The 72089-nt window shown below is 43.5% G+C and overlaps 1 protein-coding gene and 1 long non-coding RNA gene across 8 annotated transcripts; one reads left to right on the top strand and one right to left on the bottom strand.

Annotated features, from left to right (window-relative positions):
* Nucleotides 1-45838: 45838 nt before the first annotated feature.
* On the bottom strand, nt 45839-54986 carry LOC135881985 (uncharacterized). The gene is made up of 3 exons (XR_010561552.1): nt 54928-54986; nt 48475-48556; nt 45839-46009 (listed from the first exon to the last, which is right to left on the bottom strand). It is a non-coding gene; the product is annotated as an uncharacterized LOC135881985 (long non-coding RNA).
* A 13-nt stretch (nt 54987-54999) lies between these two features.
* Nucleotides 55000-64438, top strand: HNRNPH3 (heterogeneous nuclear ribonucleoprotein H3). Of its 7 annotated transcripts, none has more exons than XM_065408768.1 (11): nt 55000-55218; nt 56034-56048; nt 56857-56992; nt 57542-57680; nt 58240-58427; nt 58826-58912; nt 59182-59297; nt 61491-61626; nt 62341-62421; nt 62501-62590; nt 62999-64438. In XM_065408768.1, exons 3-11 carry the CDS (start codon nt 56878-56880, stop codon nt 63073-63075), a joined length of 1029 nt encoding a protein of 342 aa, XP_065264840.1. In that variant the 5' UTR covers nt 55000-55218; nt 56034-56048; nt 56857-56877; the 3' UTR covers nt 63076-64438. The 7 variants fall into 7 exon arrangements, with proteins under 7 accessions (XP_065264840.1, XP_065264841.1, XP_065264843.1 ...); XM_065408767.1 differs by having other exon boundaries at nt 55174-55218; nt 56016-56048; XM_065408769.1 differs by lacking the exon at nt 56034-56048 and having other exon boundaries at nt 56874-56992.
* The last annotated feature ends 7651 nt before the right edge of the window (nt 64439-72089 follow it).

Here is a 72089-nt window from a genome sequence, read left to right as displayed (position 1 = left end):
GCAGTAGTAGGGTGTTATCCTCTGTGTGGACGAGCTATTAGAGGCAGAATGAGACCCACTTTGTTAGTGGGTTTCACAGCTATTTGCTCACAGAAGTGGAATGTAGAGACTCAGGAAGGACTCGTGCATTCAATTCCAGGCTCAGTAGAGGAGTGTTCTCTAGTGGTTACAAATCCTTCTGGCCCCATCTCATGGCCCCTGCTCTGCTCCCATCCAAATCCCCTTCCCTAGCTCCTGTCCCCTTCCCTCCCTGCTGCCCCACCCACACTCTCCAGCTCCTGCAACCCTCTCTCCCTCTGTTTTTACCCTGTCCATTTTTTTACAACTCTGTGTCCCACTCACCTGCAAGGGGATCATTGAAAGCACAGGGAAGACAGCTTCCCTGTTGTCAGTTGTTGTGCCCAGCCCCACAGCTTCTGGGAGGAGCAATTGCAAAGAAAGGCCTCCTCGTCCCTGGCAAGCCCAGGCTGCTAGCATGTTCACTGCAGATGAGATCTTAGAAGCTGTGTTATCAGTTCTGTCTATAATACAAAACTACAAGGTAACATCCACAACCACTTCCCTCCCATCAGCTATGAAACACCAACTCAAATTCATCCACTCCCCTTCTTCTTCTACCCTTAGCACAGACAGTGAGAGCCTCTGACATATCATCTTTATCCTATATATGTTCGAGAAACAAGACCATCTCAAATCTACCACTGTGCAAAACATATGGTGGCTGTAATACCCCACAAGTACTACCTAATTCAGTTCCTGATATGCGCCAGTTACTTGCACAATAACAAATTTATTAATGCCATGTCCTCCAAAAGCTTGCAGATATCATATGGTTGATAGTTATATATGACTCTCATGTACATATCGCTGGGAATCATAGGTATGAGAAACAATGAAAACACAGATTAGAGTCAACCTGAGGTTACACAAATAGTTTTATTACATAAACAATTACATTTATATTCATTTTGAAAATGAAAATAGCTTCATCATTTTTATTTTCTTAAATTGCAAAAGTGATTCCCTGCATAATTTCTTAAAACTTTTTTTGAGGAACAAATATAAAACAAACGTTAGTTACCATTTGCATTAATAATTTAACCTGTTAAATGGATTATTGTTTTCAGCTTTCATAATGAAAATAATCCATTTCTATGCTACAACCTGGAGTGTATGTAAATCAGTAATTATTTTAACACGTTAATGATGGAAATGTTGAAAGAGAGTTAAAAATTTCATCCTGAAATGACATTACTCAGCCCATGGGGTTTATATCTTATTCCAATCCTCCTTTTTTTTTTTTTCCTAATATAAACCTCAAAGTTACCAAAATGCCTCCTGTTGGTTTGCCTAATCCTACATTGTAGTCTCCAGCCTTAATAGGGTAAGTACCAAAATGCACTGATTACGCCTACACCAGACATTTTCTCAGCAACACAATTGAATTTTACTTAGTATCTATCTTTGGTAAGAGGTATGTGACAGGGTGATATAATTCTCTATTTTTTAAAATACTGTCTTCTGAAGGAATTCAATGTGTTTTGGAGTTGCTGTACTAACATCCAGTGTGACATCAAACCTATTCATAGTAAAGTATAAACTCTTACCAACAGACCTATTTTCTGGTCAAACATAACATTTGGCAGTCACCTATCCAGACTGCCTGATGCCTGAAAGGTAAAGTATACCTAGAGTCTTCATGAGGCCAGGTGTTTCTTCCAAGAAGCTTTGGAAGAAAGGAGCAGGGAAGCAGAAGTGACAAGAATAAGCTTCAAATGAGTTCACAACACAGACCATAGAAAAACTATTTTGAATAAAACTGTCTTGCAGCTTTCAGAATCAAAAAGTTCATAGGTGTTGACTCCGTGGGTGCTCTGGGGCTGGAGCACCCACAGAAAAAAAAATGTGGGTGCTCAACACCCACCAGCGGGTCCCGCCAATCAACTCCTCCCCCTCTCCCCCCCAGCGCTTCCTGCCTGCCGCTGATCAGCTGTTCAGCGGCAGGCAGGAGGCACTGGGGGTGGGAGAGGGAGGAGCAGGGTCAGAAAGAGGTGGAGCAAGGGCAGGGCGCTCTTGGGGGAGGGGGCAGAATGAGGCACAAAGAGGCGAGGCGGGGGTGAGAAGGGTCGGGGTGGAGTGGGGGCAGACAGAGGTGGAGTGGGGCCTTGGGAGAAGGGGTGGAGTGGGGGGAAGGGCCTGGGGCGGAGCGGGGGTTGAGCAGCCCTGGGGAAATCAAAAAGTCAGTGCCTGTGAAAAAGTTGTTTGTTCCCCCTCCAATCTTTACTATCAGGGCGAGAAGAGCATTTTCAAAATTTTATATACTGTAATAAAATTTGCTATGTCTTTGGGACATGTGATGTGACTATTTAAGTATTTATCCACAGTGGAACAGTCACTGGTGCAGAGAGAGATTACATGTGAGTATGACTCAGTAGCCCAGTGGTTTGGACACCTACTAGTGTGATGGGAGACTCTGGATCATGTCCCCCTACTACCATCACACTCTGATTATTTAGCCACAGGCGAACAGCTTGAACAGGAGAGACTGAGAAAGTCACATATCAGAATATGAGAAGGTTACTCACCTTGTGCAGTAACTGAGGTTCTTCGAGATGGTTGTCCCTGTGGGTGCTCCACTTTAGGTGTCTTGGTGCCCTGCGCTCATAGTTAGAGGTCTATAGTAGCAGTGCCCCGCATTGCTCCGAGCAGCTACTTAGTGTGCACTGCCAACTGTCCCTCAGTTCCTTCTCTACTCCAGAGAATCAGCGTGAAACTCTGAAGTAGAGGGGAAGAGAGAGGGTAATGGAGCACCCACAAGGACAACCATCTCAAAGAACCTCAGTTACTGCACAAGTTGAGTAACCTTCTCTTCTCCTTCAAGGAGTGTCCCTGTGGGTGCTCCACTTTAGGTGACTATGGAGCAGTATCCCTCGATGGAAGGAGGGGCTTCGGAGCATCTCTGTTGACGGTGGATCCGAACTGTGTGTCAGCAACGGAATGTTGTTCTAGGGCATAGTGTTTGGTAAACATGTGTGCTGGGGCCCAGGTAGCTGCCCTGCAAATGTCTAGAATGGGTACATTATTGAGAAATTCCACTGATGTGGATTGTGCTCTGGTGGAGTGTGTATGAATCCCAGCGGGAGCTGGAATGTTGCTCTGATGATAGCACAGGTGGATTCAGTGAGAAATCCACTTAAATAGTCTGGAGATGACCTCACCCTTCAATCGCTCTGTGACTGATAGAAAGAGACGTAACGATTTTCTAAATGACTGTTCTTTCTAGGAAGAAGGCCAGAGCTCTATGGACATCGAGAGTGTGAAGGGATGCCTCCCTGGCCTCGGCATGGGGTTCTGGAAGAAACACAGGTAAGTAAATCAGTTGGTTTAAATGAAATGTGGAGATGACTTTAAGTATAAATTTAGGGTGGGCTCTTAGGATCACTTTGTCTTTATGGAATATGGTATATGGCGGGTGTGCCATTAGGGCTCCTAGCTCCCCTACTCTTTTCGCTGAAGTGATCGTGATAAGGAAGGAGAACTTCATCGATAGATGTAACAATGAGCAAGTCGCAAGGGGTTCGACTGATTTCCCCACGCGGTTAAGGTCCCATATAGGAGTAGGGTATTTCAGAGGAGGGTAGATGTCGGTCATGCTCTTTAAGAATCATTTGGTTGTTGGGTGGGCAAAGATCGTGGTTCTATCTACCTTATCATGTAGGGAGGTGATCGCTGCTAAGTGCGCCTTTATAGAGCTTTGGAAAGGCCTGCCTTTTTAAGGCCTACTATGTAGTCCAGGACTCTGGGTAGAGGAACAGAGTGGGGCGACATATAATGAGCCTCACACCAGATGCAGAAGTGTACCCACTTATGAGCGTATGTTTTGCGTGTGCTCTGTTTGCAACTATTCAAGAGAATGTCTTTTACTTCCTCAGCGTAATCCTGGTCCAAGCCCATTAGCCATGGAGTAACCAGGCCTTGAGGTAGAGAACTGCTAGGTCAGGGTGAATGATGCGACCAGCGTCCTGTGTCAGGAGGTGAGGAAGCTGTGGAAGGGTTCAAAGTGGGCTCACCGCCATCTGTGTTAGGTATGGGAATTATGTCTGTCTGGGTCATGTGGGTGCAATGAGTGTGACCCTGGCCTTGTCCTGTCTGATTTTGTGTAACACACGGCTCAGTAGAGGAATTGGGGGGAATGAGTACATTAGCGGTGCTTCCCGTTTTATGAGGAGGGCGTCGTCCAGTGAATGATGTCCGAGCCCCGCTCGTGAGAAATATTGAGGACATTTCGTATTGTGGGCTGTTGTGAATAAATCTACAGTTGAGAACCCCCACCAGGTTATGATGGTCATATGGTCATGAGGATAGGGTAGTCCATCTTCCACTCGTGGTTTTGTGAGAAGTGTCTGCTTAGATGGTCTGCCATGGTATTCTGAATTCCTAGCAGGTAAGCAGCAGAAATGTCTATGTTGTTGGATATGCACCATTGCCATAGGTGTATTGCTTCGACGCAGAGAGGGTATGAGCAGACTCTGCCCTGCCAGTTTATGTAAAACATGCAGGCTGTGCTGTCCGGGAGGACTTTGATGGTATTGTTGCGAATAAGTGGAAGGAAGTACTCGCATGCTTTTCTGACTGCTTGGAGCTCTAGAATGTTTATATGTAGGTTGGTTTCCACTGGGGACCAGCGTCGTTGGATGGTGGTGTTGTCCAGGTAGGCTCCCCATCCCATGAGGGAGGCATCTGTGGTGATTATTATAGTGGGAGCTTTTTGCTGAAATGGGACCCTCAAGCAGATGTTTTGTGGTTGCATCCACCACTTGAGGGAGTCCTTGACTCTGCGGGGCACAATGAGCCACTTGTGGAGGGAATGCTTGTGTGGTAGATAACAGGTGCGGAGCCAAGCCTATAGGCATCTCATATGAAGTCTGGCATGTCTGACTACATAAGTTGTGGCAGCCATATGCCCAAGGAGTTGTAGGCAGACTCTGGCGGATGTTTGGGGGCTGATGTTTGTGATTGTTGTTATTAGCCTGGTTAGATTGAGGAATCGTTGTTGGGGTAACCTCGCTTGATGCTGAGAGGCAGTCAAGATAGGCCCCTATAAACTCCAGTTGCTGGACAGAGACCAGAGTGGACTTTCGGACATTTATTTGAAACCCAAGGTTGGTGAAGAGGGTTATAGTGGTTTGTGTGCCTTGTACTGCCATCTGCTGAGCTGGTGCTCTTATGAGACAGTCGTCCAAGTATGGGAAGATCATTACCCCTAGCCTGCAGAGGTGAGCTGTGGCGACGGCTAGGACCTTGGAGAATACCCTTGGGGCTGTAGATAAGCCAAAGGGAAGCACTTTGTATTGATAATGCTGATGGCCTAGAGTGAAGCGTAGGAATCTTCTGTGCGCTGGGTGAATAGTAACATGGAAGTAAGCGTCTTTGAGGTCGAGGGACGAGAGCCAATCTCCTCTCTTTAATGCCGGAATTATGGTTGCCAGGGTTACCATTTTGAAGCGTTGTGTCCTTACATATTTGTTTAGTTTGCTAAATCCAGAATGGGTCTCCATCCACTGTTCTTTTTCTGAGTGAGAAAATAATGGGAATAGAGCCCTCTTCCCCTGTGTTGAGGTGGTATTATTTCCACAGCTCCTAGTTGCAGGAGATGGTTTATTTCCTGCTGCAACAGGGTCTCATGAGAGGGGTCCCTGAAGAGGGACGGGGAAGGTGTGTGTGGGGGGGGTAGAAGTAAATGGGATAGAGTAACCCTTCGGGACAATTTCAAACATCCATTTATCTGTAGTGATGTTATACCAGACTGGGTAGTGTGGTAACAGTCGATCTCCAAAGAGACTGGAGGTCATCTAGTATTCTGACATGGGAGCAGATAGAGGTCTCGTGCCCTCGATCAATACTTCAAAATAACTGACGGGATGTTGTGGATTGAGAGGTGGCAGATTGATCCTGGTTCTGCCTGTGCCTTGCTGGCTTTTGTTTGTGGCGTTGATCGTAATGTCTCTGGGATTGGGAGTACGGGGCAGGACGGAATCTTTGGGTATAAAATCTGCCCTGTTTTTTCTTATTTGGGGGGATGTAAATACCCAAGGCCTTCTAGGTTGTTTGTGAGTCTTTTAAGGTACGAAGAGATGCATCTGTGCTCTCAATGAATAACCTTTGGCCCTCAAAGGGCAGGTCCTCAACTGTGGCTTGTCCTTCTCTAGAGAATCCAGAAAGATGGAGCCATGATGCTTGGCGCATAACCATGGTCATGGCGATGGAACGAGCTGCTGTGTCAGCGGAGTCAAGGGAGGCCTGTTTTGGCAATTAAGGAGCCTTCTGCAATATTGGCTTTGTATTGTTCCCTCGCTTCCTCTGGCATTTGTTTAATAAAAGATGTCATTTTACTAAACAAGTTGTAAGTGTATTTAGCTAACAAAGCAGAGTAGTTTGCTATGCGAAATTGCAGTAAGGCCGAGGAATAGGCTTTACGTACGAAGAGGTAGAGCCTTTTCCAGTCTTTGTTGTGGGATGGTTTTGACTGGTGCTGCTTTCTCCTTTGGTTTACAGCCTCTACGATCAGTGAATTAGGAGTCGGATGTGTGAATAAGAACTCAGCTCCTTTTGCTGGCACGTAGTATTTCCTGTCCGAGCGTTTGCAGGATGGTGGGATAGTGGCAGGTGTCTTCCATATTGTCTTTGCAGGGTCCATGATGGCTGAATTAATGGGTAGGGCTATCTTCACTGATGGGGATGCCTGCAGGGTGTCAGTGAGTTTGTGCTGGGTCTCTGGCAGCTCTGCTGAAGAGATATCAAGGGATTCTACCACTCTTTTAAATAAGTCCTGGAAGGATTTAAAGTCGTCGCCTGTAGTGGGAGTGGGCGGCAGTGTGTCACCATCAGGGGCCTCTTCGGGCTCCTCTCTCTCTTCCTCCTGGCCTTCTGATGGCGGTGGTCCTCTCGATGATGGGGACCGAGTGGTCCTAGGTGCTGGAGGGTTGGGAGGTTTAAGAGTTTGAGCCCTATAAATTGCCCATGGGTCCCAGTATGGCCAAGCGGGTGGTGTACAAATGAGTGGGGGCATCCATGGTAGTGTCTGCCAGTTGTGCCCTTCCATGGGTGGTTGCTGGTGCGAGGGTCCAGGTTTCAGGGAAAAATGGCGAGGGGTGCAAAGACTTAAGACATCCCCTTCCTCGTCGTTGCTAGAGAGTGGTGGTGCAGATCTAGCAGGACTGCCTGTTCGGCTCGGTCCTGGCCTGATTGAGGTGCTGTCAGTACCGAAGAAAGGAGTTCCCGGCATGGAGGAGATTGCCATCTCTGCCTGACTGGTAAAGAGCTGTAGCACCAGGAAACTCGGTGCCATGGATTGAAGCATGGTATGCTCTGACAGTGCTGAGGTATTGCTAGGCTGTGTATATGCGGCAGGTGGTGCCATTACATAGTTGGTGCCAAGGCGTTCTTAGGCACTGTCGTTGCTGAGCTAGGGAGCTTAGCTTTCACCCGTGCACCTGAATGAGAGCCTGGCTGCACTGGTGCCTTGGCTCCTCGGGACATCTTGGTACCAGACGTTCCCGGTGCCTCTCAGTCCAAGGTTCTCAGTGCCATCGGTACTAGGGCAGATTTTTCGCCAGAAGACCGCTTCTTCTGGGGAGGGGGGGATCTCTGTGGCAATGACTGTGACTGATGTTTGGTCACCTTCTTAGGTGCAGGGTCCTTAGACACAGTTTGTGCGGAACCCTTGTCTGAGGCTGTCGCCAGAGACCGTTGGCCAGGAGGAGTCCTGGACTCTGGGTCGGAGGCTGGCGGGAGGGATTTCTCCATCATCAGTAATTTTAGTTGGAGGTCCCTGGCTGTCAGCATCCTAGCAGATAATTTTTTTGCAGTGTGGACACTTCTGTGATATGTGGGTTCCCCAAGACAGCGGATGCACAGAGCGTGACCATCCTATACAGGAATTGATATCCTGCAGGTTAGGCACCGTTTAAATCTGGGGGGAACCAGGCATGCCTGAGGAAGTTTGAAGTTCAGTCACCATTGGCGGAGCCCTGCCGCATGGGGGGGAGGGACGGGGGACGAGGAAAATAAGGGGGTTTTTTTCGTTTGTTTGTTTTTTGTTTTTTTTAAATGGGTAAATAAGGACGGGAAGTGGTGAAGATGAGAAAGAGAACAAATAAAAGTGACAATTAAGCAATATACGAGTTGGACGGAGCGCTGCTGTCGTTCCGACCCGAGCCAAAGGCGGTAGAGAAGAAACTGAGGGACGTTTGGCAGCGCACGCTAAGTAGCCGCTCGGAGTGGCACGAGACAGTTGCTGCATGTGCTACTACAAATCTCTGACTACGAGCGCAGGTCACCAAGTCAGCTCAATTGGAGCACCCACAGGGACACTCCTCGAAGAAGAATCAATAATTCAGTGATTAGAGAATTCTCCTGAGAGATATGACTTGAACATGGGGTCTCTTTTCTCTCTCTCCGGCAGAGAGGCTGGAATTGAATCTGGGTTTCCCACATCCCAGATGAGTGCTCTAAAACTGGGCTAAGAGTTATAATGGGGGTATCTCTTCCTCCTGATTTTGAATGGGACCCAGTCCAGTAGGCCTCCTCAGAGCAATCCTCAAACCAGGTGTTCACTTTCCTGTAGGGTCCGATCTACAAGTTGTACTCAGAGCACATCTAGCTCCACATAAAATGGTAGGGGAGGCACCACCTCCCTTATCTCCTTTAACCCAGTGCTTAAGCACTTACATGGGATGTGCAAGAACCTGGTTCAATTCCTCCTTCTGCCTGATGAGAAGAGATGTGAAAAGGGGTTTCCCACCTCTCAGGCAGGTGCCGTAACTACCAGAGTGTGGGATTTTCTGATGTGGGTCTCTCTTGTTGAAGCCATTCCACTTTGTATTAAAAATTAAATATTAATTGGAGCAGAGAAAGAGTGAGAATGACTCCATAGCCTAGTGATTAGGACACCTCACCTGAAAGGTGGGAAACCCCTCTTCCATTTCCTTCTCATCAGGCAGAGGGGAGAATTGAACTGTGGGTACCTTACGCACTGGACTGAAGTTTATAAGGGAGGTTTCTTCCTCCCCCCAGCCACTTTGTGTGGAGTGAGGCAGGCACCTAAGTCAGTCTCACAAGAAATGACTTAGGCACCTAAGGCACCTGACTTCAGGTAGGGTGACCAGATGTCCTGATATTTGGTGCTTTGTCTTATATAGGCAACTATACCTCCACTTGCCCCCCCGTCCCCCAAATAAAAGTGTCCTGATTTTTCACACTTGCTATCTGGTCACCCTAGCTCCAGGGGAAGGATTCACAGCTGTGGATCACAACAGAGAATGGCACCTCCCTGCAGCCTTAATCTAGGTGCCTAACTCCATGAGATGTGGGACTTAGGACATACCTTCTCATTAGCATTTCCTATTGGCTGCCTTAAACATCTCTCCCCTAGTGTGTTGGCTTTTGTGGACCCATTCTTGTATACCTATCTTTCCCCATGGATTGCATAGGGAGCCTAGAGACTGCATTCCAGTCATTTTCTAGATGTCACATAGTTAGGTGTTGCAAAGCTCAGCATCACAATGCCTAAGTCCCTTTTTGGATCCAGGCCTAACCATAGGAAGGCTTCACAGAAGATATGGGTTATGATGAAGGATCTGAAGGAGGAAGGGGAAGCTATATAGTACCAGGGAAGTGAGATGAAAGAAGGGGCACAAGAAAGAATGGGAAATGAAGACTGAAGCCCTGCCCTGATCCTGCAAAAATTTACATGCATTGCTTAATTTTATACACTGTAAGTAATCCCACTGACATCAGTGGGACTCTCTATACACAGTGCATAAAGTTACGCATGTGCATTTGTCTTTGCAGGACCAGGGACAGAGGAAGCAGTCAAGTAAGAGGATGGAGAACAGCAAGATGGGGCACTGGATGAGATTTGACCAGAAATGTAGGCAGGAACAGAGTTATATAAAGCCCAAAAGGTAAAGAAGTTTAACATAATGGGAAAGAGGAGGGAAGCCAATGACAGATTCAAGGTGGAGGGATGGTGTGTTTACAGCACTGATACTCAGACCAAGGATCGCAAGCCGCAAGTGGCTCTTTAACGTGTCTCCTGTGGCTCTTTGCAGCACATGGTATTAAAACACTGTGTGATTTAATTATTAACCAATCTAAGTTATTAATCAATCAGGATGCTTTTACTATGTTAACCAATTGTAGTTGATAAAATAGTAATATTTGGTCAGTCATTTTGCTGTGAGAATAATACATAAACTAAATATTTCCCATCCTACTGTTTAAGTATGAATATATAGTACAATAGTAAATGAAACAATGAATTCACACTACTGTGGCTCTTTTGGGTAATGTTGATCACTAATTTGGCTACTGAACCACTGAGGTCTGATTATCACTGGTTTACGGTGTCAGGAGTGGAAACTGATCTTAGCAGTCGCATTTTGGATATAGTGGAGAGGAAGATTACATTAATACAGCACTAATTTGATAATTTAAATGCACAGAATCAAGGACTAAGGGACCTCTTACTTATATTTTAAAATCTACACTAACAATCAGTCATCTAGGATATATCATCATTGTATGTGACTGTGACTGAGTTGATGTTGCCATGGAAACACTAGACTAGTCTACATTGGCTAAGGACCTGGCCCTATAATTTTTGAATCTTGACTTTTGTAAAGTTAAATCCTCAGCCTCAGTGTTTTATTAACATCATTAACAAAGTTTAATACACACTGGAATTGGATTACAATTAAATCTCCTATATATAACCAATTAGAAAGAAATCTCCAAATTGTCAAAGAATTGATAAACTTAACAAATGGCACAGTTTAATGCTGACTGCCAAAAACAAATCATGACCAAACTGTGCAATGCAACTTACTGACAGAAACACAGAGATGTAAAACCATAATGGAGGATGATGTCAAAGGATGTTATAAGATTTTTTTTTTTAAGATTCAGGAGTTATTTTCTTGTGCAAACAGCCATAAAATTACAGCCCACCCCCCGGTTTCTCATTGATTTCCAATTGCCGCAGTTTGCCAGATGCTGTTTGGTCTAAGTGCTGCCTTGACCTCTACTAGTGACGCTGGCCCCCTTTTGCTTTGTTGCACGGTATTTTCCCAGCAGGGAACTCCCACCCCACTAATATTTGCTGTTGCAACTTTTGCTGAAGGCTTATAGGTTACCCATATGTTGTAGTATAAGGGCCAGCCTGACCGGAATTAACTCAGAAGTGGCGTCCAGCATTGTGGCTGGAGCTGTCCCAGAAGAGATTATAAATGGCCCAAAACTAATTAAATATTTTGTCTCCTGCTGGTAAACAAAAGGGACCGAGGGCAAAAACATAAAATGCCTGATTTAACTAGGATCTGTAAGTAGCTTCACAAAGGCAACCCTGAAGTCAGCGATGCATGCTTTAAAAGCCTCTAATGGGTCAAAGCAGTTACATAAATGAGCCATTTAGTTTATTATTCTTAGGTATAGGTACTCACAATCAAAGTCCAGAGCATTTCATACTAAGATTGGTGGGGGTGGGAATCAAGCTATCTTTATTTAACTTGAAAACTTACTTAATTTTCATTTTTACAAATGCAAACAAACAAAATACAAAATATGATTCTTCCATAAAGAAATACAAACTGAGGAAAATGGCTGTATTTTCAGCAATGTCTGGAGGATTTGTGGCTAAATTGTCAAAATGGTGTTTCATAAGGCTGAAATTAAAGGAGTCTTTTTAAAAAAATCATAATTTTAAAAATCTTTGTTTTCACTCAAATGCCTTCCTGAATGTGGCAAAAACAAAACAGCTCATGTTACCTAGATTATGGCTTAAGGGTCTTTGACATGCAGCATTAAGATGTATTTTATTCAGTTTTCTCAATAAAAAACCAACAATGTCATAGAGTTTTTAAGGTGGGATCCACTACAGGACTTAGGCATTGCAACACTGAGAGTGACAGCACTTAACTTTTAGATGCCTAGAAAATAACAGGAACAACACTGAGATCTAGAAAGCCAAGTTAGGCACCTACAATGAATGGGAAGAGATAGGCGCCTAAGAATACCATCCCCAAAAGCGAGCATATTACGTTGTTCCTTACCTAAGCCAGTCAATGGGAGATGCCAAGAGGGTGGAATGCTAAGCCCCACCCTTCTCTCGGAGATAGGCATCTAAGTCCAGGCTGCAAGGAGGTCCCTATGTCAGTTTAGCAATCCACAAACAGGAACCCACCACCTGGAGGTGGGTTAGGCGCCTAAGCTGTTTTTTGAGAGAATGAGTTAGGAACCTGCATTCCTCTACACAAAATGGCCAGAGGAACATAAACATAAGAATGGCCCTACTGGGTGAGACCAAAAGTCCATCTAGCCCGGTATCCTGTCTTCCGACAGTGGCCAGTGCCAGATGCTCCAAAGGGAATGAACAGACAGGTAATCATCAAGTGATCATCCCTTTTCGCTCATTCCCAGCTTCTGGCAAACAGAGGCTAGGGACACCATTCATGTCCATCCTGGCTAATAGCCATTGATGGACCTATCCTCCATGAATTTATCTAGTTCTTTTTTTAACCCTGTTATGGTCTTGGCCTTCACAACATTCTCTGGCAAGGAGTTCCACAGGTTGACTGTGTGTTGTGTGAAAAAATACTTCCTTTTATTTGTTTTAAACCTACTGCCTATTAATTTCATTTGGTGACCCCTAGTTCTTGTATTATGAGAAGTAGTAAACAACACTTCCTTATCTAGTTTCTCTACACCAGTCATGATTTTGTAGACCTCAATCATATCTCCCCTTGGCTATCTCTTTTCCAAGCTGAAAATTCCCAGTCTTATCAATCTCTCCTCATACAGAAGCCATTCCATACCCCTAATCATTTTTGTTGCCCTTTTCTGAACCTTTTCCAATTCCAATATATCTTTTTTGAGATGGGGCGACCACATCTGCACACAGTATTCAAGATGTGGGCGTACAATGGATTTATATAGAGGCAACATGATATTTTCTGTCCTATTATCTATCCCTTTCTTAATTATTCCCAGCATTCTGTTCGCTGCACATTGAGTGGATGTTTTCAGAGAACTATCCACAATGACTCTAAGAGCTCTTTCTTGAGTGGTAACAGCTAATTTAGACCCCATCATTTTATATGTATAGTTGGGATTATGCTTTCCAATGTGCATTACTTTGGATTTATCAACATTAAATTTCATCTGCCATTTTGTTGCCCAGTCATCCAGTTTTGAGAGATCCTTTTGTAGCTCTTCACAGTCTGTCTGGGTCTTAACTATCTTTAGTAATTTTGTATCGTCTGCACATTTTGCCACCTCACTGTTTACCCCTTTTTCCAGATTATTTATGAATATGTTGAATAGGTCTGGTCCCAGTACAGACCCCTGCGGGACACCACTATTTACCTCTCTCCATTCTGAAAACTGACCATTTATACCTACCCTTTGTTTCCTATCTTTTAACCAGTTACCAATCCATGAGAGCACCTTCCCTCTTATCCTGTGACAGCTCACTTTGCGTAAGAGCCTTTGGTGAGGGACCTTATCAAAGGCTTTCTGAAAATCTAAGTACACTATATCCACTGGATTCCCTTGGTCCACGTGCTTGTTGACCCCCTCGAATAATTCTCGTAGATTGGTGAGGCATGATTTTCCTTTACTAAAACCATGTTGACTCATCCTCAACAAATTATGTTCATCTATATGTCTGACATTATTGTTCTTTATTATAGTTTCAACCAGTTTGCCCAGTACTGAAGTCAGGTTTACAGGCCTGTAATTGCCAGGATCACCTCTGGAGGAGGAGGAGGAGGTGGTGGTGGTGGTAGTGCTTACCTTATAACTCTTAGCCCAGTGGTTCGAGCACTCTCTCTGGCCCAATGACTATTCCACTGTGGATAAAGTCACTGGGCCAGAGAAAGCAAATGAGAATGACGCTGTAGTCCATGATTGGGGCACTCACCTGGGGGGTGGGCAAGCCTGAGTATAGTCCCTCTGTTCCAATCACACTTTCATTATTTATCCAGGGTGCAACAGCTTGAACAGGCAAGATTGAGGGAGTCCTGTATCAGAATGTCCCATAACTCATTGGTAAGAGATCTCTCCTAAGAGGCCCCCCTTCACATCCTTTCTCCTCCTCTGGCAGAGAGGGGGAAATTGAACCTTGGTTTCCCACATCCCAGCTGAGTGCTCCAACAACTGGGCTAAGAATTATACTGTGGGAACCATCACCACTTCCTCCAGCCAGACTCTGAGCACTGGATTGGGACCCACATGCAACTAAGGTGGCTGAACACCTGTTTTCCCTTCATTTGTGAATCACTCTTGGGGTTTGGTGTGAGACGTGTCCAGACACCTAGAGGAAGGCAGCAGTGTGCATTCCCAAAGGCAGGAACATAGGTGCCTAGGGAACTTTTACTCTGAAAACTTTAGGTGCTGAATGAGTTTAGGTGCCTGCAGGGTTTGGCAGGAGTTTTGTGGATTGCCGTGGAGCCGAAGCGGGACTTGGGCACCCAAACCCCAGACTCGCAGGTACTTACGTCTAGTATCTTCATGGATCCCACCCTAAGTATTAGGCTTACATAAGGGGTCTGTATTTAACAGTACATTAATTTAGATAGCTTAATGTTTAGAAACATAACATGATCTATCACTTAATCTTAAGAATATTCTATTTAGAGGTATATTTTAGGATGTTATGTGAAAAATTACTAATGAGAGTTCTACTGCTAATTAGCTGTTTCATGCTGTAATTTTGCAAAGACTTAGATGTGCGTAATCCACTGAATTTAATATGACTACTCTTGTGCATAAAGTTAAGCATGTGTAAGTTTTTGCAGTACTGGGACCTCAATTTTGCAATTCTCACAGTGTTAATGTAGACAGTGCTTTGTTAATAACAGCAGTGCTTTAGCCTTTTCAGGGAGTGAATGAGTTACATTATTCTATCAACTGTAAGCCCATTCTGAAGTACTCTGTCTTGTGGACTTTATTTAAAAAACCAGATAGTAAGTAAGTTTCGGTCTCTTGTCTTATTTGCTGCAATTTGCAAAGACAGGTAGGATTTGGGTGAAAAGATAAAAAGATATGTAGAAACAAGATGGCTGGCTAAAGAGAAAAAAAAACACATACAACATTTCACTTTTATGTTATTCTACCACCACATTTTGACATTGTAATTAGAGTAACTGCTATGCAAATTAAGTCATCCACACTGTTTAACTAATAGCTTATGCAGTTGGTTGTGAGAACTACTGCAGTTTTAACTAAAGCTCTCCAAAATGAATAGGGAACATTAAGAAAATTTCTGTAGCTATAGTGCTATAAATTTCTATAGCTATAGTGCTTTTTTGCTGGGACCCCCTTTGAAAATATTTCATGCTGTGATGACCCCCACACACGCACAGATGTAAGGGTGGCATAAAAAATAGAAAAATGACTAACTAACTAGGATGATGGGGGTCTGACTATTTGTCTCTTTTTGGGATCAGGAAGGAATTTTTCCAGTTGAGCCACCCTTTTTTTATGCCACCCTTACATCTGTGCTGCTGCTGGCAGCACTGCCTTCAGAGCTGGGTGCCCAACCAGTAGCTGCCGCTCTTGCAAGCCCCCTACAATACTCTTGCAATCCTCTTTTGGGTCGGAACCCTCAGTTTGAGAAATGCTGCTACAGTAGTTTGTACTTTGCCCTAGACACTTTCATGCACAGCTGCTCATTGTCCTATTGGACAGCAGAATGCCACAGCTTTTTGCTCAGGACATGCAGGTGAATGAAAGACAGTTGAATGGATTTTAAGCAGGAGGCTGCAACTTTAACTTAACACTGCACGGGTCAGTATATGCCCACTCCATCTCACATACCAGGCACTGAACTAGTTCCAATGGGTGGTTTCAGGACTACCTACAACCAATAACTCAAGCTGACCCCTGAGCTTACTCCTCAGGACTTAGCTCACTTCTGAGTCTTCTAACCCTCCCCCTCGCGGGTAGAAAGTACCAATGGGGGACCTTGTTCTGTGAAGACTTCAGGTCTCCCCTTCTCTTTACCAGCACAAAGTCCACCTACGAAATCCCAGATTTCATTTACTTCTGGGAACTTTTAGCCTTTATCTTCAATGGACACCAACTGAAAGTTTTGACAAACTGCATAGACTCTATTTTCTTTTAATATTAGACTTCTGAATCCTAGTCTTCTATACCCCATCTGAGCCTCCACAATGCTGCAAGGAAGGTGAAAAAAACACCAGCTTCAGCCAATTTGGCCCAACTGGAAAAATTCCTTCCTGATCCCAAAAAGAGACAATTAGTCAGACCCCCATCATCCCAGTTAGTTAGTCATTTTTCTATTTTTTATTACTTTAGACATATCAGGACTGTCATGTTGTGCTTTCTCTCTTATTAGTAGAGGTCTCTTGGAGAATCCAGAGATATGGATTGGGAATTTTCTAAGCCCCTAATTAAAGGAGTTATTGAAACTTAAGACAAAAAGCATTTCTTACTACTATATATTCAGGCATTTGAGTTAAATAGATTTTAAACAAACAACATTTTTTAAACATTCAAAAAAATTGTTTTCCTTCTCAGTTAATCAAGTTTCTCTTGGTATCTGCAATGTCATAAACCAACCTGTTTTCTCAAATTGTCCATACACAAGATCTGAATTTCTAATGTAAAAATATAGCAGGCCTTACTTATACACCATACAGAAGCAAAAACAACAAACAACATACAGACACCCCCGGACTTACGCGATTGTTCCATTCCGGAAAGCCTTGCGTAACTTGAATTTTGCGTAAGTCAGAAATGTATACCCGTACGTTACGCAAAAATTTCCGCAACTTGAAAATCCTATTTCTGGCTTATGGAACTTTTTCCATAAGTGCGAATTTGCATAAGTCGGGTCTTGTGTAACCCGGAAGCGTCTGTACTAAATTATTTTTCTTTACAGGTCACCTTAAATGACAAAGACATAAGTGTTTGAATGTGGTAACAATAACTACTTTTTTGTGATTAAGATCAACTGAAAACTGTGAATCACATAGTTATGTACAGTGAAACCTCTCCTAGCTCAAGGGATCAGTGACAATGTTAGGGACAAACATCAGGCAAACTCCCTAGGCTCAGGAGGTGTGCTCTGCACCATCAAATAGCCACAAATCCAAGCTTTGTAATAGAGCCTGCCTAATCCAGCCTACAAAGCCATAACAAGACCCAATGGCTGGAAGTAGAATCTAGAAAACTTAAAGCTGGAAATAAAGCACAAATTTTTGAGAGTGAATGTAATTAGCCATTGGAACAATTTATCAAAGGATGTGATGGATTTTCTGTTAAGTAAAAAGTCTTTAAACCAAGATTGGATGTCTTTCTATAGTATAAGTTCTACTTCAACCACAAGTTATTGGCCTCAATGCAGGAATTACTTGGTTTAATACTATGGCCTGTGTTTGGATTAGATGGTCACAATCATCCTTTATGAATCTATGCATCTATGTAATGCACCACAGACCACTAAAGCTATATGGGAATCCAGAATGGATCCAGTAAGATCCTGAGAATGCAAACAATTTTGACAAAAATTAGGTGCAGACCAAAGCCTTCATTTATACCTTCAAATGCTTCTCTCTACCTACAACCTTCACCTCTATCTTTTCTCAGTGGAATGGCAGCCAGTTCACTTTCATCCATATTCCTATCTCTATCAAACATTCAAAGAATAATGACATTATAGAATCCAGGTTCAATGAAAAGAAGACATAAAGCTGAGTATCATTAACCTGTTGACAACACTGCATCCCAAAGCACACCGCCATCTTCCTCCGTGGTTTCCTATGAATATTGAATGAGATGGGTGACAAGATGGAAACAAAGAATTATAGAAATGTAGGTCTGGAAGGGACCTCAAGAGCTCACCTACTCCAGCCCCCTGCACTGAGACAGGAACAAGTATACAAGTACATAACACGAAGGACTCCATATGTGGAGGCCTTTGGAAAGACAAGAAAATATCTATATTATAAATAATCATTTTTTCTAGATTGTAATTAATGAATTTTATAAAAAGCAATTTTAACCAAGCTGCACCATCTTCTAGTTGTGCAAGGCCCTGGCATGAGTGCACGGGGAAAGAGGGCAAAAGAAGCCTTGCAAAGGCCAGGCATAATCAGTCCCTCCTCTCAGGGGACAGCAGAGACTGCTCCCTCCTATAGCTCCCAGAGATGCAAGACGCCTCAAAGGGGATGGGGAAGGAGAGGAAGAAGATGGAGCCATGGTCTCTCTACCACTTTGTACTGGCCAGCAGAGAGAGCCAGGTGAAAGGATGGGATCACACTGCACCATTCTAAAGGATGTAGAGAGGAGCAGGGCTCCACCAAATCTTCCTTGACCCTCTCCACAATCTTAGAGAATGATGGACTCTGCACACTCCCCTGTGTGTCTGGGAATTCTGGCAAGGGTTTTGTCTCCTGAGGTACATATCTCCTCAGAGAGCTCTCCCTGAGGCAGCGTAACTGCACCACCCCTCAGTCAGACCTGTGCCTTTATGACACAGTTGATCCTTTGTTAGCAAATGTTAAAAAGAAAGTACTAATTAATTGGTCTTCTGGTTGGAACTAATTCAAAGGTGTCTTGAAATATCCTGGGATACGATGTACTCTGCTTTCCGGAGAATCAATCAGTCTAAGATTGATGAAGGGCTGCTAAGGTCAGGTGTGCAAACACAGAACCATCTGCAAACTCTCCTGGGCTGGTACCTGCAGTGGTGCAATTTTACAAGAGCAGGTGTTTGCTTTTAATCTACATCTTGTTTTTCTGCTGAAATTGTTATTTTACTGAGCAAGAGTTTTCAGTTTCTTATTAAATGTATATATTGTCTATTGTTGCTATTAAATATTTTAATTATGTCACATGGTTTTTCATAGTTGTAATAAACATATTTCTTAAAAATAAAAACCCAGATGTAATAGAAGAGATGTTTGTGTTAAACACATGAGTCAATCACACATTTCCTCAGGAAGTTGATATCCAGAGTATTTTTCAGAGCATTGCCTTTTCACTTTCAAAAAAGAGGCATTTCTTCTGAATGGAAACAATATAAGTGGTAGCCATTTGTTCTGAATTTGGTCAACTGCAATGCTCATTATCATTAAGATTATTTATTCTGTTAGTGCCCCCAGGAGGAAGCTTTCATGAAAAAAAATGATTGACAAAAGACAGACCAGATAAAATCAAAAACTCCAAATCTAACCCCACCCATTGTAAATTTTAGAAGGGTTTTGGATTCAGGGATCTGGAACCAGACCAATCCCTTTGTTTTGGGTCCAATGCAGAAATAAAACCGCAAAGAACCTGATTTTGATTGCAGATTCAGGTATCTGACCTTCTCTCATCTCTACCCAGGCCTGCTCCCAGCTCTAGGTAGTCTAATATCTAGAGGCCAGATCCTTAGCTGATGTAAATTGTTATAACTCCATTCTCTTCAACTGAACTATCACAATTTACACACATTGAGGATCTGGCCTTAGATATTTAAACCACACTCATCACCATATAATCTCTATGTGAGCATGGTATCTGAGCTCCACCCAGGCTATGCCTCTCCTCACCATCCCAGAGCCATTGTTATTCCTGTCTCCTCCAAATCTCTGCCTCCCAATAATCCCACAGGTGAAGCCACGCCCTTGGATCGTGCCATGTGTTTGCTTAATTTAATTTTACCCACTTCATAGTTTTATGCAGCACAATAATTATACATAGGAAAAATAACATTTTAGTTTGATAATGTTACAAGTGAGCCAGGGAACCCTGAAAAGTGTAACATCCTGCATAAGCCTATAACATAGATCATGAAGCCAAGAACAGAAGAGGTGTGGTTTTATCAATTAATAAAGGCAAAACACCTGAAGATTTGCCAAGGAAAAACACAATGTCCCAAAAGCTAATCTCTCACTAAATAGAGCTTTGAAATATCTGTGTAATATGTCAGATTCAGGTACCCTTTTGAAACAGATACAATTAAATGAGATTTTCTAATGCTGAAGATAACTTTTGCATCAAAACAAATTTAAAAGCTACAAAGACAAATCAACATACTGCTCATCTTTTCCTTCACTTACAGGGTCCCATTCTATAATCTAAAAATAAAAACTCAGTGAAGTCAAAGGGAGTTTTGCCTGTGTAATGACTGGTGTATAAGACAACAGGTCAAGTTCAGAACTGATGCATGCACGTGCTGTTTTGCTGTGGCTGATCAAATTTAAATGCCATCGCAGGGTGTAAATTACAACAATGCTACTGAATCCTTTAAAAAAAAAATCAAGGGTTTGGATTAATATCCGTCTCTGAAAGAAGACACTATGTTGTAAACCAACCTTTTACTTCAAATGACTGATCTATAATTCACCTTTTTCCATCCTGTAGTAGATATTAAAGCTAAAATATTCAAAAATGGGCTCTGTTTGAAGTTGTCTCTATTTCACGGTGACCAATTTGAAGCACCTGATCTTAGTGTGTTTGAAGTTGGACACCCAAAAAATGAGGCACTGGGGGGAAAAAAGGGGACCCTTTTGAAAACGTTGGCTCTCCTATTTGTGGCCTTTCATCAGATCCTACAGACTTTCACAATTTTATATAACTTTCAAATAACCCTTTCCAGTCTGTTCATATCAGCAGGAGGTAACAGTCTCTGCTACAACCGTTCAATCAGTGTTCTCTTTCAGGCTTCTCTAATATCCAAAGATATTTTCATTTTCATTACTTTCCAAAATCTTATGAACTATACACATTTTCTGATTGCCGTACAGAAAATGTTTAGGGAATAAAATAAAAACTTAGGAAAATTATGTTTTGTTTCATATTTTTCTTTACAAATCTGAGAATGAATTAAAGGCCAACTCCTAAAAAAAGCACTTCAGAACTCTGACATACAAGCTGCCCTGTCTTGGAGACATCTCAGTTTTTAATTGAACTAATTCTATTTTTACCTGCTCTGGTGTCAACCTTAATTTTCATTCAGTTTCAATTTTGTATCCCTGGGAAGCTTCTCTCTGGTTCCGCATGTTTCCCTGTCACTCACTGATGAATACTGAAACAAAGAAATTGTTTAGTTTCCCAGCAATATCTGCCTCATCTGTTGCTAAGCTTCCCTAACTATCCCTCATGGAGCATGTGGTCTCTCTCTCAGTGACCTCTTGCTGTGTGGAGATTTGCAAAATCTCATATCGCTTTCATTTGCAACTTCTGCAACAATCTTTTTTATTTTAGTCTTGACTTTATGTATGTTTTTCGGTTTATGCTCGCCTATACGACAAAGAACTGTAACGAAGGATTTTCATGAGCACATTAAGTAAATCAGTTTAATTGCTTATTTTATGTACTATTGGTTCTCTCTATCATTGTCTTACATTCTTTTCTGCACTTTAGCTTCTCTTATAGTAGTAACCATATTGATTTATGTCTCTTACTCTTTTTCAACTTTGGCCTGGTCTACACTATGAGTTTAGTTCGAATTTAGCAGCGTTAAATCGAATTAACCCTGCACCCGTCCACACAACGAAGCCATTTACTTCGAAATAAAGGGCTCTAAACATCGATTTCTGTACTCCTCCCCGACAAGGGGAGTAGCGCCGAAATCGACATTGCCATTTCGAATTAGGGTTAATGTGGCCGCAATTCGACGCTATTGGCCTCCGGGAGCTATCCCTTAGTGCACCATTGTGACCGCTCTGGACAGCAATCTGAACTCGGATGCACTGGCCAGGTAGACAGGAAAAGCCCCGCGAACTTTTGAATTTCATTTCCTGTTTGCCCAGCATGGAGAACACAGGGGACCACACAGAACTCATCAGCACAGGTAACATTGCAGTCCGAGAATCGAAAAAGTGCACCAGCATGGACAGTACGGGAGGTACTGGATCTGATCGCTATATGGGGAGAGGATTCCATGCTAGCAGAACTACATTCCAAAAGACGAAATGCCAAAACATTTGAAAAAATCTCCAAGGGTATGATGGAGAGAGGCCACAATAGGGACTCACTACAGTGCCGCGTGAAAGTTAAGGAGCTCAGACAAGCATACCAGAAAACCAAGGAAGCAAACGGAAGGTCCAGGGCAAAGCCGCAGACATGCCGCTTCTACGCTTCTACGCTGAGCTGCAATTCTAGAGGGGGCCGCTACCACTACCCCACCCCTGACCGTGGATTCCGAGGAGGGGGTAATCTCAACCATGTCTGAGGATTCTGCGGACGGGGAAGATGAGGAGGAGGAGGAGGAGGAGGAGGACGAGCTTGCGGAGAGCACTCCGTTCTCCCCAACAGCCAGGATCTTTTTCTCAGCCTGACTGAAGTACCCTCCCAACCCCCAGACAATGAGGACATGGAAGGGACCTCCGGTGAGTGTACCTTTGTAAATATAAAACATGGTTTAAAAGCAAGCGTTTTTTAATGATTAAAATTCGCGGCCAGTACAGCTACTGGAAAAGTCTGTTAACGTGTCTGGGGATGGAGCGGAAATCCTCCAGGGACATCTCCATGAAACTCTCCTGGAGGTACTCCAAAAGCCTTTCCAGAAGGTTTCTGGGCAGTGCAGCCTTATTCCGTCATCCATGGTAGGACACTTGACCACGCCATGCAAGTAGCAAGTAATCTGGTATCATTGCATGACAAAGCCTGGCAGCGTATGGTCCCGGTGTTTGCTGGCATTCAAGCAACATCCGTTCTTTATCTCGCTGTGTTATCCTCAGGAGAGTGATATCGTTCATGGTAACCTGGTTGAAATACGGGAATTTAATTAAGGGGACAGAGGTGGCCGTTCCTACTGGGCTGTTTGCCTGTGGCTGAAAAGAAATCCTTCCCTGCAGTTAGCCAAGCGGGGGGGGGGGGGGGAATCATTGGCACTGAGCTTTTCGCGTTTGGCTAGCAGGGATCTTCCCTGATACCAGCCACGCGGTGGGGGGAGGGGTAAAGCGATTATCCCAGAGACTTGGATTGGGGGGGGGGTTAGTTTGGTTTCTGCAGGGATCTTCCCTGATATCAGCCACGTGGTGGGGGGAGGGATAAAGCGATCATCCCAGAGAATTGGATGTGGGGGGTTAGTTTGGTTTCTGCTGCTGCACATTAACAGGAAAACCGCAGCACTCAACAGGCTTTGCTTGGTATGTGGGAAAGGAGGACGCTGCTTTTCTGAAGGTTACAGAAGCCGAAAGACAATGGCTTACCATGGCCGCATGCAAGCTGAATTCTGTTGCCCAGACCTGTGTCTGTGCTCTCTAACACCAAAGCCGCAGGCACTCAATATTAAGATGCAAAATGCGACCTTGTACCGAAATCACATATGCTATGTAATGTGAATAGTGTTGTTCACCGTGAAAGAGTATAAGCATTGTCTGTAAAATGTATCTTTTTAAATACTTCTCTACCTTTTTTCCCTCCCGCCCCCAGCTGCAAATTTTTCAAGCCTCCCTCCTCCGTCCTGAAGGTTATCTCAGATAAGGCGGCGAAAAAATAGGACGCGAGACGAAATGTTCTCTGAAATCATGGAATCCACCCGCAATGAAAGAGCTCATCTGAATGAGTGGAAGGACACGGTATCAAAGTACAGGAAAGATGCCAGTGAACGTGAGGCCATGAGGGACGCTCGAGATGAGAGGTGGCAGGCTGCAACGCTGGGGCTGCTGCGTGATCAAACAGACATGCTCCGGCATCTGGTGGAGCTTCAGGAACGGCAGCAGGATCACAGAGAGCCGCTGCAGCCACTGTATAACCTCCCTCCCCCCTCACCATGTTCCATAACCTCCTCACCCAGATGTGTAAGAACGCGGGGGGCGGGGGAGAGGCTCCGTGCACCCTCCCACTCCACCCCAGTGGACAGCCCAACCAAAAGGCTGTCATTACTTTGAACTTTTTTAGTGGCCTTTTCCTTCCCTCCTATCCTCCTCCCAAACCCAACCCAGGCTACCTTGTCAGTTCTCTCCCTATGTTTATAATCAATTAATAAAGAATACATAATTTTTAAACGATAGTGACTTTATTTCCTTTGAAAGCAAGCTGTGATTGAAGGGGGGAGGGTGGTTTGCTTAGGGTATGTCTACACTACGAGGGTAGTTCGATTTCTCTTAAATCGAATTTGTGGAATCGATATTGCAAAGTCGAACGTGTGTGTCCACACTAAGGACAGTAATTCGACTTTGTGAGTCCACACTAACGGGGAAAGCGTCGACATTGGAAGCGGTGCACTGTGGGCAGCTATCCCACAGTTCCCGCAGTCCCCGCTGCGCATTGGAATTCTGGGTCGAGCCGCCAATGCCTTCTCGGTAAAAAAAAAGGGTAGAGGGTGCTTTTGGGTAATTGTCGTCATCCGTCCGTCACTACCGCCCTCCCTCCCTCCCTGAAAGCGCCGGCGGGAAATCAGTTTGCGCACTTTTCCGGTCAGTGACAGCGCGGACGCCACAGCACTGCGAGCATGGATCCCGCTGCGACCATCGCTGCAGTTGTGGCACTTGTCAACGCCTCGCAGCTTATCATCCACCTTTCCCAGAGGCAGATGCAGATAAACCAGGCGAGGAGGCTACGGCACCGCAGTGAGGGCCTGAAGTCTGAGAGTGGCACAGACCTGTCACAAAGCACGGGACCCAGCGCCGAGGACATCACGGTGACAATGGGTCATGTGGATGTTGTGGCCCGGCGATTCTGGGCACGGGAAACAAGCACGGACTGGTGGGACCGCATAGTGCTGCAGGTCTGGGATGAATCCCAGTGGCTGCGAAACTTTCGCATGCGGAAGGGGACTTTCATGGAACTTTGTGAGTTGCTGTCCCCTGCCCTGAAGCGCAATGACACCCGGATGCGAGCAGCCCTGACTGTCCAGAAGCGAGTGGCCATAGCCCTCTGGAAGCTTGCAACGCCGGACAGCTACCGGTCTGTCGCGAACCAGTTTGGCGTGGGCAAATCTACCGTGGGGGTTGTTGTGATGCAAGTAGCCAACGCAATCGTTAAGGTACTGCTCTCAAAGGTAGTGACCCTGGGAAACGTGGAGGTCATCATAGATGGCTTCGCCGCGATGGGATTCCCAAAATGCGGTGGGGCTATAGATGGAACTCACATCCCTATCCTGGGACCGGACCACCAGGCCAGCCAGTACATTAACAGAAAGGGATACTTTTCAATGGTGCTGCAAGCACTGGTGGACCATCGGGGACGTTTTACAAACATCAACGTCGGATGGCCGGGCAAGGTTCATGACGCTCGCGTCTTCAGGAACTCTGGTCTGTTTAGACGGCTGCAGGAAGGTATTTACTTCCCGGACCACAAAATAACTCTTGGGGATGTGAAGATGCCTACAGTGATCCTTGGGGACCCAGCCTACCCGCTAATGCCCTGGCTCATGAAGCCCTACACTGGAGCCATAGACACTGAAAAAGAACTGTTCAACTACCGGCTGAGCAAGTGCAGAATGGTGGTGGAGTGTGCTTTTGGCCGTCTCAAGGGGAGATGGAGAAGCTTACTGACTCGCTGTGATCTCAGCGAAACCAATATCCCCATTGTTATAGCAGCTTGCTGTGTGCTCCACAATCTGTGTGAGAGCAAGGGGGAGACCTTTATGGCGGGGTGGGAGGTTGAGGCAAATAGCCTGGCATCTGATTACGCCCAGCCAGACAGCCGGGCGATTAGAAGAGCCCAGCGGGACGCGCTCTGTATCCGGGAGGCTTTGAAAGCTAGGTTCCACCGTGAGCAGGGTAACCAGTGACTTTTAAGTTTCTGTACAGAGAAGGTGAACCTGCGACCGTTTCTTTACCCAGTTAATGTTGACTATCCTCTCCAGTTACAGACCCCCTCCACCCCCTTCCAAAAAAATAAAATCAGTTTTATTTTGTTAATGAACACCGTTGTCTTTAGTACTGTTTTCGCAGGAATGTTTGAAACCTGGGACGCAGACTGTGGTGGGGAGCGGGTGTAGTGTACTGATGCAAATGATCCTTCTAAACTCCAGGAATGACAGGATTCGCAGTGGCAGACTGGTTGTTTCAACGGAGCCTGCCAGCCCTCCTGAGTGGAACTGCGTGTATGTGGGGGCTATGTGAGTTTATGGCAGGGGGAGGAAGGTTATAGATCCCCTGCTGCGTGGCTCTGTGATCCAGGACAAGGACCGCAGCATAAGATTTGTAACTGCCCTCCCCCGCAACAAAGTCACAGTGCAAAACCCCCCCCCCCACGGAAAACCATGAAAACCACCTCCCAGACTGACCAGGGTAACTAGTCACTGCACTGTGTATGTGCCCTGCTGCTGGACCTGCCCCCGCCTCTGTACCCTGCTAAAGGTGACTGTCCTGTCCAAGTACCAAGCCCCTTCCCCCCCTTCAGACAGACTCTCCCTCAAAAGAACATGACTGAAACAGTAATGAACAGAAACGTATTTTTTATTAACAACCACACATGAAACTGGGGGGTGAAACTTGGACGGGGGCTTGGGTGAGGCGGGCAGGAAAGGACTTTTCAAATTTTGCGGAATGACAGCCTTCTGGTGCTTGAGCAGTCTGCAGGGGTGGAGTGAGAGTTTTCACGGACTCTGCCGCCCCTCCTTCTTTGGACTTTGGGCGAGGGGGGTATGGGACTTGGTGGCGGGGGAGTGCGGTTACTGATAGACTGCAGCGGGGCTCTGTCCTCCTGCCTCCGTTCCTGCAGAACATCAACAAGGCGCCGGAGCGTGTCCGTTTGCTCCCTCAGAAGTCCAAGCAGCGTTTGAGTCGCCTGCTGGTCTTCCTTCCGCCACCTCTCCTCACGTTCCATGTGTGTCCGGTGCATTTGGGACAAATTCTCCCTCCAATGGTTCTGCTGTGCTGCCTGGGCTCGGGAGCAGCCCATTAGTTCTGAGAACATGTCCTCTCGCGTCTTCTTCTTCCTCCGCCTAATGTGCGCTAGCCTCTGGGAGTGTGATGCCAGGCTGGGTTGGGAGACAGTCGCAGATGTGGCTGTGGGAATGAGAAAAAGGTAGTGAATTCCTCCGAAAGATAAATGTAGTTGTGAACAAAGAACATAGTTTTTCTCTGTGAACAAGACTATGCACCGCACCTCTCACATGCGCACTCAGGACAAGGTCGAATTTTCGGACCTCGCCTTCAGTGCCTGGGGTTTTGCACTGCAGATCTGGGAAGCGTGGCAGGACACCGTAATCTCTGTAGCAGGCAAAGATGGTAAGCCGTAGACTTGTGGCTGCTTAAAACTTTAGTAGTACCACTGGCCTCCTTTCACATTGAAAGCAATGCCAGTCTCTGCTGCCAGCAATCGGCCAAGCATGAACTCTGGCCCTGTCCCACCCCCTTGCGGATGTCCCAGGGAAAGATCCCTGTATGCTGCCCCTCTCCCGCATCCACCGCGTGGCTGCAAACCAGCGGTTACAGTTCTGTAAAGGAACTTGCAAGCAGTCCCAATACTAACAGTCCCCTACCTAATTCAAAGCAGGTCATCATGAGCGACATAACTATCCTGAGGATCTCGGACACCGAGAAGGAAAGGATGCTTTGAGAAAGCCTGCAAAGACCAGGGCCCTATGCCGCCATGCTGTGCAAGGCAATGATACCGGAGTACTTGCTCGTCTCCTGGCGCGGGAATGTCTCCTACTTCGGAGGACCCAATAAGGCCGCTCTCCCCAGGAACCTGATGAACAGGCTTTCCCATTACCTGCAGGAGAGCTTCGTTGAGATGTCAGTGGAGGATTATTGCTCTATCCCCGGACATATAGACCGGATTTTCATATAGCTGCAGTTGCAGGGACTATAGAGTGGAGCAGCTTGGGCAGCAGAATCATGCACAACCGGACACTGTTTGATTTTTTTTAAATAGTTGGAACTGATTACTTAAGCGCCCAGGGGGAAGAAATCATGAAGCACACATTGTTCTTATTCTTAATATTCCAGTTTTGTAAAAAATAAATGTTTAGATGTTTAAAGCACTTACCGCTTGATCCTTCCCCTGAATCTGTGTCCGGGTTACATGCTGGGGAGGGTTGGTAGCGGATCTCTGTAAGGGTGATGAAGAGCTCCTGGCTGTCAGGGAAATCAGCTTGGTAAGCGCTGTCGACTGCCTCGTCCTCCTCATCTCCTTCCTCATCATCCCCGTCCGCTAACATGTCCGAGGAACCGGCTGTGGACAATATCCCATCCTCAGAGTCCACGGTCAGTGGTGGGGTAGTGGTGGTGGCCGCACCAAGGATGGAATGCAGTGCCTCGTAGAAACGGGATGTGTGGGGCTGGGATCCGGAGCGTCCGTTTGCCTCTTTGGTCTTCTGGTAGCCTTGTCTCAGCTCCTTGATTTTCACGCGGCACTGCGTTGCATCCCGGCTGTATCCTCTCTCTGCCATGGCTTTAGAGATCTTCTCATAGATCTTTGCATTCCATCTTTTGGAGCGCAGCTCGGAAAGCACGGACTCATCACCCCACACAGCGATGAGATCCAAGACTTCCCGATCAGTCCATGCTGGGGCCCTCTTTCTATTCTGGGATTGCACGGCCATCTCTGCTGGAGAGCTCTGCATTGTTGCCAGTGCTGCTGAGCTCGCTACGCTGTCCAAACAGGAAATGAGATTCAAACTGCCCAGACAGGAAAAGGAATTCAAATTTTCCCGGGGCTTTTCCTGTGTGGCTGGTCAGAGCATCCGAGCTCGGACTGCTGTCCAGAGCGTCAACAGAGTGGTCCACTGTGGGATAGCTCCCGGAGCTATTAGCGTCGATTTCCATCCACACCAAGCCTAATTCGATATGGCCATGTCGAATTTAGCGCTACTCCCCTCGTTGGGGAGGAGTACAGAAGTCGAATTTAAGAGACCTCTATGTCGAACTAAATAGCCTCGTGGTGTGGACGGGTGCAGGGTTAATTCGATGTAACGGCGCTAAATTCGACATAAACGCCTAGTGTAGACCAGGCCTTACAGGGAATGAATCAATCAAGGGGGCAGGTTTTCAACAAACAGAACTTTCACACCATAGCCTGGCCAGTCATGAATCTGGTTTTCAAAGCTTCTCTGACGTGCAGTGCTTCCTGGTGTGCTCTTCTAATCGCCCTGGTGTCTGGCTGCGCGTAATCAGCGGCCAGGAGATTTGCCTCAGCCTCCCACCCCACCATAAAGGTCTCCCCCTTACTCTCACAGAGATTGTGGAGCACACAGCAAGCAGCAATAACAATGGGAATATTGGTTTGGCTGAGGTCTGAGCAAGTCAGTAACATGCGCCAGCGACCCTTTAAACATCCAAATGCACATTCTACCACCATTCTGCACTTGCTCAGCCTGTAGTTGAACAGGTCCTGACTACTGTCCAGGCTGCCTGTGTACGGCTTCATGAGCCATGGCATTAAGGGGTAGGCTGGGTCCCCAAGGATAACTATAGGCATTTCAACATCCCCAACGGTTATTTTCTGGTCTGGGAAGTAAGTCCCTTGCTGCAGCCATTTAAACAGAGTAGTGTTCCTGAAGACGCGAGCGTCATGAACCCTTCCCGGCCATCCCACGTTGATGTTGGTGCAACGTCCCTTGTGATCCACCAATGCTTGCAGCACCATTGAAAAGTACCCCTTGCGGTTTATGTACTGGCTACCCTGGTGCTCCGGTGCCAAGATAGGGGTATGGGTTCCATCTATCGCCCCACCATAGTTAGGGAATCCCATTGCAGCAAAGCCATCCACTATGACCTGCACATTTCCCAGTGTCACTACCTTTGGTAGCAGCAGCTCAGTGATTGCTTTGGCTACTTGCATCACAGCAGCCCCCACAGTAGATTTGCCCACTCCAAATTGATTCCCGACTGACTGGTAGCTGTCTGGCGTTGCAAGCTTCCACAGGGTTATCGCCACTGGCTTCTCAACTGTGAGGGCTGCTCTCATCTTGGTATTCTGGCGCTTCAGGGCAGGGGAAAGCAAGTCACAAAGTTCCATGAGAGTGCCCTTACGCATGCGAAAGTTTCGCAGCCACTGGGAATCGTCCCACACCTGTAACACTATGCGGTCCCACCAGTCTGTGCTTGTTTCCCGGGCCCAGAATCAGCGTTCCATGGCTATAACCTGCCCCATTAACAGCATGATCTCCAAAGCGCCGGGGCCCGCGGTTTGATAGAATTCCATGTCCATGTCCTCATCACTCTCGTTGCCGCACTGCCGTAGCCTACTCCTTCTCGCCTGGTTTTGCAGGTTCTGGTTCAGCATAAACTGCACGATAACGCGCGAGGTGTTTACAATATTCATGACTGCTGTCTTGAGCTGAGCGGGCTCCATGCTTGCCGTTGTATGGCGTCTGCAGTGTTCACCCAGGAAAAAAGGCGCAAAACGGTTGTCTGCCATTGCTTTCCCGGAGGGAGGGGGAGGATGTACCCAGAACCACCCGCGACAATGTTTTTGGCCCCATCAGGCATTGGGATCTCAACCCAGAATTCCAATGGGCGGAGGAGACTGCGGGAACTATGGGATAGCTATGGGATACCTACCCACAGTGCAACGCTCGGAAGTCGACGCTAGCCTCGGTACATGGACGCACACCGCCGAATTAATGTGCTTAGTGTGGCCACATACACTCGACTTTATAAAATCGGTTACCAAAAATCGAATTCTGTAAATTCGGAGTAATCCCGTAGAGTAGACATACCCTTCGTTTCCTTCCTATATGTCATTTCTGAGCTGTGCTCCTGCAGCAGTGCAGGCCAAGAAAGTTGTGGAAGCAAAAGTGGATTTAAGCCACATTTGTATCTTTTGAATTCTTGGCCTACCCAGGAACTTATTTTAACTTATGGTGGCTTTGACTGGCCCTCTGTGGATGCTCTCATGACCCAGAATATCCAGACACCCCCCCTGCCTGCCCAACATGCTTCTGCTGATCATAGTCATTCCATCAGCACAGCCCTATGCCAGGGACTGTATAAAGCAAGCAGCATAGGCCTGTTCCACTAATCCTTTGCCATCCTGGGAATCAGAGTTATTCTCCAGAAGCCCCCTCAACAACTGTATGGTCCCTCTGTATGAAGTGAATGACCATAAAGGAGCCACAGTGGAGTCCAAAACAGGGACCACTGCATTTCTCCCCACTTCCTCCTCATAGTGTCTTCCATTTAATTCAATCATCAGTTAATTAAATCTACCATTTAATTTGAGCAACCTTGGAAATTAAATCCTTTGTATTAAAAATAATATAAACTACACACTTTATTTATTTTGATTAATTGTGGTCACTTTCAGCAGGTAGTACTAGACAATTCCACCACTCAAAGTAAGTTGCTTTAAAGTAAATTGCCATGTAATTAACAAAGGCCAACAGTCTGAATAAAACAAGAGTCCAGGCCCAGGGAAAACCCATAAATGATTTCTAAAACAAAACGTTGCAGCATTCAGACACTGTTATTAATGTTTTAAGGACACAATGCAAGCTGTGATGTGCACTCTGAAGATCAAATGGATAAAATCAACCATTTAATTTTAATCAAGCTGACTGGAATGCAATGTATTCATTTCAAGAGGAAGCAGGGTGACGAGGTAGCAAGTGTGAAAAATCGGGACATGGCAAGGGGGCAATAGATAGCCTTTGTAAGACAAACCCCTAATATCGGGACTGTCCTGATAATATTGGGACATCTGGTCACCCTAAGAGGAAGACACGGTAAGATACATATTTGTTGTACTCCTCGTGGCACACTTTTGGGTTTTTCCTATTTTCCTTCTGTATTCTTTCCATTTGTTTCAATTCCTAAAACTCTGTTCAAATATATTTTTCCAATATTTGCTTTACCAAGGTTTAACACATCTATGGTCCCCTTTCTGAGGGCTCACTCACACTTGTTCTAATTTCAATCCTAATCAAGGCCTCAGTTCTACAAAGTGCTGAGGTCATTCAGCACCTCGATGACTGGGCACTAGGTTATAAGCACTGTTTCCAAAATGGCTATCCACTTTTACAGTTAACAAGACTTCTTCACTATTTAACGTGAACAAGGACACAGATTGTAAACAATTTGTTTTGGGGCTGGGCACATGAGAGAGAGAAGCCAGGCAGAATTTGGGCTGGAAAGAGTGCCTACTGATTTTAGCCTAAAGATCAATTTCCATTTTTTGCTGACCAAAAATCTGTAATGTATTAAACCATTCTTGGTGGGTAATTAGCATCGCCAAGTCAACAACATATTTCATGAAAAATAAAGTTTGTTGTTCAGAAAATAAGTGCTCTTATTCTTGCCCTTCTCAGCAGCCTGGTTTGTTTCACATATGGTTGCATGTTTAATTAGTGATCTTTCTGTAAGTGTCTGCAATTAGCACAGTGATGATTAATAAAATAACCCCTTTAAAGCTCCATTTAGCCAGCAGAACTGCACAATCAGGTATAATTAATTCATCATTAATAAATCATGGCTGATTAACTAATCTGTTGATTACAAACACATTACTGCACAGCGTCCCACCTGAGCTCTGGTGATTTTTCTATACTAAACAGAAATGGAGACTAAGAAGAAATAAACTACAAAAAATCTGCATTAAACAGCAAGTATATTGGTTTGGTCAGGAAGATTTAGATAGGAGACATATTAAAAAGTTACTGGGCTTTGTTGATTATTAGTCCCCTTGGGGAAGAAAACCATACTATCTATTTGTTAAATCTGGACAGGTGAACAATAACTGCTTCTTTAATGCAACTACATTCTTATGGAGTTTTTCTAACAGTATTTCATAGTTAGATTATGAGTCACATCCACTCCTGAGTAAGCCTGCCTAGAGTGGGGAGCGTAACAGAAAAAGCAACATATAACTACTGCTCCACCACGGGGCCTTGAGTCAGCAGTGCACCCCAAAAGTGGACAAGTCTATTCCAGGAATGAGCAGGGCCAGCCTGGCTGTGAAACATGCTCTTTCAGCATCCCGGGGGCTACTTCTATTGCCCTCTACTGGGTTGGGGTTCCAGTACTGACAACCCCAAATGTTCAGGCCCCAAAGAGTCATGAGATTGGCTTAAGAACAATGAGATTTATTTTTTTAATTGGAGGTTCTTTATGTTTGTCTTCTGGCTTTTGAGCCTTTAGGGCACACTCTGTTCACATTTTCAAGATTTTCGCTGCAAACATGTGCACCAGAAACTTACTTTTTTTAACCATAAAATGAGATTCTCTCATAATCACTTGTCTCCAGCAGCACTAGAGCTTTAAGTAAAACATCAGATATTGAGAGTCTTGTGATAAAATCACAAGTGGAGTTTACCCTCCAACATAGCTAATCCCACATACATAAGGGGTGCAAATTGCTCCCATATGACCACACATTCAGTAAAAATAGTTATAGTGTAGACAATAGTGTTTCTCCAGGTATCAGCCAAATTTATCCAAACATATCATTTTGCTAATCACTTTTCTAAGTCTTCCTGCTAAAACTTTACTCAAAATTTTCAAATCAAGACTTAACATTATGGGCCTCTACAATACATTTTTGTAAAGCATAGTTCATAAAAAGAACCAAAAAAATGTAATACCCATTTACAGATTTCAGATGCTAATAAGTTATTTAATGTAGGTTACAGGTATCATTTGTAGGTTACAGGTGTGGAACAGAAGGGGATAAAAGAAGAACAACTGTCACAGTTGAGAGAAAATGACTGAGCAAGGGGAGAAGAATTTGCTTAATTTATTAGAGAGAGAGTTTTAAAAGACATCCAAGGCTTTTAAGATGGGATTTGAAAAAAAAATACAGAGGGCATAAGCTGGGAGCAGGAACACAAAAAGGCTGTTCCTGGACAGTGCAAGAGAATGATCTACACCTGTGAAGAGGCAAGAAATGAGTGTGACAGGTTCGGTCACAGAGACCCCCTTGAGACTGTCACCTGATGTGCTGAGACTACCTCTGAGCCAGTTTTCTCTGCCAGTTTGGGCCTTCAGAACCCTGCCTTGTCGAGCCAGACACACAAGCCTGCTGCAACACAGACCCAGGATCTGAACCACGCCCCCAAAGCTGCAGACTTAACTGAAAACAGCTTAAGAAGTGCTCCTATCTCCAGCACCCAGACACCCAGCTCCCAGTGGGATCCAAACCCCAAATAAATCCGTTTTACTCTGTATAAAGCTTATACAGGGTAAACTCATAAATTGTCTGCCCTCTATAACACTGATAGAGAGAGATGCACAGCTGTTTGCTCCCCCAGGTATTAATTACTTTCTCTGGGTTAATTAATAAGCAAAAGTGATTTTATTAAGCATAAAAAGTAGGATTTAAGTGGTTCCAACTAATAACAGACAGAACAAAATAAGTTACCAAGCAAAATAAAACAAAACACGCAAGTCTAACCCTAATACAGTAGGAAACTGAATACAGGTAAACCTCACCCTCAGAGATGTTCCAATAAACTTCTTTCACAGACTAGACTCTTTCCTAGTCTGGGCCCAATCCTTTTCAGACCAACGTTGTGGTTTATGCCCTGGGTCCAGCAATCACTCACACCCCCATAGTTACTGTCCTTTGTTCCAGCTTCTTTTAGGCATCTCTTTGGGGTGGAGAGGCCATCTTTTGAGCCAGCTGAAGACAAAATGGAGGGGCTTCCAGGGCCTTTTATATTCTCTCTCTTGTGGGCAGAAACCCCTTTGTTCTTCTGTGCAAAATCACAGCAACAAGATGGAGTTTGTAGCCCCCGGACAAGTCACATGTCCATGAATGATTCAGCTTTTTGCAGGCCGACGCCATTGTTTACATGTTAGTTTGAACTTTCCCACGAAAGCTCGGATGTGGATTGGCGTCTCCCAAAGTCCATTGTCAGTTAAGTGTTTCTTGATTGGGCACTTACTCAGAATAGTCCTTTCTCAAGAAGCTGACCAAGTGATTCACTGATGCTATTTAGACAAACACATTGAGATACAAGTACATAGTCAATATTCATAACTTCAAATACAAAAATGATACACACATACAGACAGCATAATCATAACTAGCAAATTACACCCTTTCCATAGATACCTTACTTGACCTCCTTTGTACCAGATTTGGTGCAACTATAGGGCCTTGGTTGCAACAATGATCTATACTGTCACAGTTCATGTCAATAATGTCACAAAGAGGACAAAGAAATCTGCAATTAGAGAAACATAGGGAATGAACTGCTCAGTTTATAGAGAGAGAGGGTGAAGTGAAGAGAAAAAGTCTACACAGGATCTTGAAAACAAGAAGGGACAATTTTCCAGGGATTCCTGAAATGGACAGGAGAAAAGTGAGAGTTTCTTAAGATGGTGGTGGTGGTGGTGATTTACCATTTAAGATTAAGATATAATTACACACAATTTGAACAAATTGAAGCTTGGAGAGATGGAGCCAATAGTGCCGATTCTCTACAGGATGTCAAATTTGCTATTAACACAATAACTATCTGACCACCCCCATCAACCCTTCCATCATTACGTAGTGAAATCTTCACTTCTCCTTGACAGGGAGAAGATTAAAAAGCTAAAATGAAAACAAGAGTCAACAAATTAATATCTATATTTCCAATTTTCCATTATTTTAAAAATAAACGTAAGTGTTCTTGAAAGGATCTGAAAACTGAAGGCCTCTATCTACAGAACAGGTGCAGCACCAATACAAATATCGCCTCACCAATGTGCCTTACACATGGAAGGATAGATCAAGTTCCGTGCCAGTTTAGCCCCTTTCTACTGAGACTGACAACAAGACAGCCAGTTAGTACAAATTATGAATAGTGGGTTTTGTGATGTAGCCGGTGAACAACAGAACTGAGATCACTAATTCTGAGGTGTTCAGGCCAAATGACAGATAAAAATAATTCCTGATGTCTTGTCTAAGTAGGCTGCAACTTTATTAAGTAAAATATCTGGGAACTATGCATCAATAACTCACCCAGTGAAGATCTTCTCTCCTTTGTAATCTGGTAGAGGGCTGCCATCAACCTTCCACCCTATTAACCTGGTCCCAGCACCATTACTGAGACCCTGTAACCGTGCCTCAGTGGGTCACAACTGAGGATGCCAAATTCAGGATGAACTGCTGAGAAATAGGGCAGATACACCCCAAGACTGGTGGCTAAGCCCCCATAGGATATACCAAACCAGAAACAAAAGTAAACTTCTGTTTCACCACACTGGCTAACAAGAAGTCATAAAAGCCATTTCCTTGGGCATCCCAGTCCTTGTATTACCACCGAAAACACTGGATTTAAAGGTGAGTGGTTCTTTACAACCAGTCTCATCAAATAAACGGTTCTTCTGATCCCAAAGGACCAGCCACACACCCAGGTTAATATATAACTTAGATCTTACCCAAAAATCACACAGCTGCCAATCGTTTAGTGTCTAAAATCTAAAGGTTTATTTATAAAAAGAAAGAAAGAAAGGTGAGAGTTAAAATTGGATAAAGGAATCAAATACAATAATTGCAAAGTTTTTGGTTCAGGCTTGTAGCAGTGATGGAATAAACTGCTGGCTTAAATCAAGTCTCTGGCTGCTTCCAAATCATTGGAAGTACCTCAGTCCATTGGTTAGAAAGCTCCCATTAATATAAGTTTATAGTCCAGAGGCTTGAGAAGGATAGAGGCTGGAGCAGGATAGAGGCAAAATGGAGGAGTTTCCAGGGCCTTTTATAGTTTCTGCCATTGTTCTTACTGTGGAAAATTACAGTAACAAGATGGAGTTTGGAGTCACATGGGCAAGTCACATGTCCATGCATTTCGCCTAGTCACAGCAGGAAATTCCACTAAGTGTAGATAGGCGCCTCCCATGGTCCATTGTCAGTTAAATGTTCTTTTGATGGGCCACTCAATTTGAATAGTCCCTCCAAGATGTGCTGGCTAATTACCTTGTGGGCATTACCCTACGAGCAAACATTTGAAATCCAGATATAGAGCAAATACTTATAAACTTCAAATACAAAAATGATACATGCATACAGATAGTATAATCATAATCAGCAAATCATAACCTTTTCATAGACACCTCACTTGACAACCTTTGTACAAGATTTGCTGAAAATATATAACAGTGGTTGCAACAATGATTTATATGGTCATATTTTAATCAGATAACGTCACAGATCCCACCACCCTCTCCTCGTAGGAAGGGTAAGAAAATGGGGAAGAGGGGTTGTCTCCACATTATACCAGACATTAGGAGCCCCAGCCTTATTCCCTACCTTCTTTAGGAAAGCTCAGATCTAGGCACTCACAGTTCAGATACCACAGCAAACAGTGAGTGCTATATTGGGACATAAGGAAGGAGGTGGTTTCTTTCATTCATTCATTCATTCATTCATATATATATATATATATATATATATATATATATATATATAACAACACAAAGAATGCATTTTGATACATTTATTAAATATATACTATTAAATTAAAATAATGGACAGGAGACACTAAACAGTGGACAAACATACACAATGCAGAGTATGTAACTGCATATTATATCATAATTTGGACTATAGTAAGGATAAGTTTCTGAATATATAAATAACTGGACTACATTACTAATAATGATATGGCTGGGACTACTTTCATGAGGAAGGCAAATAGGATGGGTCTTTTACTGTGATGGCTTACGCTGCTTAAATAACTGTTTTTCAAATGTGGATAATTTTGCAAGAGACTAGCTCTTCTTACCATTTCTTTGCTCCTCAGCTGTTGTGACCAATAGCTGCCTAAAACAGTATGAGCAAATCCACCCGCCCTCCCCCCAAAAAAGGAAAGATACAGTATAACACTGCATTAAAGGCACCAATCACAGTTTAATATACACAAATAGTAAACATTCAAGAACTAGGTTTGTTGTGTTTAGAGTCAAAGCATTTAAGAGTCTGGGGAGGAGTTAAACTAACACTGTTATTAGTTACAGCTTAATTGTATTATTAATAACAACAGTAAGATTTTTGGATCTAACCTAAGTCCTTACTCAGGAAAAACTCCCTTTGGTTTCAACAGGAGCTTTGCCTAAGTAAGGACCTTCCAGATTAGCTACCACAGTAGTAATAAATAATATTTTAAAACCTTTGACCAAAGCACTCTGGTGCTGAGCAACCAATAAAGTATATCATAATAACACAACAAAATATTTAGACAGCCAAACAAACAAAATGATGTTGTTCAAGAGGAGTCATACACTATGATTAAGAAAAACATTTCTTGAAAATAGGCTTTTAGATGCATTTTTAAAATGACAAGATGGACTGACATGGATATTCAGTGGGAGAAAGAGAGTTTAATATCCTCAGAGCTGCAAAAACTTAACTAACTGCCGACCTTGGGCATGATGGCACTAAGGGTATGTCTACACTGCAATCAGAGGTGTGACTGCAGCTTGTGAACACATACCCAAGGTAGCTTTGATATAGCTAGCTCAAACAACAATTGCATTGAAGCTTTGGCAGCATGGGCAGCAACATGGGCTAGCTGCTTAAGTACGTACCCAGGGTCCTGGGTGGGCTTGTACAGCTCATGTTACTTCAGTGTCACTACAGTTCTGGTGGGTCACTAGATCATTACTGGCTCAGTGGGAAGAATACTACCTACTAAGTCAGTAAAACTATTTTCTACACCTCCTGGGCATGGCCGGCTTTAGCAAGAGCGGGGCCCGATTCCTGGGGGCGGGGCTTGCTGCAAGCCCCGCCCCCAGGAATCGAGCCGCGCTCCGGCCGGGGTTGCCAGGCTTGGGTCCGGCCCGGAGCCACGCCGCGCCGCGGGGGCCGCGCCAGGCCGGAGCCGCGCCGCGGGGGCCGGGCCGGAGCCGGGCCGCGGGGGCCGGGCTGGGCCGGAGCCGCGCCGCGGGGACCGGGCCAGAGCCGCGCCGCACTGCGGGGGCCGCGCTGGGCCGGAGCCGCGCCACGGGACCCGAGCTGGGCCGGACCCGAGCCGCGCCACGGGAGCCGGGCTGGAGCCAAACCGGGCCAGAGCCGCTGGGGCCTGCGTGCTCGGCCGGAACCGGGGCCGGACTGGGCCGCGCCTCCCCGGAGCCCTTCTCGCGCCCCCCGCCACCCCAGCTTACCTGGTGCTGCCTGCCCGCCCCTGCTTCTTTTCAGACTTCCCGCGAACCTCTGATTCGCGGGAAGCAGGGGAGGGGGAGGAGCAGGGGGCGGAGCGTTCAGGGGAGCGGAGGAGGGGGAAGTGAGCTGAGGGCGGGGTGGAGAGCTGTGGCGCGGGGCCCTCTTAGCGCGGGGCCCAATTCAGCCGAATCGGCTGAATCGGCCTAAAGCCGGCCCTGCTCCTGGGTTTTACTGGGGAGGTCATCAATTCAAGTCCTGACCAAGCTTGATCCTGTTCAGTTTGTAAGATCCAACAAGATCACAGCCCAAGGTCATACAGCTGTGGAATATAGGAGTGAAGGGTTTTTTTTATTTCCACGTGTTCTTCAAAGACAAGAATAAAAAAGACCAGTATGTGAGGGGAGGTGGGTAAATCAACAAAGTTTATACATTACTACAAGAACAGCATCACAGAAAGTGTTATTTACCATTCATAAGTGCACAGAGACAGACAAGGAATCACAGAATCTTAGAAGATTAGGGTTGGAAGAGACCTCAGGAGGTCATCTAGTCCAACCTCCTGCTCAAAGCAGGACCAACACCAACTAAATCATCCCAGCCAGGGCTTTGTCAAGCTGGGCCTTAAAAACCTCTAAGGATGAAGATTCCACTACCTCCCTAGGTAACCCATTCCAGTGCTTCACCACCCTCCTAGTGAAATAGTGTTTCCTAATAGCCAACCTAGACCTCCCCCACTGCAACTTGAGACCATTGCTCCTTGTTCTGGTGCTTCTTTGTGTCAGGAGAATAGCGAATGTTTTGAATATTCTTATCATCTATGGCTTCCTGGTGAACAAACTGTTAGATAAAACAAAAAGACTAGTTAAGGGTCATTACATTATATGATTTTTTCTACCATTTTACTACAGGTGAATTCACCTGCTAGCAGTGGACTTAGACAAGGCCTTCATGCAGCTCCAGGGTACATGGATGCAAGGAAGGTGTAGGCAAAGCAGCTGCATTGAGGCCCTCTGCATCTAGATAGATGAACATAGGGGGTATGCTACATGTCAGCATCATACATGCCAGCATGGAAGGGAGCACTGGAATGGAACAAGATAAAGGATACTACAGCTGTTCTTACATGGATACAATGGATAGAAAGGTGGAACAGAAAGGCTACTATTTCAGGAAGTAGAGCTGGAGTAGAAATCACAGAGGAACTGCTGCACTAAAAAAGTCTACCACCAGGTTGGAGAACAAAGTTTCTTGAACTCCGGAACTCAGATTTGTGCAGGAGAATTTCACCTTTAACATGTTACAATATTTATAGCCATTACAAAAGTGATTTGATATGTAGACTGAAATATTATCTTTACTAACTCATCCACTTCCTGAAACTCCTAGATTAAAAAAATTGTAAGCAATACATACATTTTTCTTGAAAGCAATTTATAAATATAATTTTGGCTGACTTGTGAGTAGGTTGAGTATAGGGGTAAGTCCAGAACAATACTATCTTCTGCTTAATTCCCTACTCAGAGTTACAAAAGTGAGAGGTGTATTCATGTTTTCTAGAGAAAGAACATTGCAACATTTTGTCGCATTTAATTCATTATCAAAAGTAAGAAGCTAAAGCAAGAAGAAGAGAATCTGTGGATTATGTAGGTCACTTACTGGCATATTCATATAGGTACAGTTATTACATCTTCAGCAGAATATCTAAACTAGAGTTGCACCTTCAAAGTTCTTGGGTCAAGTCAGACAGTGCTTATTAAGGGCATGTCTACACTACGAAATTAGGTCGATTTTATAGAAGTCGATCCTTAGTAACCAATTTTATACAGTCGATCGTGCATGTCCCCACTAAGCGCATTAGGTCGGTGGAGTGCGTCCTCAATACCGTGGCTAGCATCGGAGTGGTGCACTGTGTGGGTACCTATCCCACAGTCCCCGCTGCCCATTGGAATTCTGGGTTAAGCTCCCAATGCCTGATGGGACAAAAACATTGTCGCAGGTGATTTTGGGTACATGTCATCTCCCTCCCTGAAAGCAACAGCAAACAATCATTTAGCACCTTTTTTCCTGGGTTATCCGTGCAGATGCCATAACATGGCAAGCATGGCGCCCGCTCAGCTACGCACTGCTTTTGTGAGCATTGTAAACACCTCGCACATTATCCTGCAGTATGTGCAGAGCCTGGCTAGGAGCCGCCAGCACAGCATTGTGAGGAGGACATGGACACAGAAGTTCCTGAAAGCACGGGATGTTGCAATTGGGATATCATGGCGGCATTGGGGCATGTTGATACAGTGGAACGCTGATTCTGGGCCCGGCAAACAAGCACAGATTGGTGGGACCACATAGTGTTGCAGGTATGGGATGATTCCCAGTGGCTGCGAAACTTTCACATGTGTAAGGCCACTTTCATGGAACTTTGTGAGTTGCTTCCCCCCGCCCTGAAGTGCAGGAATACCAAGATGAGACCTTCCCTGACAGTTCAGAAGTGAGTGGCGATAGCCCTGTGGAAGCTTGCAACGCCTGACTGCTTGCAACACTGGAGTGGGCAAATCTACCGTGGGGGCTGCTGTGATCCAAGTAGCCAAAGCAATCAATAACCTTCTGCTAACAAAGGTAGTGACTCTGGGAAATGTGCAGGTCATAGGGGATGGCTTTGCTGCAATGGGGTTCCCAAACTGTGGTGGGGCGATAGATGGAACGCATATCCCTATCTTGGCACCGGACCACCTTGCCAAACGTACATAAACTGCAAGGGATACTTCTCAATGGTGCTGCAAGCACTGGTGGATCACAAGGACTGTTTCCCCGACATCAATGTGGGTTGGTCGGGAAAGGTGCATGACGCTCGCATCTTTCGGAACTCCGGGCTGTTCAAAAAGCTGCAAGAAGGGACTTTCTTCCCAGACCATAGCACCAGCCTACCCCAGAGCTGTTCAAAAAGCTGCAAGAAGGGACTTTCTTCCCAGACCAGAAAATTACCATTGGGGATGTTGAAATGCCAATAGTTATCCTTGGGGACCCAGCCTACCCCTTGCTCCCATGGCTCATGAAGCCGTACACAGGCAGCCTGGACCACAATAAGGAGCAGTTCAACTATAGGCTGAGTAAGTGCAGAATGGTGGTAGAATGTGCCTTTGGGTGTTTAAAAGGGCGCTGGCGCTGTTTGCTGAGTAGGTTAGACCTCAGCACAACCAATATTCCCATTGTTATTGCTGCTTGCTGTGTGCTCCATAATATCTGTGCAAGTAAGGGGCAGACGTTTATGGCAGGGTGGCAGGTTGAGGCAAATCGCCTGGTGGCCAATGTTGAACAGCCAGACACCAGGGCAATTAGAAGAGCACAGCTAGGCGCGCTGCGCATCAAAGAGGCTTTGAAAAACAGCTTCATGACTGACCAGGCTATGGTGTGACAGTTGTGTGTGTTTGTCCTTGATGCAAAGCCACCCCCTTTGGTGAATGTACTTCCCTGTAAGCCAATCCCCTCCCCTCTTCGTCCACAGCTGGCAAAGGAAATAAAGTCCCTATTGTTTTGACTCCGTTCATTCATTCTTTATTTATTAAAAAAAAAATTGAGATCACTGACAATGCTGACTAGTAAAAGGTAGCCCAGGTGGGGTGGGGGAGGAGGGAAGGACAAAGCCACATTGCTTATTGTAGCCACACTACAAATCAAAGCTGTTTGAATGACAGCCTTCTGTTGCTTGGGCCATCCTCTGGAGTGGAGTGGAGTGGAGTGGCTGGGTGCCCGAAGTTCCCCTCTCCCCTTTTGGATATGGAACTTGGTGAGGAGGGCAGGCGGATGGATGCAGTGGGGTTCTGTACTCTAGTTGCCTTTCCTGCAGCTCCACCAGATGCCTCATCATGTCCGTTTGCTCCCCCCTTAGCCTCAGCATCTCCTCCTGCATGTTCTGATCATGCTCACTGTATGCTTTCCTGGCCTCTGCCACCAAATGCCTCCATGCATTCAGCTGTGCACTATCAGCGCGGGAGGATTGCATGAGCTCTGAAAACATGTCATCACGAGTGCATTTTTTCCACCTTCTAATCTGCAATAACCTCAGGGACGGAGTTGATAAGGGGAGCATAGAAACATTTGCGGCTGCAGGGGGGGAAAAAGGGAGACTACAATTTAAGATGATACATTTCTGAGAATAAAAGGGAGACTCTTTCACAGTGAATCAAGCAATTCACAGCAGACAGCACATGTGTTTTAGGTACAAGATCGCATTTTGCCTTTTATATTGAGCGCCTGCCAGTATGGTGACACATCACACATGGCTGGGCAACCGAATTCAGTTTCTAGGCAGCCATGGTAAGCCAAAGGGTACGCGGCGTTGGCTTCGTCCGCCTTCATAACATGTGGGAATGCTTTCAAACTGCAGCACCCTCCTTTCCCATAGCAACCAATGCCAGTTGGTTTTGCCGTTTAAAAAGAGGGCCTGTGGTTGCCATTTAAAAGGAGGGGCTGCGGGTTTCGGGGTGGACACCCCTCCCCCCCACATGGCTATTCTCCGGGATGATCCCTTTTAGCCAAGCGCAAACAGCCCAGCATGACGGGGATCTAATGTGCCGGGGATCACCAAACAGAGGGGATTACTGTTCCCTTACAAAAATTCCCCTATTTCAATCAAGTGACCATGAACGATATCACTCTCCTGAGGCTGACACAGAAAGATAAAGACCGAATGTTGCATGAATGCGACCAAAACCCAGGACCATTCGCTGCCATGCTTTGTGCTGCAATGATTCCAGACTACTTGCTACTGGCTTGGTGTGGTAAAGTGTCCTACCATGGAGGACGAAATAAGGCAGCCCTCCCCAGAAACCTTCTGCAAAGGCTTTTAGAGTACCTCCAGGAGAGCTTCATGAAGATGTCCCTCGAGGATTTCCACTCTATCCCCAGACACGTTAACAGACTTTTCCAGTAGCTGTACTAGCCGCGAATGCATCCCAATTGTTCAGGGCAAATCAAACAACATTAAACACAATTGCTTTTAACCCCTATAGTGTAGTTAGAAATGTGCACTCACCAGAGGTGCCTTCTCCGCCTTCAGGTCCGGGAACAATTCGCCCTGGGAGGGTATTGGCTCCAGGGTGATGAAAAGGTCCTGGCTGACGGGGAAAACAGATTCTCCGCTTGCCTGCTGCGCATTCTCCTCCTCCTCCTCCTCATCCATAAAATCCTCATTTTGCGTGAGGCTCCCCCCTTGCAGGTGTCCACGGACAGTGGTGGGGTAGCGGTAGGCTCCTCCCCTAGAATGGCATGCAGCTGATCATAGAAGCGGCATGTCTGGGGCTCTAACCCAGAGTGACCGTTTGCCTCCTTTGTTTTTTGGTAGGCTTGCCTGAGCTCCTTAATTTTCACGCGGCACTGCTGTGTGTCCCTGGTGTAGCCTCTGTCCATCATGCCCTGTGCGATTTTGGCATATATATCAGCATTTCTTCTGCTGCATCGGAGTTCTGCCTGCACAGATTCTTCTCACCATACAGCAATCAGATACAGTGTCTCCCGTTTGCTCCATGCTGGAGCTCGTTTGCAATTCTGGGACTGCATGGTCACCTGTTCTGCTGAGCTCGCCACGCTGACCAAACAGGAAATGAAATTCAAAAGTTCCCGAAGCTTTTCCTGTGTTCCTGGCTAGTGCATCAGAGTTGAAAGTGCTGTCCAGAGTGGTCACATTGGAGCACTCTGGGATAGCTCCCGGAGGCCAATACCATCGAATTGCACAGCGCTGCGTCTGCACTACCCCAAATTCGACCCAGGAAGGTCGATTTTAGCGCTACTCCCCTCGTCAGGGAGAGTACAGCAGTTGATTTTAAGAGCCCTTTAGGTCAGCGGAACGGGGTTGGTTGTGTAGCCGCACTGCTTATAAAATCGACCTAACGCGGCTAAATTCAACCTAACCTCATAGTGTAGACCAGGCCTCAGGCAAAATTCACATTGAACTCATATGTTGCTGAAGTTAATGGGTATACCAGGTATCAGTCAACAGGGCCCCAACCCGTGTAGGGATTTCTTCTTGGCATAAGAGGGGAAATAACTCAGGAGATACTCTGTCCCTTCAGTAGCTGCCCCAGCCCAGTTTCGCATGTTTGGTTCCTTCACTAATGAGAGTAATGGGGGAGAGAGGTTGAAGGTTATGGGTATCCAAATATGGACTTCAAGATCTGGTCCTATTTATAGCAGACAGACAATAATTTAAGGGATAGTTGTAGCCGTCTCAGTCTCAGGATATTAGAGAGACAGGGTGGTGCTTTTATTGGACTAACTTCTGTTGATGAGAGAGACAAGCTTTCGAACTACACAGAGCTCTTCTTCAGGTCTACAAAAGGTACTCTCAGCAGCACAGCTAATGCAAGGTGGAATGCATCGTTTAGCATAAGAAATTAGCACATATTCTAAGGAACCATTCAAGGTAGAGTGACCCGTTAACATCTCTTCAGTCATAGGACAAAATGAGGGTTAGTCAGGGTTACAGGTTGTTGTAATAAGCCATAAATCCAGTGTCTCTGCTCAGTCCATGATTTTTAGTGTCCAGCAGAGTTACAAATTTAAGCTTCCATACTTGTCTTTTAAAAACGAAAAGTGTTTTCACAAAGCAGTCATTCTGTCTGACCTATTAGTCCTCGTCCTTAAAGGAAATCTGCACAACACTTTTTGAGACCTGAAGAAGAGCTGTGTAGCTTGAAAGCTTGTCCCTCTCACCATCAGAAGCTGGTCCACTAAAAGATGTTTCCTCACCCACCTTGTCTTTAGTAATTTTATGAAGCAATTGAGACAGTCCCTTAATGTTCCAGTAGCTTAACTGCATTTTTTGTGGAATATATTTTAAAAATTCCTCTCATAGCTTTTTAATATCAGAAACATTTGACAAATTATGCAAAACTTAGTCACAGTATTAAATAATTTATAAATATACATTATTTTTTATATGGAATAACAGCCTGTGTAGCATCACCACAGATAGGGACCTCATTAGTTGGCGTGAACCACCCTAATCCAAAGCAGGAACCTGAAAAAGGACAAAATGTATTAATTATATGAAAAGATCATAAAACCCTCCTCTTTCTCTGTTAATATCTAAATATTTTACAGAAGCAATTAACTTGAATAAGACCAGACAAGCCTTAAGCAATCAGACTGAGTCACGCACAGATTTTTAGACATCCACTTTGTATTGCTTTTTCAAACATCTGTTGCTTGTCAGCCTCTCTAAAATCATATCAGTGGTTTTCCTTAATGAATGAGGAGTACTTTAGAAATATTCTGACATTCCCGGTTGATTTCCAGTACCTCTGTAGAGTCTCCAGACCATAGGATTTAAGACTAGTTTTTCATGTGAGTTCATTTAAAGCAAATAAGGACCAAACAGACACTATTAAAAGATTGCAGAATGAGGGACAGACGGTCTGAGATGCCAAGACTTGAAAAGACAGGCTGATATGTCACTGAGAAAAATTGGTACATAAAAGTCATCCAGGTCTTTTATTTAATAAAAGCAAAAAACAAACAAACTTAGTTAAGTGAGACTGATGATGGATGATCTCAGGAAGCAAACTAAAGCAGAGCAAAACTGGAACCCAGCTACAAGTCATCCCTGCTGTGGTAATATTTTGTTCCTGCAGATGGAACTGTGTGGTTGAGAGCAGTATGAGATGGAGTCTAGCTATGACAGGACTGTAGACAGACAAGCAGGTCACTATGCATGAAGCATGTTTGGTTGGTGCCCTGAGTAGAAAATACCACCACAGGGCTCATATTGGGGAAGACAGTTACACTATGTCCCTTCCTCCCCCAAACAGCAATACTGTGTCCCCACAAACAGTGGTAATAACTTCTCCCAAGTACTGTTGTGCTCTTCTTAACTGACAGCAAAGAGAAGTGGGATGTAGCATGCCACTCCATATGTGAGCACAGAAGGGTCCCAAAATACTACAGCCTATAGTAATGTTACTATAATTTTTTGGGGAGGGAAGGGGTAAGGCCTTATTGCTATAGAATACTGTACTATTATTTTATCAGTGCTCCACGAATGGGATTGACTACAACTGCTCCTCCTCCAAAAACACATCCTGTTGGCCAAGAACCCTCATTGGTGGGCTCCATGTTTCCGGAGGCAGACATAGTTTACATAAAGTTCAGGTCTGTGGTATACTATTGACCCTCCCCCCAACACACACTGTGTACTGTCTTGTTCTCAGCCGCAACCCCAGTGCCTGTAAACCATCTTCAAGGCCTACCACCATTCTTCAGACCATTTAATTGTGATCCACTCTTGGTAATGTCATCAGAGTCACCAACTGAAGATCTGACCCACTATCTATTAAAGTAAATTTAATTATGTAATATTAACTTGTATTTATCATATATTTAAAGGATATGCAAAACCTAAATATATAGGGCTTCTGATTTTTGGTTTTAACCGATAAACACAGATTTAAAAACTTGATACAAAACAAAGATGCAATTTGTGTTTATACAATAAGTGTTGGAAAAAACACCAAAAATCGTTACTTGTATCTAAGGGCTTGTCTATACTGAGCAATAATGTTGTCTATAGAGGTGTGATTTTTGACGTGCACTAAAGCACTGTGCATTAATTGGTCCACCCTGCTTAAAGGTTCCCCAATGCACTTTAACAGAGTACTGTTTGAAAAAGCACCACATTAAAGCGCACCAGGGAACATTACAGAGTGATTACTCACTACAGTATATACAAAGAGAAACCTGTACAAACAAACAAACAAACAAAAAAAACCTCAATTTTTGAACTACATAAAACTCAAAAATGGCTAAAAATAACTCCTCACAAATGAAATTGATAAACAGATAAAAATAGAAGCCCTAAATATATAAAATACAAGTAATGAATCCATTTTGACACTTGATGGCAGTATTATAACCCACTTAGTACTATGATATATGTGGATATGAGACAATGGGATGTAATACAATCAGACATTGCACTTCAACTGGAAGCAAACAGTCATGATCTCTTGAACAAACATGTTCCATTCCTAGATCTGTCACTGACTCACATTGAGCCTTGTACAAGTAATAACTTCTGTATGCTTCTGTTTCTCTACCTGTGTAATAAGGATAATTACACTTTCCTCCTACCTATCTCACATGAAGATTTATTAATCTTTGCACAATGCCTTAAAGATATGTGTTTGCTATATATTTTACATACCATTTATAAAGTGCTAAGTAGTGTTATCTAGGTTGCTAGTTAGTAAATTGTCGTTATGTAATTCCCCAAAAAACAGCACATCAACAAAGAGTGAATTCACCTTCTTTAAAAATCTATGTACAGGATACTTTTTCCTACCCTCTTTCAAATATGACACCATCATATCTCCAAGATTTTTGCTTTATTTTCTTACAGGCTCATAAATTTGAGCCATTAAAATATGGAGAAAGAAATTCTCCTTGTTATGCGGCAAGTGATTTAGTTAGAAAAACATATAGACTTACTTTTGGTAAAATCATCTGTAGGGTGCAGTTTTTGAGAGGTTCATATCTGTTGCAATTTTTTGGTGTGAATCTTAATCCAATTCTTAAAATTGAAACAATGAAAAAAAATTCAATAGAAGGCCAGCAAATACAGCATCAGACTTTTCAGTAAAATAACTTATAATAAAGATAAAGTGATTTGTCCATTACTAGAAAAGATATGTTCTTATTATTATGCTTTACACATTTTTTCTTTTGCATGATGAGTGATAAATAGCTGTCTGTCTCATTATCTTACATATCTATTGATTAAGGGGAAGAGAATGGGATCATTCAAAAATGTACCACCCTGAAACTCAATCCCACTCATGATTGCAAGCCTTTCTGAAGGCTGGGATTATAGTTCAGACAGGCTCCATATCTGATATCAGTTTATAATAACTCTGTCATAACTATAAAGGGAAGGTAACAGCTCTCCTGTGTACAGTACTATAAAATCCCTCCTGGCCAGAGACTCCAAAATCCTTTTACCTGTAAAGGGTTAAGAAGCTCAGGTAACCTGGCTGACACCTGACCCAAAGGACCAATAAGGGGACAAGATACTTTCAAATCTTGGGGGGGGGGAAGGCTTTTGTTTGTGCTCTTTGTTTTGGGGGTTGTTCGCTCTTGGGACTGAGAGGGACCAGACATCAATCCAGGTTCTCCACATCTTTCTGAACAAGTCTCTCATATTTCAAACTTGTAAGTAAACAGCCAGGCAAGGCGTGTTAGTTTACCTTTGTTTTCTCAACTTGTAAATGTACCTTTTACTATGGTGTTTACATCTGTTTGCTGTAACTTTGAACCTAAGGCTAGAGGGGGGTCCTTTGATTACCCTGTAAAGTTATTTTCCATCCTGATTTTACAGAGATGATTTTTACCTTTTTCTTTAATTAAAAGCCTTCTTTTTAAGAACCTGATTGATTTTTCCTTGTTTTTAGATCCAAGGGGGTTGGATCTTGATCCACCAGGAGTTGGTGGGAGGAAGGAGGGGGGATGGTTAATTTCTCCTTGTTTTAAGATCCAAGGGGTTTGGATCTGTATTCACCAGGGAATTGGTGAAGAGTCTCTCAAGGCTACCCAGGGAAGGGAATTAGCATCGAGAGTGGTGGCAGCGGACCAGATCTAAGCTGGTAGTTAAGCTTAGAAGTTTTCATGCAGGCCCCCACATCTGTACCCTAAAGTTCAGAGTGGGGAAGCAGCCTTGACAAACTCCAACTCCCTTCTTGTAATTTTACACAAGTCCTCCAAATCCTCCCTATCACTCAAGATCCTCCACTAATGGTCAAGTATCAGGGGGTAGCCGTGTTAGTCTGTATCTACAAAAACAACAAGGAGTCTGGTGGCACCTTAAAGACTAACAGTTATTATTACTAACAGATGCATCTGAAGAAGTGAGGTTTTTACCCACGAAAGCTTATGCCCAAATAAATCTGTTAGTCTTTAAGGTGCCACCAGACTCCTTGTTGTTTTTACTAATGGTCAGTAATTCTGGCACCCTCTCTCTGCTGGGCCCTATTCAAATATCATGTGTGATTCCTAGGGCACCTTTTACTGGAGGCAGCCACCAAAATGGAAGAAATCTGAAAAGAGTGACACCTGGTACCAATCAGAGAGACTGCCAGACCTGCTCGACCTTTCAACAGGCTGCTCTAAATTGCACTGGGGGTCCAAGCCAGTGCAAATTGACCACAGGATATGGGAGTTGTAAAGGTAGTTTAAAGCCACATTCACCCATTTCCAGTTTCCCTTCCACAGTCTTACATAGATCACACCTTGACCGAACTGGAGAATCTGGTCTTTAAAGTACAGGGACTTAATTAAATCAGTGAATCTTCCAAAACTCACTCATTACTACTGTTGATAGATTAAAGTTTGCCAATCTGCTAACTCCAATTATTTTCCTCAATCACTTGCAGCCAGTGATCCCAAATTACAGACATAAATTAATGATTGCTTAATAACGTATCTTTTTATTGAACAACTGATCCTCCGTAACTTACAACATGCTAACTTTTTATAGTAACTGAGTCTCCTTATTACTCCACAGGAACAGTTCTGAATCTTAACCCTTATAAATACAATGAAACAAAATGAAGGCCTGCTAAAATATCAGGGGGGGTTAATCAGAATTTATCAGTAATGTTTTGAAACACTGCCATCTCGTGGCAGTTTTGAAATATAACATGATCTACGTTCCCATTTTTGTGTAAGTGCTCAAGTTTTTGAAATACATCCACTGATGTAAGGATTGAAAAAAACATTCAATATTGCCAACTCTCAGGATTTGATCAGGAGTCTCACAATTATCTGTTGTTTTTTTTTAAAGCCCCATATCCTGGAGTCAGATAATTACATGAAAATCTATACTTTCATTTTTTTAAGTAATTTCTAGACCTCGTTGTAGAAGGAGATCTTGAAAATGTGAACCTAACAGCACCCAAAGCAGAAGGCAAATAAAAATAACAGAAACTTTTTAAAAACTCAAGATTTTTAGCCTATCTCATCATTTTGGGAGGCTTGACTCATAATTTTTTAACAGGTAGGACTGGCAATCCTATTGGTGTCCAGAGACACTGCAGGTTCCATCATGGGTTTTTCCTGAAGGGGTAGGTTAAATCATGGCCAGAGCCAGGGATAGGCATTATAGGCACATGCCTAGAACTTCAGGGTTTATCTAGCCATCATGATTACAAAGATTGGGAATGTGATTTGAATGTTACAGATTCAGCAACATCTAAGCCTACAGACATGCTGAAACTATGGTTCTGAGAGGGGAACAATTACATGCACCTCAATGGGATGTTAATTTCAAGACCCACTGCTCCAGAGGGCCCCACCAGAGGACTGTGTGACAGGAGGGAAAGAGTGCTTTAAGCACAACACATTCACATAAGTAGCTACACCACGACTACTTAGCTAAATAGTGAGGAGACCTGCACTGCCATTCCTGATCTTCCTAAGAGAAGGAGTGACAGTGCTGCTGTTCCTGAAGGAGTTATAAACTGGCCCCATGCCACTACTCCTGGCTCTCTGGGAAAGGAGGGGAACCCCTTTTCACCACCACTCCAAATGGGAGTTGGGGCATGCCTCAGGCTTATTTAATCCAGTCCTGGGTTAAGTAGGGATGGTTCTAGGATCCCTGTTGGAAGGGGAGAGGGAGTGCAATGATTTCCTTCAGTTCTCTTGAAACTGCATCAATGTAGATAGAGTATGGTTCTGTTTTTAAATGTTTAATGTAAGAAACAGACAGTTTAGATAAATTAGACTAGACAGAGGCAATGCGAGCATCCACAGATAGCTCTACCAATATTCCTCAAACCTTATCTCGTGAAACCACCTCTTGTAATGAAAGGGTAGTGAATTCTGCATCCCAGTCTAAAACTTGGTCTCTCTGGTGAGACTGACAGAGTGCCAATTGGTAGCACTTGTACCGAGTTTTTAGTGATATGGACAATTCCACCAGGAATTGGACTGAAACTACCACAGTTATCAAGTAGCATAAATTTTTATTCTCTACTAAAGTGAGCTAAAGTTGAACCAGCCACACAGAGGTAAAAGGCTCTTTATCCCATTAACAGTTCCCTGAGCTTTCTATTCCTCCTGTTCTTCCCTGTTGGAAAAAAAAATCCCACTTCATTAAAAAGAAAAAACAAGTTTTGGAAATTGTAGGAATTACTCTGGTCTTTATTCCCCAGGTCATTTTGACTCCCTGTTCAGTTTCCTTTCAGCAAACATTCAAGATCCATTCTATTGCTATTGCCCACCAGACCAGACTTCAATAAATTCGTTTTCCTACTCTGTTGCTCTAAAGCTTTTCAAAAATTCAAATAATCTGGAACAAAATTAGTTTATTCCTAAAAGACATATCAACTTCAAAAAATGTGCTTCTTAAAAAAATTAAACATTTTTCATTGAAAAGAGAATTTAATGTTCATAATAGTTGATGTTAACAACACTGGTTTGAAGCCCTCTCTATCCACAGAGTATCAGATACTGAAGACTTACGCAAGTAAAACTCTAAATGAATGGAAGTGGAGTCTGTGTAAGGTCAGGCCCAGTTTAAATACAGCATAGGTAATAACATTTTAATTGCTTTTAAAAGAAATTTTTTTTAAACTTATGTCTTCAAGGAGACAAACTGCTGTAAGATTTCCACAAAATGATTGACATGTAAATGCATCAATTGTGAAAACAGAAATCTGCATTCTTTCCATCTTTACAAAGTTGCTTTTAAAAGTTCTTTCAAAGAGCAGAATAACTAATCTTTCTCCAAGCACTAGCACAAATCTCAAAGTTAATGTTTCAGTAGGTGTGCAGAAAGACTTGATAATTTGTATGCTATTAAGTCTTTCTCATGACACCCCTACATCTAAGATACACTTTTAGCCCAATTTCATGAGACACCAAGCTTTTTGTGCTTTCAGATTATCAGGCCCAGTTTTAAATTTAAAATTTGTTTTTAATCTTTCCATTTATATCTTTTGATATAATTGTATAGTCACTGATATTACTGTGTCCTTAATATAATCTAGGCACATATCCATTGACTCCGGGCTCAACGGGTAGCGATCAATGGCTCGATGTCTAGTTGGCAACTGGTATAAAGTGGAGTATCCCAGGGGTCGGTCCTGGGGCCAGTTTTGTTCAACATCTTTATTAATAAACTGGATGATGGGATGGATTGCACCCTCAGCAAGTTCGCACATGACACTAAACTTGGGGGGAGAGGTAGATATGCTGGAGGGTAGGGATAGAGTCCAGAGTGACCTAGACAACTTGGAGGATTGAGCCAAAAGAAATCTGATGAGGTTCAACATGGACAAGTGCAGAGTCCTGCACTTAGGACGGAAGAATCCCTTGCACCGCTTCAGGCTGGGGACCAACTGGCTAAGCAGCAGTTCTGCAGAAAAGGACCTGGGGATTACAGTGGATGAGAAGCTGCATATGAGTCAACAGTGTGCCCTTGTTGCCAAGAAGGCTAACGGCTGCATTAGTAGGAGCATTGCCAGCAGATCAAGGGAAGTGATTATTCCCCTCTATTTGGCACTGGTGAGGCCACAGCTGGAGTATTGTGTCCAGTTTTGGGCCCCCCACTACAGAAAGGATGTGGACAAATTTGAGAGAGTCCCGTGGAGGGCAATGAAAATGATCAGGGGGCTAGGCACATGACTTACGAGGAGAGGCTGAGGGAACTGGGCTCGTTTAGTCTGCAGAAGAGAAGAGTGAGAGGGGATTTGATAGCATCCTTCAACTACCTGAAGGGGGATTCCAAAGAGGATGGAGCTCAGCTGTTCTCAGTGGTGGAAGATGACAGAACAAGGAGCAATGGTCTCAAGTTGCAGTGGGGGAGGTCTAGGTTGGATATTAGGAAACACTATTTCACTAGGAAGGTGGTGAAGCACTGGAGAGATGGTGGAATCTCCATCCTTAGAGGTTTTTAAGGCCCGGCTTGACAAAGCCCTGGCTGGGATGATTTAGTTGGTGTTGGTCCTGAGGTCTCTTCCAACCCTAATCTTCTATGATTCTATGACTTTTGAGTTGTTCCAGACCTGACATAGGGGAGAATAGTTTTAGGACTATGTTAAAGTGAATGAAAGAGAAAACAATTACAGCTTTGGCTCGACTAGGCTCTGGTTGAGCATAAGCCTGACCAATGCTCTCAGCCTACTCCTTAATAATGCTACAGACAGCAGAGCATGCAAGTGGTTGAAGGTGATGTTTGTGGCCAGGTGCAAAAGCCCCAAGCGACACAATAATTACAAAGGCCTCAAGATGTTCTGCCTCCCCACCCGACCACAAGGCAAATGGCTAGAAAACGGCCCCCCATCTTTTTTATCCTGGGACATGCACTGACACGCCTGGCTATTGTCCCCACAGCAAACACCCCAAACAACCCCCGTGCTCCTGCGCTGGCACTGTATTCCGTGGCTACAATAAGCACTGCGCATAGCCGGGCTTTCCTCCCCCGGGCAGAGGTCATTTGAACGAGAGATCGCGGCCTGCGAGGCGGAGGGTCCAGCCGCTGAAAGGGAAGATAGCAGGGGAGGGGGAAAGGTGCTGGCCTGCGCGGTGAGCAGGTCACGGCGTTCAAGGTGAGAGGGAAGCTGCCGCCTGTGGGGCGGGAACAGGGGATTTCGCGCCTCAGGGCGGAGGTGTCTGGTTCCGTTACAAAGGCACAATAGCCCTCACTACCGCTACCCTCCACCCAACAACTACGCATGCGCCACCTCCCTTCCCTCTGCTCTGGAATCTAGCGGGACCGCCTAAACAGCACCGTGGCGCTGCCTATGCTATTAAAGACACATGCATGCTATTGGCAGCCTAGGTCTTATAACGAATACCTTACGCATGCGCGCATATGCCTACTGTTTTGTAACGCATGCGCCCTTGCACCTAATAGCCGCTCGGAGTTATTGTCGAGCAGTACAGTACCTTTCCCTTGTGCGTGCGCTTTTCTTCAGCCTGACTTAGGTGCGCATGCGCTATTCCCGGTACCTTGGACGTAACCAGAGCTGGGGTTCCCGTGCGTAGCGTGGCTATCGCGATACTTGTGTGCCCGCGACGCCATCGTACCTGCCTGTTTCTGCCTTCGCTGCGTAGTTTGCCAAGCCAGCAACGCGCCCGCCGGTGAGAAGCGAGGAGGCGGAGGTTTCTTCGCTCCCCCCACCCTCCACCATAGAGCCTACCGTCGCCGCACATCGAGGAGAGTGTGAGGATCTCCCGGTGAGTACGGGGAGAAGGGCCCGAGCTAGCCGCAGCCCAGTCCGCCCGGTGTACCCGGAGGAGGTGGCTGCAGCAGTTCGGGCCCTGGGGGCGGACAGACATCTCCGCCCCCGAGCAGGGGGGCGGGCGAGCGTGTTGAGGGCGCTGAAGGCCGCGAGAACGCTCGGTTGGGGCGATGCGGCGGCGACTCTTCGCGAGGCCTAGCTTGGGCGCGGCCGCCATTTTGAGTGGTGGCGTTGAACGCTGCAGTGGCTGCGGGAGCCCGACTGCACGGCGGGGTAGCCTTTGAGGGGCTGTGGGTGGAGGCTGCGAGGTTGCTGGGGAGATGGAAGTAGGCGCCTGAGGGATCCCCTGGGAGACAGGAGCTCGGGAGGTGGGGGTGGCTAAGTAGCTGCGGTAAATGGCGCCTGGAAGCGGGCGGCGGGAGAGGCGCGCACTTGGCGGTAGTTAGTATTGCGGCCTGGCTGAGCGGCAGCGCGACCACAAAGGCGGGCGGCAACGGAGAGAGACGTCTGGGCCTGGCTGACGGAGAGGCGGGGCCGCGGTGTAACGCGTGCGAGGTCTCGCCATTGTCATCCCCGTGCCCAGCCTCGCGGCCTATTGTGAGACCCCCCATGGGATTAGTGCGATCCGAGGCGCGAATTGCCTGAGTCTCCCGCTCTGTGGAGGGATCTGTCTCAGAGTGGATTAGTCGTCCCCCTTTCCCGGGTTACTGCAGCTTGCTCCCCAAAGACTTTCTCTGTTGGGATAATATTTTCTGCCTCACAAGGGTGTTGTGGGAATTAATCCATTAACAGACACACTGCGCTTGGAAGACAAAATTGATTTATGTAAGTGCTAATATTAGTAGTTACAGTATAATAGTAAAAAAAGAATCGTTTCTTTTGTTGACCCAGTAGCATATATTTGCTTTTAAACTAAATATCGTGTTTTGATGCTTAATTCATACAAGTCTATAATTTATAAACTGATATTCTTGATGTGTTCTGATAGTAACAGTAATAGTCTCGTTTGTCAAATTTGAATCATACTATAATATTAATGAGATTAAAAAAAAAGTGCCATTACTGGGGATCCAAGTTACAACTCAGCTTTCACTTTTATTCTTGTTCTGTGTCTACCCCGACTCTCAAGATAGTCCTTGTTTTCTATATTCCTCTTCAGGTTTTTAACTTAAAGCATTCTGATCATTAGTAAAGTTATTCTCCTGTCTTCAAAAAAGGCCCATACAGCAGATCAAGTTAAAAATGGGACATAATTCTTGATTTAATTTGTCAAGAGTTAAGGGGGATTTTTTTGTATAATCTCAACCCCCTTTAAGCAAGGCAAGTGAAGATGTGCATGCATGTGAGAGACTGTCAGACTCTAGAGGGATTGTGTACTAAGTTTTGTCTGCTTTGTGTGTTCAACTAAATCTCTGGCACTACAGTACTCTGCCATATTTGATACCCTTCTGGATGTATCTTACATTCTGGAGTTGTACTATAATATGCAACAGTAATAGAGCTTATGATGCATCATATTAGCTTATAACTGAGGTAAAATTAAATGTGTATGGAGTTGGGTTTTGGAGGGGAATTAGGGGTAGCAATACATTATGATTCTAAAACACTGACTTTTCCTCCTTGTTTTTTGTAGTGTGTTGATTTAAGTAGCAAGATGGACTGGACTGGGAAACACAATGGTCCAAATGATACATCTAGTGATGGAACAGTACGACTTCGTGGACTGCCATTTGGTTGCAGCAAAGAGGAGATTGTTCAGTTCTTTCAAGGTATCTCTAGTATAGTCAAAGTACAGTGACTTTGTTTTTATGTTTCTATCACATCAGTGTTTCACATAGTTTAACTTTTAATACCCACTTTTTTGGATGGGAGGGGGAATCTTGTTTTAAACTTTAGATTGTTTTTCCAAACTCTGAATTATGCTCGTCTAATTAGAGTACAAATAAGTTTAGATTCAGTAAAGACTAGAATATGTCTAACTTTTAGTCAAGGTAGTAAATGTATCATGCATATTGAAATAACTTTGTTTATTAGATTTTGGAGCGCAGTTAAAATATTTGACTAGTAGTTATGATATCTTCATATAATGTAGGCAGACTTATTCATGTGTAGCTTAAAGGAAAAAAACCACTACTAGAACAAATATGGCTAAACCCTTAATTTTTAATGAAAAATCATTGGCTTGTCTTGTTGGGTGATGGGGGAAACTAAGCTATTTTTTTGTTGTTTAGATTTGCTTTAAGTATTTGCTACAGATGGGAATGTTTCAGCCTTTAACACTGTTCCCCTTGATGGGGTTATTTGTCCTTGGGTTAAAGGGTTGGAAATCGTGCCAAATGGGATAACATTGACGCTGGACTACCAGGGGAGAAGCACAGGGGAGGCCTTCGTGCAGTTTGCTTCAAAGGAGATAGCAGAAAATGCTCTGGGGAAACACAAGGAAAGAATAGGGCACAGGTGGGGATGGAGAGTTTGGGATGGTGTTAAATCTTTATTTTTGGGGGTTGTGGGTCAGTAATGCTTTTTTGGGGGGTGGGGACCATAATATTTTAACTGGCTATTTTAAAGAATTTATATTTATGATCCTAAGTTTAACTTGGAAAATACAATAGATTTGGGGGGTGGGGGAAGATAGTAATACTATGTAGTTTGCTAAAATCAGAATTTTGTCTTTTTGTGTAGGGTATTCTGTGATAAATCTATAGTCAGCCATTTTTCAACTGTATTATTTCATATTGGGGGAACAAGTTTCAGAGACTTTTGAATTTAATTTTTACAGTTAGAATTTTCAAGTAGTAAATTTTACCAATGTAAAGTTTTCTTTTGATACACTTAAGAATCTTAAGGCATTAGGTGAAACTTAAGTTGTATGGTATCTCTAGTCACTTTTTTTTATTGGATTTTGCATCTAGTTATAGAAATGGCAATTAAATAATTTTCTACAAAATCTGTTGTAACTTTCAAACAGCTTATGCATGTATTCTTATTTGTGCCTTGAAAATCCTCTCTTACTTAGGTATATTGAAATCTTCAAAAGTAGTAAGAGTGAAATCAGAGGATTCTATGACCCACCAAGAAGAATGATGGGACAGCAACGACCGGGACCATATGATAGACCAATAGGAGGAAGAGGGGGTTATTATGGAGCTGGGCGTGGAAGTATGTATGACAGAATGCGTCGAGGAGGTGGTGGATATGACGGTGGTATGTGTATCTAATGAGCAAAGGTTCTGTTGTCAGTTTCTTCATGTTTCTGACATTTTAGTCAAGAAATACAGAAATGGCAGTAATATCAGTACCTACTAGGTTTGGAGAGTCTTTTTGAAATCTGGATTGCTATCTATGGTGTCATTACCAAATGAGACCATGAAAATGATGACACGTGTTTATAAAGGTAAAGGAATGGTATGAGAACACATCAGGACATTATTTTTTTAATTGATGCAGGGAATTTTTCATTTATACTTGATGCTGAGAAATCGTACTATCATCAGCACATAATGCGAGTTACCAAAAGGTTGCAAAAATGTTATTGTTCATATATTGTATTATAATTTTGTAATTATAGTACATTCACACACTTTTCTTGTTAAATTGTACAGGATATGGTGGCTTTGATGATTATGGTGGATATAACAACTATGGCTATGGAAATGATGGCTATGACGACAGAATGAGAGATGGGAGAGGTAAAATCAAGAATTAAAAATTTTATACATAATGAGCTGTTTTAAAGGGTATTCCCAAAGAACAGATATTGGTCTCCTTCATACGAGAAGGAATCACCAGATGGTCAATTTAAAGTAAAAATATCTGGCATGTATGAGTGTTGGGGTTAAAATGTTTTTGTTACCAAGTCCCAGTCAAGAGTGGCAGTTGCATGATGAAAGTAGCAACCAATGGTGGTAGTTGAATCTTCCCAGCCTTTCATGAGGTTCTCAAATATATTATTTTACAGGTATGGGAGGACATGGCTATGGTGGAGCTGGAGATGCAAGTTCAGGTTTCCATGGTGGTCATTTTGTTCATATGAGAGGATTGCCTTTTCGAGCTACAGAAAATGATATTGCTAACGTAAGTATGATAGGAAAAAGCTTCTCCTACTGTTGTGCTGTAGCTTTTCATGTTGCTGTTTCTCCCAGATATAGCTATTTTTATTCATAGTTCTCCGTGTTTTTGTTCTAAGAGTCAGCAATTAATCTCGTTCAATCTATTGTAGTTTCTCTTGAAGCGGAAACAATTGCTTATATCTGCAGCAACACAACCCTAGACTCACAATTTAGGGTTGGGATTTTCAGAAGTATTGGAGACAGGCACCCAACTTTCACTAAATGTCAATGGGTGCTTAACTCCCTTAAATGCTTTTGAAAATCCCATCCTTATGCACACAGTTGTTCTTTTGACTAGCAGTTTGAGAAAATTATCAGGTTTATGGCTTAGCCATCTGTCCAGTCCCATTGGTTGAGATTTAGTTGCAGAAAGTGTTCTTGATATGAGAGCTCCTAATTAAAACTTTTTGACATTATTAGAATGTTACTAGCATACTATGAAACAGCAGAAATAATTAAAACTGAACCGTTCTTAAAAATTGGGGGGGTGGAGAGGGTTGTGATGTGTTTCTGACATCAGATTTACAAACCAGCAAGTGAGGAGTTAATAAAATTTTCCAAGCATAAATGAAAACTGTTTAGGTTCTACTTCAGCTTAAGTGGTACCACTCTCTGATTACCCTCTGGCTTCTCTCCACACTACTCTTGTTATCCAACAGCAGTTATCTCAATCTATTTGAGAGAGATGCTTCTAGCCATTCAAAAGGTGGGATATCCAGCCTGTATTTAAATGATGCAAAGCAGTTTTTTTCAGTTCTAGCAGGGGATGTTAGCTTGTCAGATTTGGAAATAATTGCAATTTTAAGGCTGGAAGCAGCCCTCATCATCTATAAGATGATCTCTTGCATAACTGCCGTAGAGTAATTCCTGTATCAAGCCCAATAACTTGTGGTTTGAAATACAAAATATTTTTTCAACAGATATGCAAGCTTGATTTAAAGACTCCAAGTGACTGATAATCACTATGTCCATTGCTAAGTTGTTCCAATCCCGATTTTGGGGGGGGGGGGGGGGGGGGGGACATGCCTCAAATTCAAAATGAAAACATAATTTCAGCTTCTGTCATTGGATCTTTTTATGGTAAAGAACTTTGCTATAAAGCTTTGGTGCAGAGCACACTTGTGTAGGACTGGTAGTTTGCTTGATGCGTGATCCTAAAATTATTACTGAACTCATGGACTGGTGGGAGTGCCTGGTCCAAAACACCTTTCATTACTTATTCTGTACTTTGGCTTTCATGTGGCACAGGCAACAACCATGATTTGGCTTACCATATTTCTCAATTTCCCAGATACGCACCTTACCCAGGTATCTCGTTATGCCCCAGTTCTGCAAACACATGCTTAAGTGTTTGCAGGTTAGGAGCTTTAACAGTACACTAACATTTTTACAAGTTATCAGTGTGCTACTTAAAAGGTTTCAATTATGAAAGCATTTACTTAATCGAAGCTTTTGTTTTCCCTCAAATGTTGTTCTCCCCTGGATGGAATGCCGTAGTCTTATCAGACTAACTCAGACTGACCATGTTGCTCTTTAACTGCTGCTTACGGAGAATATAAACCTAAAGAAGTCACAGTTCTATCAATTCACACATTCAAGTACCCTTTAGCTTATTAAATTTGATTCAACTACTGTTCTACAATATTTAACTTCAAAGAATTGTTATACTAATTATACCAATCATGGGAAATGTCAAGTGCAAAGGACAAGATTCACGAGTCCAGATTTCTATTTTTCGCTCTATTGACTTGTTTTGTTTCCTTTAACAAATCACTTACCTTTCTGTATCTAGTTTACCTGTTTGACAAATGGGATATTACTTAGCCATCTTACAGGTAGAATCTTAAGTTTTGTAAAGGTCCTTGGATAAATCTTACTATGATAAGATGAGGTAGTATTCATAGAGAATATAGTCATGCCTAGAAGGGGAATTAATCTGTTCATACTCTAGGAATAAGAAACATTGGACTGATTGAGAAAATTAGAACTAAAAATAATTCAGTAATTCCAAACATTTTCTTTTAAACTGTCACTTATCATAATGAGCTCTTTAAAATCGTAATTTAAATTTTGTTGCTAAAGCTGTTTAATACAATGCTTGAACATTATTTTGATATTAGTGAATTAACATTGTTAATTTGTTAATTTTTTTTTTTAGTTTTTCTCACCACTGAATCCTATAAGAGTTCACATTGATATTGGGGCAGATGGAAGAGCAACAGGAGAAGCAGATGTGGAGTTTGTAACACATGAAGATGCAGTGGCTGCCATGTCTAAGGATAAAAATAACATGCGTAAGTATTACCAGTGTGTGAACTTTAACCATTCAGTGACCAGCCCTAATTAGATTCCTAGGTCTTTTGTGCATATACTAGATGAGAGCTGTCAGTGGGGTGTTGTAAACACTTAAGATGAAACTGACAGCATGCTCTCAGCTCACTTCTTACTTCCCCCTGCCTTCTGCTTTCTCTATGAAATACATGTTTTATTGGCAGTAGGAAGGAGAAGCAGTTCTTAAGGTGCTACGAACATGACTAGAGCCTACTAGCCTGAGGCATAGTGGAAGTAGAGAGTGGAGGCAGGCTCTTGCCTTTAGACACTTCACATCTGCAGATCCTGAAAGTTCCTTTAAATATCTGAGCTTGCACCTAGGCTGCATTGTGGTGTGGCTTGATTTTCCTGTTTGTTTCTTTCATGGCTTGATTTCACGTTAATAGCTTGTGAAAAATAATATCGAAAGTCTGAAACCGTTTTACTCACAAAGCATGTGCAGCATATGCTGCCCTGCCAGTATATATCAGCTCTGGCATGGGATGACCACATGCAGGGTAAGAGGTTTCAATGTCTATTCAGTTAAGTCACTGTCTTTTTGAGACTACCAATAAGGGTGCAAATTGTGACAGTAGTAATAATGAATATGGACAGTTATCTACTAGGAACTAATCTAACACTGACTGACCTAAAATACTGAGTAGTTTGTTTTGTTTTTGTTTTTAATTTCTTAAAAGAACATCGATATATTGAACTGTTTCTGAATTCAACTGCTGGAGGAGGCTCGGGAATGGGAGGCTATGGCAGAGATGGAATGGGTATGTATGGCTTCAAATTTTAGTTCATTAGCAAATACAAACTTGATCTCATTATAACATTGCATGTTTTACCTTCCAGATCAAGGAGGTTATGGCTCTGTTGGCAGAATGGGAATGGGTAGCAATTACAGTGGAGGATATGGTACTCCTGATGGCTTGGGTGGATATGGTAAGTAGTGGTTTTGTTGCTAATTAAGTGAATTAGCTACATGAGCCCTACTGTCACTTTGGAAGTTTTTATGTGGTTTTAAAGTGAGAACTTGAAATTTTAGAATTGACGCATTTTTAAAACTTGAATTTTTTTTTTTTTTAAACCAGAGGTGATGTCTTCATTATAGACCACCTTTCCTCCCACTGGTGAATGAATCAAACTTTTCTGGCAACTAGCAGTTGTTTTCACACAGAAAGAAATATTGGGAAAAGGAACATTTTTAGCTGATTTTCAATGCAATTTAATAGTTTAAAAACAAGGGTTCATATCATCTAAGCAGGTCTCAGTGAATCAAATTGAGAACTACTTCTGAAACTGGTAACTGTTCAGAGAATTGAGTACATAATTAAATCAATTATTTTGCAGGTCGTGGCAGTGGAAATAGTGGTGGATACTATGGGCAAGGCAGTATGGGTGGAGGTGGATGGCGTGGAATGTACTGAAGAGTGACCTTGCTTCTACAAAATATCCTGGAAGAAACAGTATCTGGTCTACTAGACTTTCTTACAAAATTTAATTTCTTTTGTATTTTAAGAACTTTATAATGACTGAAGGAATGTGTTTTCACAATATTATTTGGTAAGCAACAGATTGTGATGGGAAAATCTGTTTTCTGTAGGTTTTATTTGTTGCATACTCTGACTTTAAATAAATTTTTATATTCAAACCACTGATGTTGATACTTTTTATACTAGCTACTCCTAAGGATGTATTGCATATTCAAGAATGCATTTGGTTTAAGATGTACTATTGGTTTATTAAAGGTGGTTGTACTGTAACACTGATTCAGTTCTCTGTAAACATGGTATAATTGAATCTTAGATTAAAGATACACTTGTTAAAAGGAATAAGATAGAAAAGTAGATTAGTTTGGTTTTGGTTACAACCTATTCTAAATTGTCTTTCAAGTATATACTACTAAAAAAAATCCCACAACAAAATACTAAGTTACAGGTATGGAGGCTAAAAGTTACAAATTTGGCTTCCTTGTTTTTCATGTCAAAAGCACTATCTTCAAATGCACAACTGTATAGGTTGGTTGGTGTCTGATCGGTGTCCATAAGAACGGGCAACTCAGTTCCTCAGTTTGCTGATCCTTGCACTAATATCTAGCAAGTTTCACATTTACTGATAAATCTTCGTCTTTATACTTACAAACCAATTTGTCTTGTTAGTTAAATTACCTTCAACCATTACTAAAGTTTCCTTTTCCATATGAACACGACACAAAAATAAATGGGACAGAGTACTAGTTACGTTAAACTATATCTGGTTTTAATATACTTAATATCCAAAACATGTCAGAATATTAAATGGCATTAAGTCAAATTGTGCACGGGTCTCATTTTCCTGAGTCTGTTCAGAAAAGAAAATACAAGTAGTTTTGCTGCTGAATAGCTGCTAATAGCCTGCATCTATTCAAAATTTGGCAGTTGCTTTTTTACTGAAGAAAGGATTCATCATTTTAGGGAGTTATTTGGCATCCAAATACCTCTTCAAATGAAAGCAAACATATAAGACCAATACTTGTCAAAATACATTCACACAACCCAACCACATCTTGGTAATGTTTTTGTGCATTAGTGACATGTAAGATGTTTGGAACCATGTTGTTTGAAGACACTAACATACATGATGTATAATGAAGAAAAAGGTATTTCATAATTCTCAGCCACCGTGCTATTCCAAATTTTAACTGCTTGTCCTTAAATGCCTCCCTCTAATTTGTCAAATGTGCTCTTGGTTATTGAAAGTTTGTCACCTGTTTTTGCAAGTAATGTGTTTGTAATAAATGTGTTATTGTGGGAGACAATAGAATGGAGTTTATTTTGCTAGGAAGTGTGTGTGTCAAATTAGCTTGAGGTCTACAAAACATCTGAGAGAATTAAAATGGGAGTGTCTTGTTCAGTGTAGCTACAGCTGCAATAGTATTAATCTTTTCCACTCCTCCCCTCAACTTCTTCCTTATCATAGAGCAGGCCCTATGATATGAAAAACCACAGCTGAATCTGTGTTTTTGATATGGACAGCAGATCTCTTGAGTCACAACCCATCTGAAACTTGTGCTCTAGACTTTTTGAGGGCGTGGTGAGGTCAAACCTTAAGTCCTGAGTGGCTGCAATCAAAGTGGTCTGGGTGAGGAAAAGGCATGCTAGTTAAATACTGGAAAAAGGGAAAGGTACTTTGTTTGATCCTGAATATTCTAGACCAGCAGTTCTCAAACTGTGGGTTGCAACTCTATTTTAGTGGGGTTGCTAGGGCTGGTTTAGACTTGCTGGGGCCCAGGGCCAGAACTGAAGCCTGAGCCCCACTGCCAGGGGCTGCAGTTGAAGCCTGAGGGCTTTGGCCCTGGGCAGCAAGGCTCAGGTTACAGGCCCCCTCCCTGGGGCTGAAGCCCTTTGGCTTTGGCCTCCTCGCCCAGGGCAGTGGGGCTTGGGCAGGCTAAGTCTTTAGTTCCCCACTCCTGGGGCCACATAATCATTTTTGTTGTCAGAAGGGAGTCGCAGTGCAATGAAGTTTGAGAACCCCTCTTCTAGACTGAAGTGAACTTCATCTGTTGACACAATGCCTTCCTTATACTGAAAATAGTAGTAGCATAGGACTGAACTAAACTGCACCACTCCATTAGATGGGCTTTCTGCTATCTTTTTATTGAGGGGGAGAGCCATTTAGGATAAAGCTAAGTAAGCTTCCCTCAGTCATAAGTAGAAAAGCTGGATGTGTCTAGTTCTGGGTTTGGACAAATATGCCTATAACTAAGGCCCTCTTTAAATCATAATTTCAGGGATATGGGAATTGTGAAAATATCCCCCAACTACCCCTTTTTAATATTTGTCCCTTGAAACTAAATTTAATTGTAAAATTCCTTCAGTGCAAATTCAATACTTTGCCCTTTAGTCATGAATGTGTGTGTTTTTTTTTTTTTAATCTTGATTTACACGGGGCTCTAGCTATAACTATTGCACATGCAGTGAAAAGAGACCTGTTGAAAATTAAGTGCGTACATGTAAAATAGCTGAAGTTGTGCATCTCCTTGCCTCGTTCCTAGCTTCTGAAACATGGTGGATAGGATAGCTCTTATAGAAATCTACTTAAAGAGTTTTTTCATACAACTTGTTGCACTGTGACCTAACTCTTATGTAAAAGGTCCAACTGCCAAAGGTAAGTGCATTCTGTTACATTGCGGTAGCAAATGGTGTCTTTTGTGATATGAGGGAATGGAATGAGATCAACACATTGCCATCTACCTGGCCTATTTTCAGTCAGTGGGTCACTACCATCTGATACTGAACTAGAACTGCTTATCTGAAGTTTATCTGAAGATAAGTTATTAAAGTGAGTAGAAATAAATACACAAGGTGGGTGAGCTAGTATCTTTTATTGGGCCATTGTCTGTTGGTGACAGATAAGCTTTCAGGCACACAGCTCTTCCTTAGGTCTGGGAAATGACTTGCAGCCTTTATGGTAGCAACACTTTCACATTATGCCAATAGGTTCAATGTTAAATCTGAAATATCGCTCTAAGGGATAAACAGATTTCAAATAGAAAAGCTACACCATCTCTTCCATGATGTTAAGCCTCACAGCAAAGGGCAACCTATGAAGTTAATAGATCAGGTGGAAAGGCCGAGCATTGGCAAGTGACCTGATCGCATTCAAGTACAGAGGGCTATAAACATGGGCAGCAGCTCTCCATCCTTAGCTAGTTTTAGTTGGTAGTAAAATGTTTAGTAAAAGGGAGAAAGAAAAAGATACAACTTTTTGGTCAAAATTATCTTGCAGAACCAGTTACTTAACAAGGTAAGTAACTGCTTTTTACTCAAAGCCATCCAGAAAAAGAAAAAGGCATCACAAAAATATAGGGCTGGAAGGGACCTCAAGAAGGCATCAAGTGCAGCCCCCTACACTGCAGCAGGACCAAGTAAACCTATTAAGATGGATTTCTAATGTTTGAGATGGTGTTATCCACATGCTATTTTAGTATAGTCCAAAATCAGGGCAGCATGGGTTGAGCAACATAAAGAGGGTAGTGGTTTTATCTATTTATAAAGAAATGGATAATACTGCACTTTCCTACTTATAGCGCTCTAAGAGACTAGTTTGTGCTATAAACTTTTTCTCCCCTACAAAAATAAGGAAACCTTAAAGTTTCAGTTATAGAGGTTTAAGCAGGAAGGCAGTGCAGTAATTAAGCAATATTGAAATTTTAGTAAGATACATACTTTCTTATTTTAAGATAATTTACATTAGTTTCCAATTTATTTGATTACATCTCTATAAAACATTAGATTTAAAATTTTTATTAAAGCTAATGTTAATTAATACATAGGTTGAGGAAAGAGTGTCTACAGGTGGGTATAGTGCTTAGATTATCTACAATACGGTTGTTTTTAAAGTCATAAAATACATCTAGTGCATAATCAGCAATAATCCAAATTGAGGTGAATGAATTTAAAGAATACAGTTTAGATATCTAGCGTCCATGCACTTGGGTACATTACTCATGAAAAAAAGTTATACAGAGTTGGTAGCAGAAAGAAAAATATATTAATGAGTGAAGATTGTCCCTCAGTAATTGAAAATTTAGGATAGGTTGTTCATTTAGAGAGAGGGGGAAAAAAAGTCCATGAGGGAAGTATGTTACTTTCCTGACTGCTTCTCATCCGCACTCCAGCTCATCCCTCCTGGTATTGCTGGTGTCCAGTGATGTATTCTATGTAAATACCCCTTGACCACCTGATGGCATCTGACGACATGAGTTGCCGCATCAGCCAAGCGTGGTGTTGACCGACTCCATGTTCTCTCACCACTGGCTCGTTACTGGGGTTCCATGTGCCCAGGGCTCCAACGATCAGCGCATGAATTTGGACCTCATACCCTGAGAGCTAGGAGCTATCAGCCAGAGGGGTGTATTTCTCCAGCTTTCGAGATCAGGCGTCATGGAAAGCTGGGGTACTACTAAACCAGTGCAAATCTACATACTAGGCCAAATCCTGCTCACTTTATTCACACAGTCCCACTGCTGGGTAGTACATCCAGGAATAAAGTGAGCAGCATTTAGCCCATTGTGTGATGCAATATTAAGACAAAGTATTTTAATAGTGAAAACTGTCAAGTGTTCAAAATACTTAAATAATAGCTTATTTGCACAGTTTGGTTATGTCATTTTATTTCTTCAAACACATTACATGTTTACAAACATTTGCATTATTTTAATTTACAAAACTCTCAAAATCTTAAAAAAAATTCTTTACAAAAGCTACATAAGCAATTACAATTAAATTCTTGGCATGATCAGTAGAACATTAATTGCATGACTACTCTCAAAAGCTACAGCTAAGCTTTTTATGTGCAAGAATGATTTATGAAGCTGAGTTAAAAAATGGAATTGTTTCAAAACCATCTTGCTCCTATAATAGAAGCAATCCAAGTCTGTGGATAAAGGAAATAATTGGGCTGATAACTCTTCGGGTTTCCGCTGGCCAGTGCAGATTTGGGGGAAAGAAGAACAAAATTAGAGCTAGAATAACAAATGCCTGGGTCAAATGGAAAGAGATAGGAAGTTACCAGTAAGCTTAAAAGAGAAGTCTAGAAAACAGTGGTTCATCCAGTTTTAGTGTATGACACTTGAGTGTTGAGCAACAGCACTGTTCCACAGAAATGCAAATCTTGAGATGGATGAGTGGTGTAAACAAGAAAGACCTGGTGGGGAATGTCTTGTTAAGAGACATGGTCATAGTAACACTGATAGATTAAAAAAAATTAGGGCGTGAAGGCTTGGCCATGTAAAGTGCAGTCCTGACAACTATGAGAGTCCAAAAGATCAAGGGAAAAAGAGAGGCTGACCCAAGAAGTGGTGGGAAGTCATAAAGGAAGACATGCCAGTATGTGGTATGATAAAGGATATGGCATTGAACTGAGCTCTTTGGAGGGAGAGGACTTGGAGAACAGGACCCTATTTGATAGGATTAACACAAAAGAAGTGCAGATTTAGGAGTAAATTCTGCAGTTGGAGCCCAATCCCACAATGAACTCAGTGTGCAAAGCTTATTGCAGGATTGGGGCATTCATATGGAAGAAAGAAGCTTTATTCTGGCAGAGTGGGTTTTCATTTGTTTTGTTTTTTTCAAACTGGTCAAAAGTTTGGATTGTTAGTCATCCCAGTAGAAATGGGTGAGCAGAGTTCAGGTGAGGTGTATGCTAAATGCAACTTATAGAGATGTTATCCCATGTAATAATTGCTGGGTGTATTGTTATTTAACTGATATCAAACACTACAGGAATAGGTACACGTGATCTAGTAGCAGACAGTTGCCATGCAATATCCATTTTTAAAAAGGGCAGGATGTATCATGTCATGTCACGCTGACTCAAACCCTCTCACTCACACAGCCTGAGTTCTGCAGGTTTGAGAGGTGATGGGAAGGGAGAATTTTCCCCTCTCACCAAGGAGCAGAACAGCTTTGTGGCCCCATATTGTCCATGACTGCAGACTTTACCATAGAATATTTATTAAAGATGTGTAATTGTAACACTTACAGTTGCGAAGAACTTGAAAATGCAACACAAGTGTAACTGATGTAGTGATATCTGCCTGCTTTTGCACAGCCTGAAACAACTTTGAGATGTGAACTTTCCTATTAATTTACATGGCTCTGAAACCTAGAGATGACAAATATTTCACTTGTTGACATTTAAATTGTTGATTACTTTAGAAGGAACATTTGCAAATGTTCTTCGAACAATCTCAGACTGTCTCCCACACCCACCCAGGTGCTAAAAGGCCCAAGTGTTTCTTGGGTAGCTGGCAAAATCTCCAGCTTTGCTCTGGACAGCATCTACAATAGTTATGTGGTCAGTGCAAAAATTTTTTTGGCATATCAATAACTCAAAATGAAGGGAAACATAAGAAATAATATTAAAATAAACAGGCTACTGATTATACTCTTCATTTTCATATTTAATTAAAAATCTCAATTTTTTACTTTTAAGACACCTACCACAACGAAGGGTCACTGAATGCAGGAATTTTGCTGCAAAATGTAGCTTACTACAGAGCACAAATAGCTTTTGCTAGAACAGCCTGCAGGCTGCTGTAAGCACAGTAATTGTTGCATCTCTCTTTACTGAGGCCTAGCCAATAGTTCAGTGCAGTCACAATCATTAGCCTCAACACCACACTGTTGGACTTCCTCTCACTCCCAACCCTCATCCATTCTTCTCCCCCGCCACATGCAGTGGAACCACTTATTCTATACACCCATAGGGGCAGAATCTGCACCTAAACAAGTCCATTCTCTCTGTCTTTGGTACTGTACATCATTTTGACATGAAGAGTTTACCTGTGCATGTGGCATCCAAAGTGTTTGCACTTAGGATTGATGTAAACAACCCATTAAGGCATTAACAGAAGTTCATAAGTCTGCTGCGGAGGTTTCAGTAGGAGTTCACATCAGGTACTAGAGCAGGCGTGGGCAAACTGTGGGCCGGATCCAGCCCGTGGGATTGCCCCCCGTGGTTCTGCAGGCCCGGCGCCGCTCTCAGAAGCGGACCCGGGGCAGGGGGGCAGAGGGCTCCGCGTGCGTTGCCCTTGCCTCCAGGCACCGCCCCCCGCAGCTCCCATTGGCTGGGAATGGGGAACTGCGGCCAATGGGAGCTTCCAGGGAGCAGAATTTCTATTGTACAAATACTTTCTATTGTACAAATACTGGAGGCATGGCAAGGGTAGTGCACGCAGAGCCCTCCGCCCTCCCTCCCCCCAGGGGCTGCAGCGCTTCCTGGAGCGGCACAGGGCCAGGGACAGGGTAGGCAGGCAGGCAGGGAGCCTGCCCTGGCCCCAGTGTGCGCCACTGTCACCCCGGAGCTGCTTTAGGTAAGTGGCGCTGGGCTGGAGCTTGAACCCCTCCTGCACCCCACCCCCAACTCCCTGCCCTGAGCCCCTCGTACACACCGCACCCCTCCTGCACCCCAACCCCTGCCCTGAGCCCCCTCCCACAGTCCGCACCCCTGCCCTGAGCCCCTCCTGCACTCCCTCCCGCACCCCAACCCCCTGCCCTGCATACAATTTCCCCACCCAGATGTGGCCCTCGGCCCAAAAAGTTTGCCCATCCCTGTACTAGAGCCAGATTCTCAAATAGATGACCGACAAAGCTAAGGAGGGGTGTCAGCAAGAACTATTACCAGCTCCCTGATCCCCGTGCTACATCAGTCTTTGATGTAGTATACCCTTCACTTTGTGTAGGTGAGAGCAAAGCCCTGGGCTGTTCAGGCAGACAGAGAATGACAGAGTTAGAGTGCTTTGGTCACACTCCCTAGGTTGAGGGCTGTCATATAGCTCATTATACTGGCCGTATGGTTTATTGACTCTTGGCATTGGTAGACTGATGCGAAAGGGCTATAACATGCTGGAGAATCTGGCCTATTGACTGTAAAGACTCTTTGTAACAAAGAGACCAATTTTTAAAAAAAAATATTCTGATGAATATCAATAAATCCAGTTTAGTGCTGCTCCTCCTAATACCAAAACAATACTCCCCTAAGAATTTCTATTGTACAAATACTTTACTATCAGTGCAAATGTACTAATCCAAACCTAGACAATGCACTACATTTTTCTGTCTAGAAATGGTTACTGTAAATTTAAAAATGTTGACACAGTTCAGATCTCACCTCTTTATTTTGCTCCCAGAATGGACTCTGTTTTCACACAACTCAAGATATCCACTCTACCTTAGGTAAGATCAGAACAGAAACTTCTCTATTAGATTCAAAGAAGTTTCTAATTATCAAATTTGAAGTTCTGAAAAATCAAGGAAAGGGTCTTAGTGCTATAAGAACTGCACACACAAAGCATACAAAAAAGCATTAAGGTCCCATGGTTAAGCACTCAAACAAATATCAGGATATGACAAAGTTAAGGGTTCACATTCAACCCTAATTCTCCCCTTTGTTTGTATGCATTGATACAGACTAATGACATACCATTTTTACAGAGCTACTTGTCAAAGTAGTAATGCAGTCTAAGGAGTGTTGTGCATGTAGTCCAGGTCAGCTTGCCTATACAAAACACTAGTCAACCCCTCAGAGGGAACAGGAGGAGCCGTCGCCTCTGCACCCTATTAACATTACTGCATAACATTAGCAGCTACACAAAGCTCTGGGCTGGTGAAAATACAAAAGGAGCGCTTAAAGATGATAAAGTCATTGCGGAGAAACTAAATGGATTCTTTGCTTCAGTCTTCACGGCTGAGGATGTTAGGGAGATTCCCAAACCTGAGCTGGCTTTTGTAGGTGACAAATCTGAGGAACTGTCACAGATTGAAGTATCACTAGAGGAGGTTTTGGAATTAATTGATAAACTCAACATTAACAAGTCACCGGGACCAGATGGCATTCACCCAAGAGTTCTGAAAGAACTCAAATGTGAAGTTGCGGAACTATTAACTAAGGTTTGTAA

The sequence above is a fragment of the Emys orbicularis genome, chromosome 7, assembly GCF_028017835.1.
Source record: "Emys orbicularis isolate rEmyOrb1 chromosome 7, rEmyOrb1.hap1, whole genome shotgun sequence".
NCBI lineage: Eukaryota > Metazoa > Chordata > Testudines > Emydidae > Emys > Emys orbicularis.
Note: the sequence above shows the minus strand (reverse complement) of the source record. Positions and strands in the feature narration are given on the sequence as shown.

Coding starts and splice junctions, on each gene's coding strand:
- HNRNPH3 (XM_065408769.1), top strand. CDS start 56,878: ATGGACTGGACTGGGAAACACAATGGTCCAAATGATACATCTAGTGAT. Junction 56,993..57,541: donor GATTGTTCAGTTCTTTCAAG/GTATCTCTAGTA, acceptor CTTGGGTTAAAG/GGTTGGAAATCGTGCCAAAT. Junction 61,627..62,340: donor TAAGGATAAAAATAACATGC/GTAAGTATTACC, acceptor ATTTCTTAAAAG/AACATCGATATATTGAACTG.